A 72089-nucleotide genomic window follows, 5' to 3' on the forward strand; every position below is an offset into this window, starting at 1 on the left:
CAAGTATAGGTAGGTGGATATAAAGATAGACAGTAGATAGAAAGATGATAGAGATGATAGATGATGGATAGACCAGAGGTCCTCAACCTTTTTGACACGAGGAACCAGTTTCACGGAAGACAATTTTTCCATGGACTGGGTGGGAAGGTGGTTTTAGGATGGTTCAAGGGCATGACATGTGTTGTGCACTTTATTTCTGTTATGATTCCATTGTAATATAGAATGCAATAATTCTACAACTCACCATCATGTAGAATCAGTGGAGCCCTAATCTTGTTTTCCTGCAACTAGATGGTCCCATCTGGGGGTGATGGTAGACAGTGACACATCATCAGGCATTAGATTCTCATAAGGAGCACACAATGCAACCTAGATCCCTCTCATGCACAGTTCACAATAGAGTTCTTGCTCCTGTGAGAATCCAATGTGGCCTCTAATCCGACAGGAGGCGGAGCTGAAGCGGTAATGTGAGCGATGGAGAGTGGCTGTCAATACAGATGAAGCTTCGCTCTCACCTGCTGCTCACTTCCTGCTGTGTGTGTCAGTTCCTAACAGGCCACTGACTGGTACCACTCCATGGCCTGGGGGCTGGGGACCCCTGGGATAGAGGATAAACAATCAATAGGTGATGAGTTAGACAACTGATACAGTTAGACACATAGATAGAGATACATAGACAATTTATAGACTGATAGAAATATAGATGGTAGGTGGAGGATGGATAGATAAGTTTACCTACTAAGAAAAACATCGAGTATGCTGAGTGTTAATAAATAAGAAGTGGCTAGATAAGGTTTCTATCATGCGCCCCTGGAGAAACATGTCATATTCACAGCTGGCCATTTCATGATGTGCAGATTCTGTGCTTATTTCACTAGATAGAAAATGGATGCTAACATATTTGGTTCTTCTCTAAAAAGCATTACAGGCTGGGCATGGTGGCTCACGCCTGTAATCCCAGCACTTCGGGAGGCTGAGGCGGGAGGATCACTTGAGGTCATGAGTTCTACACCAGCCTGACCAACATATACTAAAAATACAAAAAATTAACCAGACGTGGTGGCACGTGCCTATAGTCCCAGCTACTAAGGAGGCTGAGGCAGGGAAATCACTTGAGCCTGGGAGGCGGAGGTTGTGGTGACCCGAGATGGGACAAGTGCACTCCAGCCTGGGTGACAGAGTGAGACTCTGTCTCACAAAAAAAGAGTGTTACATATAATTTTATCTATTCACCCAAGGATCAAGGAATAAACAAAATATGTTTGATATTTTCAATTTGTACAGTCAAACATGATTCATTCATGAACCGGAATGAAGCTCTAATACAGGCTACTATATGTGTGAACCTTAAAAACACCATGCCCAGGAAATGAAGCTGGTCACAAAACACCACATACTGCATCATTCCATTTACATTAAATTTCAAGAATAGCTAAATCTATGGACAGAAAACAGAAAAGAAGTGGTTTCCAGGGACTAGGAGAAAAGGAGAATGGAGAGTGACTGCTTATGAACTAGATAGTGATGATAATTGCACAACACTGTGAATGCAGTGTATTGGGCATGTCTAACCCCTAGGCCATGGACTGGCTCCCGTCCGTGGCTTGTTAGGAACCGGGGCACACAGCAGGGAGTGAGCGGCAGGGGAGCGAGCAAAGCTTCATGTGTGTTGACAGCTAATCCCCATGGTTCGCATTGCCACCTGAGCTCCACCTCCTGTCAGATCAGCGGTGGCATTAGATTCTCATAGGAGAGCAAACTCTAATGTGAGCTGCGCATGCGAGGGATCTAGGTTGCATGCTCCTTATGAGAATCTAATGCCTAATGCTATGTCACTGCCTCCCATCCTCCCAGATGGGACTGTCTACTTGCAGGAAAACAAGCTCAGGGCTCCCACCTATTCCACTTTATGGCAGTATAATTATTTCCTTATATATTACGATGGAATAATAATAGAAATAAAGTGCACAATAAATATAATGTACTCAGATCACCCTGAATCCAACCTCACAACCCCGCCACCACCATCCTCAGTGCCTGCCGCCAAAAAGGTTGGGGACCACTGCTCTAAATACCACTGAATCATACATTTCAAAATGGTGAAAATAGTCCATTTCATGTTATATGAGTTTTAACTGAAAATAGAAGGTGAAACTCATGGAATTACTAAACTTCAGACACATTTTATTTAAACGAGTAATATTTCTTTTTGAAAGATGATTTTGGCCGGATGCGGTGTCTCATGCCTATAATCGCAGCACTTTCGGAGGCCGAAGCCGGCAGATCACAAGTTCAGGAGTTTAAGACCAGCCTGACCAATATGATGAAGACCCGTCTCTACTAAAAATACAAAAATACAAAAATTAGCTGGGTGTGGTTGCGCACGCCTGTAGTCCTAGCTACTCGGGAGACTGAGGCAGGAGAATCGCTTGAACCCAGGGCCAGAGGTTGCAGTGAGCCAAGATTGCGCCACTGCACTCCAGCCTGGGCAACAGAGCAAGACTCTGTCTCATAAATAAATAAAAAAAAAAGAAAAAAGAAAAGAAGAGATTATTTCAAAGTAAAAGAAGAAAAAAGAAAAACCAGGAGATGCAAAGTACTAGGTGCCCTGGGTTTTCAGGAGTTTAACTAGGTTATTCTCATATTCCGCAATGGCTTTAAGTTTAAATGTCAAGGCAATAAAACATCCAGTGGTCCTTTTACACATAAAAATCAGAAGACATTCTTTCTAAACCAAACAAATCCCCTTTTGGTATAAAACCAAAAATGCGTAGAGTAAAAAAAAAAAAAGAAAAAAGAATTCAATACTAGACCTCTTTGTGTATCTCCTCTCTTTTCTTCCAGTCTTAAACATGAAGTGGCCTTTAGGAATTTCTTTTAACTTCTCTGAATGTTTATATATAGTGAATCATGTATTAATACATATGGATGTGTGCCATTTAAAATATTTTAAATAATGAATGAATAACACTCATGCCTATCTTTACAATGATTATGCCTGAGAAATAAACAAGGAAAGACTGATCATAAACAATTATCTTTTAATAATTTAATCGTATCTAATATCATTAGATAAAATATTATTAGATAAAATAATATGAATAATTAATTATAATATTATTAGACAAGATAACGTTAATAATTAATCTTATCAAATAATTTTCAAAATAAAAAACTCATGGGTAAAATATTCTGCCTTGTAATAAAAATAGAATACAAACATAATAAAAACAAAACAAAACTTTGCCTTCATGTGTTGGTTCTTCCTTCTTTCCTCTAGCTCCTTACCAGAGGACTAGTGGATTTGGTAATTTAGGAAGTGTCAGTTCTGCCTTTCAGCAAACCACATGCCTATCCAGGGAGTCAGCTCACAAGTCACGCATCAGTTATAAGGACAGATGGTAGACCCACTGCTTTTAGTAAAGAGACAGTCACTGTGATTGAGGAACACAGATTTTTCAAAAAGTGGAGAGAGGCAGTTACAATAGACCATGCAATTTACAACATTTTTGCACAGCTATTGTTTTCTTAAAGTTTCCAATTATTTTTCACCAGTCCGGTATCCATCAGAAAAATACACATCACCATCACTTCATTTCAAACATGAAGATGTTCTGTGCAGAGCCCTGGGTCCTTGCACTATGATCTGGAACTCTCTCTTGCCAGGACTGTTGCCTAGCGGAACATTTCTCAATGCATCCTTGATTATTTTTACTGCTCTTTTTATTCTGTTTTATTCTCCTCAGATTTTCTTTGTTTTTCCAGGAGTGTGTCCTTGGGACTTTATTTTTCTGGAAGCATGGTTGTGATACAAATTTCGGCAAACATGCATGTTTATAATTCTAGGTTGGCTTATTATAATGTTCCTTCAGATGTTTGAAAACTCTGCTTCATTCTTTCTGATATATTGTGTCTTTTTGGTAAGAAGTCTAAAGCTGGTAAAAGTTTTCTTTTTAAATTTGTAGATAAATGTCTTTCTTTATCCTCTGTTTATGGAATGTATTAGTGAGCGTCTGGCTTTTTTACCCCTTGAAATACATGTGGAGTAGACTGAACAGTCATGTTCATAGCAGCATCATTCTCCATAGCCAAAAGGCAGAAGCTACCCAGGTGTCCATCAACAGATGAATTTCAATGTGGTGAAACCCTGTCTCTCCAAAAAAATGGGCAAACAGGAAATGTGTGATATACATAAAAGGAATATTATTCAGCCTTTAAAAGGAAGGAAATTCTAGCAAGTAATACAACATGAATAAACTTGAAAGACGTTATGCTATGTAAAATAGACCAGATGCAAAAAAACAAATAGTGGTTGGGTGCAGTGGCTCATGCCTACAATCCCAGCACATTGGGAGGTCAAGGTGAGAGGATGGCTTGAGACCAGGAGTTCGACACTAGTCTGGGCAACAGAGTGAGACCCCATCTTTACAAAAAACAACAAAATTAGCTGGGTGTGGTAGTCCATGCCTGTGATCCCAGCTACTTGGGAGGCTGAGGCAGGAAGATCGCTTGAGTGCAGGAGGTTGAGGCTGCAGTGAGCTATGATCACATCACTGCATCCCAGCCTGGGCAACAGACTAAGATCTTGTTTCAGAAAACACACACACACACACACACACACACACACACACACAAATAGTGCATGATTCTATTTATATGAAGTAACCAGAATAGTCAAAGTCATAGAGAAAGTAGAATGGGGGTTCCAGGAAGGGGAATGAGGAGGTAGTGTTTAATGCAGACAGAGTTTCAGTGAAGAAGGTGGAAGAATTCTGGGGATGGATGGTGGTGATGCTTACACAATCATGAAAATGTCCTTAAAGCCCCTGAAATGTATACTTAAAATGGTAAGTTTTATAATAGTTAAATTTCAAATTTTATTAATATATAATATTATATTTATGTATACACACATACACAAGAGCGCGCACACACATACACACATATAAAACAACATTAAAAATATAAATCTGTGGTAGGGCGTGGTGACTCACACCTGTAATCCACCTGTAATCCCAGCACTTTGGGAGGCTGAGGTGGGTGGATCTCTCTAGCCCAGGAGTTCAACGCCAGCCTGGGCAACATGGCAAAACATTATCTATACAAAAAAAAACCCAAAAAACAAAAAACAAAAATTAGTCAGGTGTGATGGCTCACACCTGTAGTTCTAGCTACTTAGGAGGCTGAGGCAGGAGGATTGCCTGAGCCTGGGAGGTTGAGGCTACAGTAAGCCATGTTTGTACCATGACATTCCAGCCAGGGCAACAAAATGAGACTGTCTCAGATAGATAGATAGATAGATAGATAGATAGACAGACAGACAACTGGGAAGAACCTTGGCATTGTACTTTGTAATGAGTTTGTCATCACCCAAAACATGTATTAGCAGATCATGGGCACTGTTATAAAGAGCTAGCTCAGCAGTCACATGGCTCGCTGCTCTTTTGCAACCTCGGCTCTGCATATGGTCTTCAGAGTGCCATCAAATCCAAGCACAAATGGTATTTATTCCTTTAAAGCCAACTTTGCACGATGCAGGGGTATTCCCACTAGTTGAACGATGTCAACCACTTTTTACAGAGGTTACTAGAAGCCTAGCTTTGTAATCCAGCAGAAGGCATCAGAAGGTACTGTGTCTAAAGTGAACTTGATCACAAAATATTTCCAAATCTATGCAAAATTAATATTTCCAAAGGCAAAGCAATTTCCTGCCTTCTGCCCCCAAGCTTTGAGATAGAAATGAAAATCATTAAGAAGAGAATACCATGCCACTGTATTTCCATTGAATACTATACCATACCTAAGAGACTAAAAGATAAATAAACAAAATCCCTGAGTTTTCTAAAACAGATTAACATTAATGGAAAAAATAGTTTTGCCTATGTCCAAATGTTGCTCGTAGTTATAAGGTACAGTAGAAGTTATATAGTAACAAAAGCGGTTTTCTTAAATCTTTCCTTTTTAGCTTTCTGGATGTTCTATTGCATTTGACAAAGTCAATTCACTTCTTGAAATTCCTTTACACTTGGCTCCCATGGTGAAATGTGACCTTACTTCTTCCTGCTGACTCCTTAGCTGTCTCAAGTCCCCTTTCATTTGGCCTTGCATGGAAACACCAACAGAAAACCATCATGGACCTTTTTTCTTCTCATTCTCCAGACTTCTTCTGCACAATTTCATTCCTGCCCCAAGATTCAGTCACCATAGGTCCTCCCATAATTATGAAGTCCCACAATCGCCACCAGGTCAATACTGAAAATCCCCTTTTGTTTTAATATTTCTGTTACAAGCAGCTTCATACCCCCTACATCAGAATGTCAATAAGAAATTGCTATTTCTTTTTTTCTTTTTCCTTTTTTTTTTTTTAAACGAGAGTCTTGCTCTGTCACCTAGGCTGGAGTGCAGTGGCACAATCTTGGCTCACAGCAACCTCTGCTTCCCAGGTTCAAGTGACTCTCCTTCCTCAGCCTCCCAAGTAGCTGGGACTACAGGCATGTGCCACCATGCCAGGCTAATTTTTATATTTTTAGTAGAGACAAGGTTTCAACATGTTGGCCAGTCTGGTCTCAAACTCCTGACCTCAAGTGATCTGCCCACCTTGGTCTCCCAAAGTACGGGGATTACAGGCTTGAGCCACCATGCCCAGCCTAGAAATTGCTATTTCTATTTAATAATAATAATAGAGATCACTAGCATGTATTGAGGACTTATACTATGCCAGGGACTGTTAAGCGGTTTAGACAAATTAACTCACTTAATTATCATAATAACTATATTATTATTCTCAGTACATCAAGGAAGAAAATGAGGCACAGTATGATCAATTTACTGGCCTGTGATAATGGCGTAACTGGGAGTCTTACCCCAAAAGTTTGGCTCCAAAACCCATGCTGGGAATCATGACATACCACAAATTCAACACGCATGACATTCACCCCACTCTCCAAATCCCTCCTTCCTCCCTAAAGTCCCTAAATCAATACATTCCAATCTCATCCTATCCTTTCCCTAAACAGGTATTTGAGAACTATCACCTTTAATCTCATATCCAATGTGTCAATGGGTCCTTCCAAGCTGATCGCTTATGTGTGTATTTCCTTTCATTTCTGTAGCCACAGAGATAGTTGAAACAACATAAGTCAAAGTGAGAGCCACAGTGAATGAGCAAGAAGTCAGAACAGAAACTGACAGCAGCCAAGGAGAGACCTTAACACGAAGGAAGGGCATAGAAGGGTTGCCTTGGGGAAGATCAGAGTCCAATCATCTCCTGGACATCAAACATTCTAATTGATGAGTTGAGACTATGCCTTGAGATTTAACGTGATTGTGCCAGAGCTCTGTATGAGGTTCCCGTGGCTGCTGAAACAAATACCAAAAATGCTGGCTGAAAACAACACAAATTTATTCACGTGCAGTATTGGAAATCAGAAGTCCTAAATGAATCTCCTCGGGCTAAATTCACAGTGTCAGCCAGGTTGGCTCCTTCTGGAGGCTGCAGGAAAGAAGCCATTTCCTTGCAGTTTTTACCTCCTAGAGGCTGCCTGCATTCATTGGCATGTGGTTTCTTCCTTTATCTTCAAACCCAGCAACAAGCAGAGACTGTCTCATATCTCATCATTCTAACCTCCATTTCTGCCTCTTAGGAGCCCTTGCAATTACATGGGGTCCACTTGGATAATTCAGAATAATCTCCTTATTTTAGGATCAGCTGATGAGCTTAATTTTCCCTCCAACTTTGATTTCCCTATTGCTATGTAAGGTAACACTTTCACAGGTTCTGGGAAAGAGGATGTAAATATATTTAGTTAAGGATCTTGAGATGAGACCACCCTGGAGTAGAGTCGACCCTAAATGCAGTGACAGGTGTCCTTCCAAGAGACAGAAGAGGAGATGATGCAGACACAGAGGAGAAGGGCATGTGGAGATGGAGGCAGAGAGTGGAGTGAGGGGGCCACAAGCCCAGGGATGCTGGAGCCCCCAGGAGCTGGGAGAGGCAGTAAGCATCCTCCCCTAGAGCCTCCAGAGGGAACGCAGCCCTGCCCACACCTTGATCTCAGACTTCTGGACTCCAGAACTGTGGGAGCATAAATTTCTGTGTTTTAAGACACTCAGTTAGTGGTGGTTTGTGTGGCAGTCCTGGTAAACACATAGAGATTGTGCCCACATTAGAAGGCTAATTAGGAATCATTAACAAACCACACAGTTTCTGTTTAAGCTAAATATTTTCTTTGCCTTTTTCTTTTTTGTAAGGTATTCAGGGCAACATTTAGAAGCTTAATTTTCTCATCCAGGCTCTCTAATAGCTTTGGGCCATTTGTTTCTTTCACTTTCTTCATAAGAGAATTCTATTTATATCTTTAATGACCATGTTCCAAAGTGTTTGGATACTTTTATAAAATACGTTAGTGCTTTTTTGAATTTAGTTTGCTTTTTAGTGTATCTCTAAGCATGCCCACTTAAAAACACACACCTGTATTTATAATCAAGTAAATCTCAGTATATTTCAATCTCATGATTATGCCAGGAATCAAAGGTCACTGTGCACAAGGGCTGATTTCCTCTTCCCTATTTTAAGAACAACTTAAAACTTGCTCCGTGAGTCACGTCTGATCTGTTAACTAAGGTCGCTTCTTCTAATTCATGAAAGAGACATCTTACCACAAAGGAACGCACCTCACGTGGTGTCCTATAGAATTCTGAGTATTCATCATGTATAGGACACCTTTCTGAAATGGATAGTTTCATGCTGAAGGAGAGGTCATTTGCCATTTTTATTCTGAAAAGTGAAATGGGTCTTGGAATCCATCCACATGTAAGAAGAATGTCCTAGAATAGGGGTTTGCAACCCCATGGGTCATGGAGTGCTACCAGCCTGTTAGAAACCAGGTTGCAGAGCGGGAGGTGAGCAGCAGGCCAGTGAGTGAAGCTTCATCGGTTTTCACAGCCGCTCCCCATCACTCACATCACAGCCTGAGCTCCACCTCCTGTCAGCTCAGCAGCAGCATGAGATTCTTATTGGAGCAGAAACCCTATTGTGAACTGCACATATGAGGGATCAAGGTTGGCGGCTTCTTATGAGAATCTAATGCCTGACGATCTGTCACTGTTTCCCATCACCCCCAGATGGGACCAGCTAGCTGCAGCAGAAGCAGCACAGGGCTCCCATGGATTCTACATGATGGTGAGTTGTAGAATTATTTCATTATATATTACAATCGGATAAAAATAGAAATAAAGTCCACAATAAATGTAATGTGCTTGAATCATCCTGAAACCATATGCCCTATCCCCATACTGCTCCATGGAAAAATTGTCTTCCACAAAATCAGTCCCTGGTGCCAAAAAGGTTAGGGACCGCTGCCCCAGGAGATTTCTAGACCATGCCACTGGAGGGCAAGGCCTCCGCCAGCCTTCAGCGCTCAGTACTAGTTTCAGTGACATGCTTTCCTTCTTCCTCACAAGCTCCTAGGAAAGCTTCCATGTGGAATCCCCTAGAAGCCATTTCGTTTTTATTCCAAGAGGCAGCTTGTCTGAAAGAAGACAAGTCAGCAAAAATGTAAGCCAAAACCGATTGGAGGAAAAAGAAGTCTTGACTCTTTAAATATAGATTTTTAAAACTAGACTTTATTTTTAGAGCAGTCTAAGCTGCAAAATTGAGCAGAACCTACAGAAATTTTTATATGTCCCTCCCCCCCCGCACACACACCCTCTTCCATTATCAATATCTCTCAGCAGAGTGAGACATTTGTTACAATGGACGAACCCGCATGGAGACATCATAGTCACCCAAAGTCCGTAGCTTTCATTAGGGCTCCCTCTTGGTGTTAACTCCAGAATTCTGAGTATTCATCATTTGTAGAATATCTTTCTGAAATGAATAGTTTCATGTTGAAGGAGAAACCCTGTGCCTTTTTTATTTGAAAAGTGAGATGGGCCAAGTGTGGTGGCTCACACCTGTAATCCCAGCACTTTGAGAGGGCGAGGCTGATGGTTGACCTGAGGTCAGGAGTTCGAGATCAGCATGGGCAATATGGTGAAACCCCGTCTCCACTAAAAATACAAAAATTAGTTGGGCGTGGTGGTGTGCACCTGCAGTCTTAGCTACTCGGGAGTCTGAGGCAGGAGAATCGCTTGAACCCGGGAGGCAGAGGTTGCAGTGAGCCAAGATTGCATCACTGCACTCCAGCCTGGACAACAGAGTGAGACCCCATCTCAAGAAAAAAAAAAGTGAGATGGGTCTTGGTTTCTGCCGAATTACCCATCCAGGATTGAGGTCTTTGAAGGGATTCATTAATAATTGCTGACATTTCCTTGCCTTTCCCTGTCTGTAATTCACTGGCCTGTGTGGTCTGGGTGGGGGAGGAAAGGGCTAACCTTCCATGATCTCATCTTCTTGTAGTTGGTTTTCTACCAAGTGAAATTTTAGGGACCCAGAGCAGAGAAGCCTGTGTCTGTGAGTTCCATCATTCTGGGTGCTGCTGGGCCCGGTAAGAGACAGTAACAGAAAAGCAGCTTTCATCTTGCCCAGAAATCCCCATCAGCATGTCTGCCCAAGCCGGGTCAGGCTAGTTCACTTCTCCACGATGTATTTTCTCTGTAGGTGGATGTGCACCATGCTAAGCAGAATTTTCTCCAGCCTAATTTGCAGAGAGAACTCAACTGTGCTCAGGAGATCTAGAGGGCTTCTCTGCCATGTTCCTTGTATTTACTTATTTTCCACACTGCTGTTCTATTTTAAAGTATACTGTTGAGAAAATCTGGAAGCATTTTAGTACATGCAACAGAACAGGGGATTCCTACTCACTGTGCTACGAGGACGAGAAGCAAAAATACCCTCTCATTTTCATCGAGGTGGCCAGTAGCCTGTATTGCCATTTAAGGTTTACCCTAGACAGATAAGGGCGAGTTCCCATGGAAAATTCCTAAAAGTCTGTTTCTGCTCAAATAAAGATCCAACCCCACTAGCTATTAGTCTGCCCCCGGGATTTCTGAGCTATGCAAGCCCATGAGTTTGAAGTAGAGATTTCCTGTGTAGACTTTTTTTTCCCTCCAGTCATCCAAGGGTATTCACTAGGTCAGCCCTTCTGATTACAGAGTTTGGGAAGCAGTGGGGTTTGCAGTCATGTGACTCAGAAAGTTACTTTTACAACTCCTGTTAAGAAAATTACATAGTGATCCACAGAGTCCTTTAGAATATTAGATTTTCACATTGAAATCAGAACCTCCAGGAACTGCAGTTCATGCACCTCCAGAGACCCTGCCTTGGGGTAAAAGCTGGACAGAAAGATGAAAGACACAGCAATCAAGCTGAAATAAATGACTGTAGGTTCACTGGATCCTATATATAAATATTAACTACAGATGGGGTGCAGGTAGTATGTTCAGCTCTCTCTATACAGCACTGCAATCTGTCTTTACAACACCTCCAAGAGGTAAAATTACCCTTACTGTACCCTTGAGAAATCTGGTTTTAGGAAGGGAGAATATTGTGTTCTAGGCCTCCTGGCCAAGAAATAGCAAGTAGGAGGAGGTGGTGGTTTGAGCTCTACTGTCTGTCTGACTCAATCACTGATTGCTCTGCTGTTGGTTAAAGGACATCCCACAAGCCTTGCAAGAAAAGTGGATTTTACAGATCTTACAATGGCAACGGAAGGATGATGGCTTCCCCATGGTAAGGGCCTCCTGGGACTCCTGGGCTCCAAGTTTCCTTATCTCCACATTTCTAGAGGAAACGGGGTCTCGATGGAGGGTCAGGGTTGGATGATGGGAAGTGAGCTAGCAAACCTGTTTGGATTTCCCTCCGCATGCATGAGTCTAGGGGACTGAATTTGAAGAGCAGGCACTCCTCAATCATGTCTTTTCCAAGTCTCATTTTTTAAAATTGGCATGCCATCAGCCTGCTCCCGGGGCATCTCAGCAGACAGGACTGGTTGCACAAGGAAATGGTACCATTAGGCTTGTAAAAAAAAAAACAAGCTTTATATATATATATATATATATATATTCACAGATGTCTTTTGTAGATCAAAGACAAAGCAGGCAACGCTGATGATAAGGACATGTCAAAAAGCTGGTTCAGGAAGAGAAATGCTGTTAACCAGAGGAACAGTGAAGAGCAGTGGCTGGTAAAAGTCACTGGCGCACCCAGCAACAAGCTGCAATCTGTCAGGTTCCATGGCATTTGGCTACTAGGAAGGCTCCCACCTTTTTTCAATCACTGAGCTCAGTATTATTCTTTTGCCTGAAGTCCATTCTGTAGCTCCAAGGACTACATTGGAGCTACAGAAGGAAGCTTCTGCCCTTCATCTGATCATTCTCCTCAGCCTCCACACAGATTAGCAAACAGAAGATTTTAACTTAACCGACATGTACTCCAAACCTCCTGTATTTAAGGATCCCTCTTGGTGCTTCAAGGGATTCAACAATTAATAAAACATGGACCCTGCTCTAGGAACACAGCACCAAGCAAGCAGGCAATGTCAGCAGGACAAACGTCAAAACAAACAAAAAAAACATATTTTCTGTTAAATGCAGCAAAATATGCATTTTGTTTTAAAAAGGACTGAATGACGAGATTCCATAGTCCTTTATTTGTGGATTTATTGTACAAATGACATCCTGAGGCTTTTCTAATCTAGGTGTTTCTTTTTATTAGTATGTGTGTAATTAAAAAATAATTGACTGAGGTGAAATTCACACGGTGAAGTAAACCATCTTAAAGTAACAATGGAATGGCACTTCGTACATTCTCCATGTTGTGCAACCATCATCTGCATGTAGTTCCAAAATGTTTCTGTTGCTAAAACCCTGCACCCATTCAGCGGTTTCTTTCCACTGCTCACTCCCCCTCATCCCGTGCGCGAGATTTTCAAAGCAGAATTGAATTAGTTGACTTGACATTTTACTTACTTCACATTTGTAAGGAATTGAAACCATTATGTTTGAGTTACCCATCTAATTTCAGTAAACCTGTGCCTTTAGCCACACTTCGAGAAACCATTTTTTGGGTGCAGATTGTCCAGGTAGCACAAGTATATAGAGGTATTAATAGATATTATCTATTAAGTGTGCCAATAATAATCCCTCTGGATAAACTAGTATAAACTGCAGGGAAATCCAGACTTTTTTGTTTTTTTTTTTTGAGGCAGAGTCTTGCTCTGTCACTCTGGCTGGAGTGCAGTGGTGCGATCTTGGCTCACTGCAAACTCTGCCTCTCAGGCTCAAGTGATTCTCCCATATCAGCCCCCACTAAATAGCTGGAACTACAGGCATATACCACCATGCCTGGCTAATTTTTGTATTTTTTTTTGTAGAGATAGGATTTTGCCATGTTGCGTAGGCTAGTCTCAAACTCCTGGACTCAAGCAATCCTCCTGCCTCGGCCTCCCAAAGTGCTGGGATTATAGGCATGAGCCACTGTGCCTGGGCAAATCTAGACATTTCTTAATAGAAGTCAACCTCAGTCACGTACACGTTCATTCATTCATTCGAACACCTAGCGTATGCCAAGCTCTGTGCTATACTCTAGGTGTCAAGAGGCTATGACGGCATGAAAAGGTGAGTGACTGCCCACAACTCAGGAAAAGCCCACATTAGCAATGGGCACGGAGGTAAGGAAATGCTACACAGTGGAGATTGAGGAGAAGTTTGTCAAAACAGTGACATGAACCACCACTACCAGCAAAAATTAGGGATGTGCTACTTGTTCTTGACAAGCCAGACCTGCTAGCGAAAGGAAGATCCCAGAGACAGGCTGGGAAGCACAGGGCGTGGCACAGGCCACCCATGGAAAACTTCAGCCTTGGCTTTGAAGATGATGGCAGCCCTGTAAGTCTCAGTGACGGGCTGGAAGGGATGAATGAAGACGGAGTTGGTGGAGGAAGAAGTTGTCAAAATCTAAGACATACTCATGCAACTGCAGTGACAGCGCAGAAAGAAGAGCACACTGGGCCCAGAGATTCTTAAGCATCAGTCTCTAAACTCGGCAACCAGTTGCTACAAGGAAGACATGAAGGAGAGACAGAAGGCAAGGACGGCCTGAGTTTCTAGTTTACCAGACAAGGTAAGAGATATTGAGGAGACAGTTGTTTTTTGTTTTGTTTTGTAATTTAATCAATGGCTCTGGGACATGCCCAGAAAGAGGCTACCTAAAGGCATTATTCGACTAATCCCTGGAACTATGTCAACACACACTGAAAACTACAGCTAGAGAAGGAGTGAATTCTTACGTATGAACCCGTGTTTCCTGACTATCAACTCTGTGTAAGCCACCGCAGGTGGTGAGGAATTCCCAGAGGCTGTGTTCCTTACGAGGAACTAAGATGGTCCACGCTTCTGGCAGGGAAAGCATTTTATTTCTTAGGCTTATTCTTTCCTTCCTCCTGACAGCCCCTGACAAAGTCCCGGATGTAGGGCAGGACATCTGAATCTAAAGCACAGGCACTTCTCAATTATACTTTCTCCAGGCATTGCCTTTTAAAAATTGTGTGCCTGCTGGGTGCGGTGGCTCACGCCTGTAATCCCAGCCCTCTGGGAGGCCGAGGTGGGTGGATCACTTACTTGAGGCTAGGAGTTCGAGTCCAGCCTGAGCAATATAGTGAGACCCTGTCTGTACAAAAAAAAAAAAAAAAGTACAAAAACTAGCCGGGCGTGGTGGCGCACTCCTGTAGTCACAGCTACATGGGGGACTGAGGTGGGAGAGTCGCTTGAGCCTCGGAGGCGGAGGTTACAGTGAGCCGAGATTGCACCACTGGCATTCCAGCCTGGGCAACAGAGTGAGACACCATGTCAAATAAATAAATAAAAGCCGCAGGTCATCAGAGGGCTCCCGAGGCATCTCGGCAGACAGGATTGGTTGTACAACGAAGTGGTACCATTGAGTTTGGAAAATAATTGTGTTTATACTCACAGAAGTCTTTTGTAGATCAAAGAACACAACAGGCAAACACTGGCCCTGAGGACGTGAGGTCAAAATGCTGGTTCCGAAAGAGGAATGCGGCTAACCAGAGGAAGGGCGAAAAGCAGTCGTGGGTGCACCCTGCAACAAGCTGGTGCCAAGGTGCCTTTCCAGGCCCTGCACACCCGTCTGAGCTCCATGTTTTTGCCCCACGTGGGCTCTGCTGAGTGAAGATCCTCGCCTGACCTCTCCCCACCATTCCCAGGTCTGACTTCTCCAGGAAGCCATACAGCCTCCTCCTCCTCCTCTGCCTCCTGGAATAGGACCTCCCCTCCGCACTCTCTCCTTTTTGCCTTGTCCCCAGGTCGCTTCCCTACCCCCCACCCCCCACCCCCGCCAATACCATCAGACTCTCCGAACTTCCCAGCCCTCGCCCTGCCCCTCGAAGACTCCCCACGCCGGAGGGGAGCCCGTTCCACCTTTCTGGCAGGAACTCTCTGGCAGCGGGAGGAAGGCGGGCGCCCGGGAGTCCTGGAGTGGCGGGAGGGCGTGGCGGCGGCTCTCACGTTGCAACCAGGCCTGCAGCTCGCTGGATGCCGGCGGGGCCAGCCCGCTCCTGCCTGCACACGGGCTGGGAAGAGCTGCCAGAGAAAACGCCGTCCGGCCCGGAGAAGCGCACACCCTGCCCCTTGTCTCTCCCCTGAAAGGAACGGAAACCTTTGCAGCGCTGCTTAGGCGCTCTCCAAGCCCGGACTCTGTGCTGCGGCTCCCACCGCGCTCCCGGCATCTCGCCCTTCCCTCCTGGGTCCCTGGACTTCTCTCTGACAAAGAGCACTCCTTCCCCGAGCCCTTGCGGTTCTTGCAGCAGGAGTGGGCGAGGCATGCCCACCCGGTCCCGGGCGCGATGAAGACGCGAGAGGAAGGCTGAGCGCAGAGCGGCGAGGCCAGGGTCCCTTGGCTCCGGCCCGCGCCCCGTCTCCCCGGGGTGGGGCAGGGTGGGGGTGTGCCGAGGCGTGGACTTGGGGAAGCCTCGCGGCGCCGGGAATAAAAGGGCGCCCGCTCGCTGTGCCGCTCTGGGAAGCCGAGCTGCCTCGCCCCCGGCCCCGGGAAGGGCATGGTCCCGGCGGACTCCCGGCCGTGACTCGCGCGCCCCGGCTCGGTGGATGATCTGGGCGCACCGATCCCGCGTGCGGCGGCTTCCCAAGGACAGGTGAGGACCGAGGGTGGCCAGGGTGCCCGAGGGCTACTGTGTCTGCCTGCAGGGGGTGAAGGGATTTGAGAGACACCCAAGGGAAAAACTGGGGGTAAAGGGCCTGCAGGCAGATTGCTCTGTTCCCCAGCACTGTTCGAAGTAGTTAAGAAATAGGATACCTGAATTCCTGCGATTTTAAGTAGCTAAGGATCAGTTAGGGAGGAGAGCTGCATCTTGAAGGAGGATGCACTGAATAGGTCTAATTAAGCCCAGACTTCCCACGCCGTCTTGCCTTCCTTTCCCCAACGCGCCCCCCTTCCTTCGCTCTCGCTGGCGACCTTCAACCCCTCCATCCCTCGTGTCTAGAATGCTGCCAACGGAACTCCTAAGCCCACTCTGCTCTTGCAATCGGTGGGGGAAAGGACACTTTGAGGGGCCTCTTTCCAAGTTGCTCAGGCTGTGGTTACTTCAAGTCTCCTCTCCCTCCTCTGTTTCCCCCGCTCCCCTCCTTCCCCACCTCTTTCCTCCTCCTCTTATCCAGGCTTTCCCTGGAAGGGGGACAACCCAACTCCCAGAGTGATCTGAGACGTGAAAAAAAAAAAAAAAAAAAGAAAAAAGAAAAGAAAAAAAGCGGTTAAGTCATCACCGCAGATAGAAGGGGTTTCACATCCCAGTCAAGAGCGGCAGGGACTCATGGGGCCACCCCAGCCGCTTTCCGGGAAAGCGCGTAATTCACCCCGCAGCCAGCTCGACGCGACCCATCGGACTCTGGAAGCCGGCCAGGGCTCAGGGCCGCCGGCCTGGCCACTCCAGGTTGTCCGTCCTGGGCCAAGAAGAAAGCAGACGGCCTCAGGCCCCCACCCGCGCTTCCCGGAGGGGTTCGCAGACCTTCTCCGGCGGCCTAGCTGGCGCTGGGCCGCTTTCTCCACCGCAGAGAGACCTGACCCCGCATCCCCGGGATTAGGGTTGTCTGGGGGCGAGTTTCCTGGGTCTCCTGGGAGGTTGGTGCCTGGGTGGGAGGCCGGACAGGAAGCGGGGACTGAGGACTCCCCTGGAACGCCCGGGCCAGGTCCGCCCGTAGGCACAGGACGCTGGGGACTGGCGCGGCTGCCCTTGGAACCAGCCCAGCGCGGAGGTCGGGCTCTCAGGCAGGGGCGGGGAAAGCCCCGGCTCTGGCGAGAGAGGAAACTCCGAGGACTTTTGCAGAGCTGCAAAAGCCGGTTTGTTCCAGCGCCCAGAGGCAGAGCCCGGACTTGCTTTTTTGCAGAGCTACCTGTGCACCATCAGTTCTTCATGGGCAGCTGCTGGGAGACGCTCCCACGGGCTTAAGAGAATAACCTTTTCTAGGTCACTTAAAGGCAGGGAAAGCTACAGGTTTGGGATGCTCCTTTCTTCCAGGAAGGGTTTTAGAATTTTTAATCAGCAGTTGGCGATCGTTCAGAACCTGGGCGAATGGGCAGGCGCGCGTTTGTTGTGTATCCCTATTAACTTTCCATGTGTGTCACTATTTTTAAGTGAACTCCAAGAGATGACAAAAATGTTAGATGACATAGGCATTTCCAGGGCACTAAGAAAATGATCACCGCCATTCTAAATGAAGTAGCTGATGCAATCTAGCATTTACCCGGGCTTTTCCATTTTTTAAGTGACTTCATTTTTTTTCTGTTTGCCCGAATATATTTCACAAGCAGTCCCGTCCTGTTATTGAATGATCAGAGGTCCACCCAAACTTTCTCCCCGATTAACAGCAACTCTGTATCATCAAAAAAACTCCCTGCCTTTTCCAAGGCAAAAATCATAATAATAATAAGGATAGTAAATAGACCCTGAAATAACAGGATGAATCTCTTTCTAGCAAATACCTCTTTAAGCTCTTCAAGAAGCTAGAATTAAAGGGTTGAGGAATATAATTAAAGGAAAAAATATGAATAAACACTTTTCTTGGAAAGTTTTAAATTCAAACATATACAATATATAATATCTCAGTCTCGTCGTCGGAGGAAGAAACACATTTTATTATTTCTTTTATTGTGGAAACGTAAATGTAAACTTCTCTTTTCTTGTCCCCCCCCTCCCATTTCATACCCACAATTACAGAGTGCAGGACAGACTTCCAAATCATAGTAGCCAAGTCAAGAATCAAGACTATATTCTATAGTCATGATTTAGGTGAATGGTGAAAAGTTTAGAAAAACCCGTAAGTTTCGTCTTTCTCATTTCCCACCGTTTAAGAGTCACTACGACACATCGTGTGAAATCCTGGGAAGCTTGGAACCATGATGCACAATTCAAATTTAAAAATTGCCCACAGTAAGTCGGTGCTACCTGTGAATAAGAGCATCTCGTGTCATTGTTCTACCCCAGGTATCCGAGGATCAGGCACCCCGACAAGATGCCCACGCGGGCGCACTGGGGGGCCCTCTCCGTGGTGCTGATCCTGCTTTGGGGCCATCCGGGAGCGGCGCTGGCCTGCCCGCATCCTTGTGCCTGCTACGTCCCCAGCGAGGTCCACTGCACGTTCCGTTCCCTGGCTTCCGTGCCCGCCGGCATTGCTAAACACGTGGAAAGAATCAATCTGGGGTTTGTACCACCTTCTTCCTGAACCATCTCAATGTCAGTGCGTGCGTCTTGATCTGGTTTTGCATGTGTGTATGTGCATTTACTTAACTTCATATGTGCATTTCCTCTGTGTGGCTCTGTTGAGAATTCTGCAGCTGCAGATGGGCAAAATAGAGAGGAAAAGTTTTAGCTCTGCTAAACGCAGCTTTTTGTATGGTTACCTGAATATATCCATCAGCTGCCACTGCTGTAAGGTCTATTAACAAGCAACATGAACAACTTTAGAGTTTGTTGAGAAATTCCCTTGACAGCATTTATTTAATACATCGTAGAGGTGAATGCATGAGACACACACGCTAACATATGAAGATGATTTACATAGACTTCAGCAACAATTTGAGAATAATAAAAACAATAAGCAGAACATCTGTGCCATTTTATAAGTCATGTAGATGACAGAGTTGTGACTTTGAAGCAATAAAAGAGTTCCTGCAGATTTTGCCTATTAAAAATATCAGCATCTTTTTAAAAACATATTTTGGCATGGTATGCCAGATAGAATTTTAATATATTGGTTTCATTTTATACATACAATGTTTTGGGGACATAAGTGTTAGTTGCTATGAACTACAAGTACTCAACTGCAATTTTAATAGTCAGCAATGATTTGGAGTTCTTCAACAAAATGTATTAGCTACTTTCTAGCATCTACCCACAGAACAACTGATTAAATTAGTGTTTGAGAAGTATCCACCGTGGAGACGTTTTAGTAAAAATAAAATGGCCAGATTTGAGTCAATGAAAAATAAATGTAAATGTACTTGGACATCTTTTAGAACAAAGTTAAAAAACAAATTCTCCTCTATTGACTGTGGTAGAAGAAGAGAATGAAACGTTGAGATCATAAGATGAAAATTTCCCTAACCCATGGCAAAAGTCCATTAAACAGATTTCTCAATGAAATGCTAGTAGACTTTATGAGTTGACCATCTGAACATCCAACCACAACGATGATAGCTCATTGGGGAAAACAGCTTGGCATTGCCAGAGGAGGGAATAGTAACACATAAGCCAGCTTCCCTTTTTACAATCTTGTGTAATGGGCATAAGAAAAAGGAAAGAGGTGCTAAAGCCCATTTGTTTTATTTACTTATTTATTATTTATTTTTTTAAAATTTTACTTTAAGTTCCAAGATACACGTGCGGAACGTGCAGATTTGTTACATAAGTATATGTGTGCCATGTTGGTTTGCTGCACCTGTTGAGCCATCCTCTAAGTTCCCTCTCCTCACCCCTCACCCTGCAACAGGCCCCGGTGTGTGATGCTCCCCTCCCTGGTCCATGTGTTCTCATTGTTCAGCTCCCACTTATGAGTGACAACACGTGGTGTTTGGTTTTCTGTTCTTGCGTTAGTTCACTGAGGATGATAGCTTCCAGCTTCATGCATGCAAAGGACAAGATCTCATTCCTTTTTATGGCTGCATAGTATTCCATGGTGTATATGTACCACATTTTCTTTATCCAGTCTATCACTGATGGGCATTTGGGTTGGTTCTGTATCTGCTGAAGCCCATTTGAATCCTGGGGGATGGCACATGTGATATTGCAGAGCAGAAAGTGGAGCTTTAACTATAACTTCTTTTTCTTCTACCCTTGGTGTACAAAATGGCTCTGTCTAGGAATTGTTTTTTATATGTGAACCATTTTAAGACATGGTCCCACTTGCTGGGATTAGCCACCTCATCTCTCAAACCCAGCACCTTGGCAGGTCCCAAGCTCAGGGTACCATCAGCCAGGCCTTCGTGGAGCCCTCTGAAAAGCATGGGGCTGAGGCAGAATATGTTTTTTTTGAGGTGCTTGGTGCACAGCAGGTTTGTGTGTGTGTGTTGTGTGTTGGGAAGGGGGATGTCAGGCTGGAAATGAGGGTGGTGACAGTCTCTGCATACACCCTCCCCAAAGAGAAGATGACTTGTTTAATGGCTTGAGACTTACAGCACCAATAAGACTATTACTTCTGAAGCTGTTTGCATCTATATACCGTTTCTGGGTGCTTTTCTTTCCATTTATTTTTAAACTGAAGTACTTTGTAAGTGCAAAACATAACTAACCTCTAAATTACAACACCATTTCTGATGATTTCATTTTAAACAACTCACAATAAAGAATGAATTTTAGTGCCCTAAAGGCTTTAACGTGGGAATAAAACAGAGATACTAACATGTTAATGATTCTTTTTCCTATTGATGCCAGTAATCTCTAGAGGTAGTTTTTGGTATTATTAAAAAGAAAAGAAAAATTAAAAAACTCCAGAGAATCACTTCACTGCATCAACATCTATTACTTCCATCTGGTTTAATTTGTAACATGAATTAATATACTACTTGAAAAGTCACTAATAATATCATAGTAACATTGTTTCAGAAAAATCAATCTCAAATTAGGCAATGAGTCTGGCATCTTGCATTTTGTTGGGGAAAAATACTGAAGCAAAGGCAATGTCTAACAGATAAGACTCAGGGATTGATTTGTGTTTTAGCAGTCTGGAGAGAATATAAGACTCTCAATGAATGAGAAATTGTTGGTCAAGTGTTAATGAAACCTTCTATTCCCACACAGCTGTTTTTAGGGTTCTCTGTCAGCACTGCTGTTTCCTGCTTGGACAAACTAAAAGCATTTCTGAAAATTGTTTTCCAAATATTTTTTTTAGGAACCAACAACATAGTATCCACCTAGAGATAGATTTTCAGACTCTTAAATATTTTTTCCCTTGATTAAATGACTGGTTTTGATGATGTCTTTCTGCGACTTCAACAATGCCATACTTGCCTATTTTATTTTAAGTTCTGCCTTGTGATACTAACGGGAACCTATGACATAATTTTTCAAATATTGTCTGCCATAAACATTTCACAGAGTTGGTTATATATTCAGTGATTGCCAATCAATAGGTGATGAAGATAGTCTGGAATATAAACCAAGGGACTAATAAGCCACACGACCACACTTTATGCAGGGTCTTCTCAGTCTCCAGTTAGATTCTGTTTCCTGAGTGTTGTGCTAATTTCCTTGACTCTGCTGATTTTTAGAAGGATGCAAAAATCTTCTGAGAGGGGTTACTCAAGTGATTCCCTGGGCTTCTGTCCTGGAATATCCGCCCCATTCTGACATCTGGCAACCTTGGCACCTGCATCTGCAAGCTGTCTAATGCCCCTTAAAGCAAGCAGGGGAGGATGACAGAGTCAGACAGGTTTCTGAGCTGATGTGGAGCCCATCCCAGACTTTGAGTGCCTTCCCAAACAGGGGGATTTATTGAGATGTGAAGGGAAATCAACCAGTACTGATCCTTTATTCCTGTTTTCCCTTCTTCTCCACCTTGATAGTTGTCACCAAAATTCTCAGGTTAAGTTTGACATTCAGCTAGCCATGGCTTTCGTTTGAGCCACTCTGCTTTTCTCAATATCTATCCATCTATCTGTCTATCTATCTATCCATCTATCTGTCATGTGTCTGCCTATTACCTGTCTATCTACCTATCATCTATCTCTATCATCAATCTATCTCTCTACCTACCTATCATCTATCTATCGATCTATCTATGTGTCGTCTGTCTGCCTATCACCTATCATCTATCTCTATCATCATCTATTGATCTATCATCTATTAATCAATCTACCTATTCTGTCATCTATTTATGAATAATCTATTTACCTACCTATCATCTCTATCAATCAATATCTGTTATCTATCCATTCTGTCATCTATGTACCTATCATCTATCTCTATTATCTATCAATCTATCTACCAATATATTATCTATGTATCCATGCACTATCTATATCTGCCTATCTCATCTAATCTATCTATCTATCTATCTGTCTATGCATCTATCTATCATCTATCTATGACAGTAGTTATCAACAATGGATGAGTTTGCTCCTGGAGAACATTTGGTGACATCTGGAGACCTTTTTGGTGACCACAACTATGGAAGGAGAATATAGCACACCCTTGAAGTAATATGTGCTGAGGAATATCCAGCTGTTTCTCACCCATTTCAGAGACTGACCCTCAGAACCCTATCTCCTCTGACTGAAGATCTGCCTCCTTCTTCTGGGCTCCGTTCAGGTGATATTATTTACTCCCAGGCGTCTATTCCATTGGTCAGTTGGCCAGTCTCCCCTGAATGTGCATGGTGGGTCTCCATCTTGGTCTTGAGCCCTCTTCTCCCCTTAGATTCTCACAAAATTCTCACACATCCCATGGCAAATACAGCTTTGAATTCTTTCCCCAACACGTGTCTCTCCCAGCCTTTGCCATCCAGCAAATGAGGGAATACACCCTCTTGCTCCCCTCTGAGCAGAAGTTCTTTCCCCAAGTTTGTCCTCATTTTCACTCCCACCACTCAGCAATGCCTGCTCTTTCTCTAACTACATTTGGAAATGTTCTGTGATGATACATAAATATTAGATAGATAGATGCCATGGATGAAAAAATAATAGATGATAGATAAATAGATAGATGTGATGGATGAATAGATACATGATGATATATAGATAATGAATAGATGATAGAATTATAGGATGATAGACTGATAGATGATGGAGACAGATGAAAGGTAGGTATGTTGGTAGGTAGATGACAGGATGATAGATAGATGAAGTAGCTATAGATACATACATAGATGATACATAGATATGATGGGTGAATAGATATGTGGTTGATATAGAGATGATAGATAGCAGATAGATGCTTGATAGATGATAGGATTATAGATAGATTGATAGATGATAGGTAGGTAGGTAGGTAGATACAGACAGAGAGAAAGAGAGACAGATAGACAGACAAAGTTGCACATACTAAGGTAAGGTTTCCAAATTTCTGCAATCTTGATGTTTAGGACTGAATCAGTCTGGGTTGCGGGGGCCATCCTGTGCATTACAGGATGTTGAGCAGCATCTCTATAGAGAACAAATCAATGACCGTGCCATAAAGCGTGCAAGCTCGGTGAGTCTAAGGAACAGAAAGATGACCAATAACTCTGAACTTTATGGCAAACAGCGAAATACCAGAGAGCTAACTAATTGTCCGCCATGGAATATTCTTCTAAAATGATGAGGACATGCCCAAGTGGACCAAGAATGAATCTCTGGAAATAAAAGGAGGCATCTTGGAGCAGAGAGTTAAGAAAGTGAATGAACTGTAAGTCAAGCAATAATGGAGTGAAACACTGACATGGCACCCAAACCAAGTGTTCCTAATTAGGGATAACAAACGAAACAATGGGCTTTTGCATAAAACAATGAAAATCTCTGGGTGTCTTCCTACACTGCGAATGCCTTGTCCCAAGACAGGTGTAGGTGTACACGGTCACACCCCTTTGTTGCTTAAGCCCTACTTCAAATCTCAGCTCCCCAGAGAGCCCTGCCCTAGACATTGGTCCATCAAACCCCTTCTACTCTCCTTCCTGTCCTTTAATTATTTCCTTATGAAATTTACAACTGCCTGAAATGATCGTTTTTATTATTTTTACCTTTCTAGTCATCCTTCTTGCTAAGAGAGGTGAGCCCTTGCCTATTTTATTGACCCACCAAGAATAGTAACCTGCAGACACATAAAACTCAAATTATAGCTGCAACTGCATTGCAGAATGAATCCATGCACGTGGAATCTGTAGCAGACATTGCTTTATGTTGAGGGAAGTTCAAACAGAACCTGCCTTATTTTTCCTTTTATGTCTACATCTCTAAAAGAATTAAGCTTGTTTTCAGAGTCAGCTAATCCTGAAGGCACATACAAAGCTGACCTATACAATGTTTATGCAATTTTTTAAAGTAAAATTCAAATGACATGGCATTCACCCTTGTAGGCTCTACAATTCAGTGCCATTTAGTACCTTCATACTACTGTGTATCCATTATCTCTATCTTGTTAGAAACATTTTCACCATCCCAAAAGGAGACCTCATATGGGTTAAGCAGTCATTCTCCACTCCCTCTCCTCCACCAGCCTTTGGGAACCACCGCTTTGTTTTCTGTTTCTACGAATTTGACTATTCTGAACATTTCATATACATGGAATTATACAATAGATTAGTGGCCCTCAACCTTTCTGGCACCAGGATCCAGTTTCATGGAAAATAATTTTTCCACAGACAGGGAGGGGAGTGGTTTGGGGATGATTGAAGCGAATTACGTTTTTGTGCACTTTATTTCTATTATAACTGCACTGTAATATATAATGAAATAATTCTACAACTCATCATAATGCAGAATCAATGGGAGCCCTGAGCTCATTCTCCTGCAACTAGACAGTTCCATGTGGAGGTGAAGGAGACAGTGACAGATCATCAAACACTAAATTCTCAGAAGGAGCGCACAACCTAGATTCCTTGCACTTCACAGTAGGGGTTGTGCTTCTATAAGAATCTAATGCCACCGCTGATCTGACGGGAGGTGGAGCTCAGGCGGTAATGCCAGCGATGGGGAACGGCTGCAGGTACAGATGAAGCTTTGCTGGCTCACCCACCCGCTCACCTCGTGCTGTGCAGCTCGGTTCCTAACCTGTCCAGTACTGGTCTGTGGCCCAGGATTTGGGAACCACTGCAATAGATGACCTGTAGTGGGTTCTTTTAGTGAACCACAGCTTTCAAGGGTCACCACACTGTAGCCTGTGTCAGAGCTTCATTCCTTTTTGTGGTGTGCATCTTGAGCAGTGATTACTGCCACTGCGTAGTGATTTCGCAGAAAGTTGATTTAAAGATTGAGTGAGAAAATGTGTCAGGTAGACTTCTACTCTGTAGTCGGCGTCTCTGAAATGTACGTTTAGACTCTCTTTGATTCTCACTCATGTGCATTGCATTATTCCTCATGGTTGGTAATTCAGTCAAACAGAAACCTGTGACCAATTCTGAGGATGCCGTCAGCAAACCCACCCTGTAAGACTTTCTTGGCCCTCTCTTGGCTGCTAGATCATCTGTCCTTCTGCTTACATAAGAAGAAACAAGGTATTCTCTTAAAAATAAAAATGGTGGCCGGGTGCAGTGGCTCACACCTATAATCCCAGCACTGGGGGAGGCCGAGGCGGGCGGATCATCTGAGGTCGGGAGTTCAAGACCAGCCTCACCAACATGATGAAACCTCATCTCTACTAAAAATACAAAAATTAGCAGGGTGTGGTGGCTGCCCCTGTAGTCCCAGCTACTTAGGAGGCTGAGGCTAGAGAATTGCTTGAACCCTGGAGGCAGAGGTTGCGATGAGCCAAGATTGTGCCACTACACTCCAGTCTGGGTAGCAGAGCAAGACTCCATCTCAAATGAATGAATGAATGAAATAAAAATAAAAATGACAACTTAGGATGCTCATTATCCATGATTGACACTTCATTTACCCCCAAGATAGGAACTTAAAAACCCTGCAAACACAGCAATAACAATAATAATGTCTCCATTATAGACAAGAGGAGACTCATGGAATACTCTGAATACAGCCAAGAATACACAGTGACTATTGTTAAGTACAGGTATCTCGAGACCAAAGCTTCACCTTGTATTCAGAGACCATTAACTGTGGTGGGTGAAGCTATCAATATTTACTTGACACTCTGTTTTATTTAGTAAGTTCAACCATATGGAATTACGGTGCAAAGTTCCTTGAAAGGTAATGTGACAAAGAAGGAATTAGAAATGTATCAGGTAGATTTCTACTCTGGAGTCAGCTGAAATCAGGTCTGAAATTGGTCATTTGAGTGTCTCTGAGAAAAATCACTGAATGGATGTATTTACGAATATTATGATTCTTGTATGATTGTTACATTATTCATAGTATGTATCATTTTATGGAACATCTGAATATTTATGTTTTCACTGAATGTCTTTATTCCTATGGCATATTGCTCATTATTCCCCTGCCTAACTACATTTTAGTTGCTGTTTTTAACGCGCAGATTCTCGTCCTGCCTCTTTTTGTGTCTTGCACGGCTGTGACTTTCCCTTTGATCTCCCCGGTGCCTTGCTGTGCCTATTTCCTCCGTAAACCCTGCAGCAGTCCTTGACACGGGGCAACGTCTGAGTGGCTACAGACGTTACATTCTTTAACCCACACATGGCCCTCTGAAAAAAGAATCCTCATTAGCATTACTAATGAAGAATTTGAGCTTCCCAAAAGTTTGGCACTTCTCTGGGATAGCTAGCAGGTAACGTGAACTGTGTCTGACCTCAAAACACGAGGCCTGGCCGGGTGTGGTGGCTGACACCTGTAATCCCAGCACTTTGGGAGGCCAAAGCAGGTGGATCACTTGAGCTCAGAAGCTTAAGATCAGCTTGGGCAACATAGTGAAACCCTGTCTCTACTAAAAATACAAAAATTAGACAGGTGTGATGGCGGGTGCCTGCGGTTTCAGCTACTAAGAAGGCTGAATTGGGAGGATGGCTTGAGCCCCAGACACAGAGGTTGCAGTGAGTCAAGATTGTGCCATCACACTCTGGCCTGGGCAACAGAGCCACACTCTGTCTTAAACGGTTGTATCTCACCTCTAAGGGTGTCACCTCTACACACTGGGACCTCCATTCACCACCCAGCTTGCAGTAGTCAGCACCTTCCTTCTCCTTTATTATAGTCTGCGGGAAACTGCTAAACTCATAATTGCAAAAAATGCACCTTTCTTCTCTTACTTGGAATTTTGCCCACTGAGGAGGTTCACGGTCCTTAACGTCATGAAATAAAGCTTCATGCCCTTGAATTTCACTTGTCTTTGCAGCACTATCTTCTGGGAAGTTTTGCACCGTGATTATATACATTTGAACTCACTAAATAAAATAGAATGTCAAGTAGATATTGATAGCTTCTCCCACCTCAGTTAACAGCATCTTAGCGCACGTTGAAGCTTTGGTCTCAAGATACCTGGATTTTACTCTCACTGTATTCTTCAATGCATTCAATGCCTTCTGTGAGTCTCCTCTTCTCTGTAAGGGGGACATCACTGCTGTTATTACTGTGTTTGTTTGTGGAATATTTAAGTTCCCATCTTGTTTTAGTAAGACGAACATACCACTAGGTAATAGGAAAAAAACTTTGGAATGGAACATTTCATGGTTTAACCCCCTTTTTCCTTATTACTCAAAAAGGTTGGAAAGTTTCTTTTTTTCTCTTTCTTACTTTTTTTTTTTTGACATGGTTTTGCTCTGTTGCCCAGGCTGGAGTGCAGTGGCACAATTGGCTCTCTGCAGCCTCAACCTCCTGGGTTCAAGTGGTCTTCCTTCCTCAGCCTCCCGAGTAGCTGGGACCGCAGGCATGCACCACCACAGCCAACTAATTTTTGTACTTTTTGTAGAAATGAGGTCTCACTATGTTGCCCAGACTGGTCTTGAATTCCTGGGCTCAAGTGATCCTCTTGCCTCAGCCTCCCAAAGTGCTGGGATACATGCATAAGCCTCCATGCCAGGCTTGGAAACTTTCTTGAATCTCAGTTCCTGCTGTGGGAAATTAGCCTGCTTCGTGGGGTTTAGGTGATAAAGGGCAAAAAGTAATACAAAGAGGACCAGGCTCAATTCCAGCTAGTCTCCCACCTTCTATGGAATCCAAAGCATGTTCATAAGGGGCACAAGTAACTATGAGCCCGATTCTTTAAATATTTTACCTCTCACCAGTGTTAAATAAAGCAGAGATTAGCTGACAGAACACTGGAGTAATGCACTAAAAAGAAGAGTGGAAAATGTCATGTAATCAAGAAGAGAGAAACTGTTTATGGATTGTTCATTAACTGCATGAGTCACAATGATGAATAGGAAATAGGATCAACTTTTACTGTATTTCCCCATACACCGCATTGATCCATACAACACTATTTCAATATGAGGTGGGATGCACTTAATTCCACCTGATGTTTTCTTTGCATAAATTGGTCTTAAAAAGAAGAATGCAGTTATGAAAGGAAGTCTTTGAAGAGTTTGAAGCAATCGAGGTTGGTTTTTGAGGGTAGAGCTTATAAATGTCCTGCTCTGAAAACTTTGTAGCGGAAAGGTGCTTCCTAAGGCGGGTTCTTAGAGCAGTTACACCGAACCCGGTGTTCCTGTCACCTTCGGAATTGTAGTCCAGCTTTGGGCGCAGATGAGTGTGAGAAAACTGGACCATGCTAGCATCTGTTGCATTTAGCCATGAGCTGTTCACCTGTGTTCTCTGCTAGTTGGTTTCCTTTTATTTAGGTGATAAGGAGAAGCCATCAATGATATCAGGCTAGATGTGTTATATCTCAGCAGAAACAGTGATTTATGGTAACAGTGTGCAGGCTTCTCTATTCACTTTTCAAATTGCTTATCCAGGGATCAAGTTTAAGCATTGTTTATGCTATTACCAATATGGCAGAGAGAAATTTCTATATTGGTCAAAAACGCATCTTGACAATTGTATATGCAATACAAAAAACCAAAACTTAAAAACAAAAAAATCTCACCTTGAGGACAGGTTACGGGAAAAAACAAAATAAAGAAACCTAGCATCCTGTCCACGGGAAATAAGAGTGTTGATGTCTGAGGTCAATGTTTCTATTGGCCATTAGCACAGAGCTCTCTCCTTTCTTACCACATGCAAAGCGAATTCCAATGCTGTGGATTTTCCCACCCCTGCTAGTTGTGTGTCCCTCCTTGTTACTGCCACTTCAGCACAGAGTTTCCAAGAAACAGACATGTGGAACAGCCTCACGTTGAATTCTAAATCCTATTGATGGACATCAAATACCCTCCTGACCACATTAGCATATTCCAAGTCAAAGTTCTCCGTGAATGTTCCTTAACAGAAGGAAGACAAATAAATATGTGTCACTTTCTTCTTCACCCCAGAGATAGACAGGGGAAACAAAGGGATAAACGTCTTTGGGAATGGCACCCCTATAACCTCAGAATCAGTTTCATGGCCAGCTGCAGTGGCTCATGCTTGTAATCCCAGCACTTTGGGAGATCCAGGTAGGAGGATCACATGAGGCCAGGAGTTCCAGACCAGCCTGGGCACATAGCAAGGCCCTGTCTCTACAAAAAAAAAAAAAAAAAAAAAAAAAAAAAAAAATTAAAAAATCAGCCTGGGGATGGTGGCCTGTGCCTATAGTTCCAGCTATTAGGGCGGCTGAGGTAGGAGGATTGCTGGAGCCTGGGAGGTGGAGGCTGCAGTGAGCTACGATTGCACCACTGCACTCCAGCCTGGATGACAGAGTAAGATTGTCTCTAAGAAATAAATAAAAAGACTCACCATTTTACTACTTTGCTCTTGGGCAGGCTAGGGAATGTTTCCCATATGGGACTTAAATATTTACTATTTATTTTCTTAATTATTATTGTTACTATTCTTTAGGTTTAATAGCATACAGGCCCTGTCAGAAACCTCATTTGCAGGACTGACCAAGTTGGAGCTACTTATGATTCACGGCAATGAGATCCCAAGCATCCCCGACGGAGCTTTAAGAGACCTCAGCTCTCTCCAGGTAAAGCCACAGCTTTTATAAGCATCACTAATTGCATCCTGTAGGACCAGTAATAAAGAATGGAAACTATGCCATTCTCCTTAACGATCAATACAATGGCTACTTTTTACTTAAAAGGCCAGCTTCATGACATTGCTCTCAGCCCCTTGTACTGGTTTGTTTGGGGTGTGGCTCTTTAAACTATAAACAGGATACTTTTGTTTCGTTTTGTTTTCCCCTGTCCTTGTAGGTTTTCAAGTTCAGCTACAACAAGCTGAGAGCGATCACAGGACAGGCCCTCCAGGGTCTCTCTAACTTAATGAGGCTGCACATTGACCACAACCAGATCGAGTTTATCCACCCGCAAGCTTTCAATGGCTTAATGTCCCTGAGGCTGCTCCATTTGGAAGGAAATCTGCTCCACCAGCTGCACCCCAGCACTTTCTCCACATTCACGTTTCTGGATTATTTCAGAATCTCCACCATAAGACACCTCTATCTAGCGGAGAACATGATTAGAACCCTTCCCGCCAGCATGCTTCAGAACATGCCGCTTCTGGAGAATCTTTACTTGCAGGGAAATCCATGGACCTGCGATTGTGAGATGAGATGGTTTTTGGAATGGGATGCAAAATCCAGAGGTAAGAAGAGAGGAGAGCAGACCACTCCTAGCTGCACACTCTTTTATCTTTTTGGAGACGGTCCATTCTCCATGGTTCTTGTGTTGACTTATTCATCTTGCCTTGGGTGAAATCTGAGCATCTAATCAGTAAGACAGGAACTCACACCTTAAATGTTACCACTTAAATGTTGAGACACCTTTATTCCCCAATGCAAATGCAGTTATCCCGTAGTGAAAGGTAGTACTCACGTAATCAGTTACATATGGTTCACGTGGGTTGCCATGGAATGGATATCTGGAGGATCATGCCAGCCTTGGACTGCAGCTTAATGTGGGAAACTGGGACTGGGAAAGGGCTGTGAATGCATGTTTCATAAGGAAGTCACAAAGGATGCTTGGAAAAGAGCAGGCTGGTGGGAGGAGTGGCTATGAGGTCATTGTTTTATAGACGGGGAAGCAATGCTGAGTATTGATCCAGAGAGCTATGACAACAACCAGGACTTATGTGTAGGAGTTGCAGCAAAGTAGATTGTGGTGCCTTCCCTCCTTCTCTCCTTCCTTCCTTTATTCCTTTTCTCCTTCCTTCCTTTGTTCCTTTGTTCCTTCCTTCCTACCTTCCTTCCCTCCCTCCTTCCTTCCTTCCTTCCCTCCCTTCTTCCTTCCTTCTTTCCTTCCTTCCTTCCTTCCCTCCCTCCTTCCTTCCTTCCCTCCCTCCTTCCTTCCCTCCCTCCTTCCTTCCTTCTCTCCCTCCTTCCTTCCTTCTTTCCTTCCTTCCTTCATCCTTCCTTCTCTCCCTCCCTCCCTGCTTCCCATCTTCCTTTCTTTCCTCCTTCCCACCCTCCCTCCTTTCTCCTCTCTCTGCTTCCTTACTTTTCTCCTTTCTTTCTTTCTTCCTTCCTTTATTCCTTTTCTCCTTCCTTCCTTTGTTCCTTCCTTCCTTCCCTCCCTCCTTCCTTCCCTCCCTCCTTCCTTCCTTCCCTCCCTCCTTCCTTCCTTCCCTCCCTCCTTCCTTCCTACCCTCCCTTCTTCCTTCCCTCCCTCCTTCCTTCCTTCCTTCCATCCCTCCTTCCTTCCTTCTTTCCTTCCTTCCTTCGTCCTTCTCTCCTTCCCTCCCTGCTTCCCACCTTCCTTTCTTTCCTCCTTCCCTCCCTCCCTCCTTTCTCCCCTCCCTGCTTCCTTACTTTTCTCCTTTCTTTCTTTCTTCCTTCCTTTCTTCCGTCTTTTCCTTCCTCCATTCCTCCCCCCTCCCTCCCTTCCCCCTTTCCTTCCTTCCTTCCTTCCTCCAGCTTCTCTAAGCCGTTCCTTGCAGCCTATCCCCATCCTCAGATTGCATTGTGTTTACCATATCCTGGATCTATTTTCTTACTCCATTCTCACAGCCACTAGCCTGGATCAAACTCCTTTTCTTCTCTCTCTGGTGGGAAGGGGGAGCATTCTAAGCAAGCTTCCCGTAGCCTTGCCAGCCTGTTTCCCATCCACTCTCTACAAAGCAGTGAGAACATTTTTGCAGAATGTGCATCCAGCCAGGCCACACCTCTGCATAACTGATTTCCATTGCTTTTAGGATAAGACGCACATCTGCACATTGGCTCCAAGAAGTCTCCACACAATGGTCACTCTACCTGTCCCCACCATCCTCTAGCATGGTGCCCCCATTGTTCTTCTTATTCGTGCATTTCTAGCCACACAGTCTTCCCTTCTGTTCCTTGCAGCTTCTAAACTTATTTCCAACTCAACATTATTAGATTTGCTCAGTTGCTTGCTTGGGAGTCTTTACTGCTAGATGTTCAAGGGGCTTGCCTCTTTCCAGCTTTTAGAGGTTCATTCCAAGAGACCATCAAGCAATGGATGGGGGAAAGACAGAGGTACACCCATTTGTGAATGGTCTTAACCAGAGAAGATATATGCCTCCTCCACTCATATTCCACTGGTGGGAAACAGTCCCCACACCCCAATGGATGCAAGAGGGCCTGAAAATGCACTCGGATGGCTATTTTATAGCAGCAACACGACATTATGGATGTGGACCCATAAAGCTTTGCAGGGCAAAGACCATCTCTGCTACTGTCTGGAGATTACACATGCATGTCTTCGTGTGTGCATGCCTATGCATGTATGTGTTTGTGCGCATGTGTGTACATCTGCCTATGTGTAGATTTGCATGTATGTGAAAGAAAAGCCAAGCTTTTAAAGTATTAAAGTTAGTTTTATGTAGTGAGCCTTTCTGAAGATTGCAATCCCAGAATCTTTCGGAGAGTTGCTGTTAGACTGCTCCAAAGCAATATTTCAGCCCACAGCTTATACACCGGTGCTGGAGCTTCTGCAGGTGCTCAGAAGTCACATCAAATGTGGTCAGAATTCACAACAGATGTGTTCAGAATTGACATTAGAGCTGATTCTCATCAAAGTTTGGATGCCAGGGGACATCTGGTTATAGATTACAGAGGCAGAGTCATTATCTTACGTGCGGAAAGAGGCAAGGCCTACGAGCATTGAACTCCTCTCTTCTAGAAGTACAGTGATTTAGGCAAGAGACATGTGGACCTGTGCTCCATCCTGCTCATCACCTTCAGGGCATTCTTCTAGAGACTGCGCTCGTTCGCTGAGCCATGAAATTCATCTGGCCAAGGGATTTTGTGAAATGCTGCTTATGTTTGCTGCTTTGTCTCACAGCATGTATGTGTGTGTGCATGAGTGTGAGTGTGAGTATGCATGTTGCGGGAGATGTGCAAAACAACGCTATTTGCATTTGAGGTGTTTACTTGGAAAGTCACATAGAAAACTGTGGTCAGGAGGGCAAAAGGAAAGACGGCAAAGCCAGTTAGGAGCTTTATAATTCTTCAAGTCATAGATGAAGTATGACTGGCTTATTCCCAATGGGAAAGGGCAGAAGTGGGCAGAGGACTGTCAAGAAAAACTCCTAGGCTTCCAGTTTCCCCAAGCAGAGACAGAATGGCATCACTTACTGAGCTAGAATAGGCATAAGATTCTACATTTAGGGCAGGGAGAGAATATAAGTTTGTTTCATAGATGTCAGTTCAAGGAGCCTTCCTGCTATCTAAATAGACATGTCAAAGAGGCCACGTGGTGTGGAACTCAGGGAATGTGTTTGGACTGGAGAAGCACATATGGCAGTCATCACTGGCGGGTGATGGTAATTGGAACCACACATGTGGGAGACGCCATTAATGCTGAAGCAGACCAGGAAGGAAGGGGGCTTAGGACCAAGTCAAGGAGGACCCAGTCAGCAAAGACACAGGCAGAGGAGGAGGAGGAAGCAGTGGCTGAGACCGACTTGTGGCCAGAAGGAACGGAGAAAATTCCAGAGGATTTGATGGAGACCAAGAGTGCAATGTGAACTCAAAAGCAAACACTCTGTGAAGTCTTTGTTATAAATATATAGAGAGTTATAAATATAGATATAGTTACCTAGATATATATCAATTATGTATATTTATATATAAATATATAAAATATATATTATAAATTTATAGATTATTTATTTATAATATAAATATACTTACATACTTTTACATAAATAAATTTATAAATATTGATTTTTTTATAAATCTATTGATTATATATTTATTTATAAATATATGTACATCTATATATTTATATATTGTTATATCAAGATGAAAAAAGGTAAATATGATATAATACATGGCAAAGATTCTTCCTTTTACCTGAAAATGCTTTCACAGATTTATATATTTATATCCATATATGTATTTATATATTATTTAGATATAAATATGCATTGATTATATGTCAATATATAGCTACATATTAATATATATTATTGATATATCAATATATGTTTATATATTGTGATAGATATATATCTGTATATTATATAAATACCTAATAGGTATAAATATATCTACTAAGATAGATACATATTTGTATATATATAGATATATGTAGAGATATTTTTGTATATATATTGATATATATATATCAAGATGAACAAACAACAAAAAGTAGATATGATGTGATACATGCAAAGATTCATCCTTTTACCTAGAAATGTTTCCTCAGTTTGCAGTTATTTATATAGATTCTCCTGAACTTCCACAGAAGGCACATTGCATAATGTATGCAAATGAAGTTGTTTTCTTTAACTTAGAAATATTTTTAAATACCCATTAGTAAGTATTTTAAGATATTTTTAATTAAATATTATTATTCATGGTTAAGCAGTTATAAAGCACCTGTTAGTTACCACACAGTGTGCTAAAACTGTGGTTTAACATGAAGCCTCAAAGTCAACTTATGTATGGGATTCATCATTTATGGAGTTGCAGCTGGGTGATAAAGACGCAAACATAGGCCGTATCCTCTGGCCGTGTGCAAGGCATGCCATTCTTTGGCTCCTTAACTTATTGAGTGTCTATATGTTTATTTGTTTTAGGAATTCTGAAGTGTAAAAAGGACAAAGCTTATGAAGGTGGTCAGTTGTGTGCAATGTGCTCCAGTCCAAGGAAGTTGTACAAACATGAGATTCATAAGCTGAAGGACATGACTTGTGTGAAGCCTTCCATAGAGTCTCCTCTGAGACAGAACAGGAGCATGAGTATTGAGGAGGAGCAAGAACAAGAAGAGGATGGTGACACCCAGCTCACCCTGGAGAAATTCCAGCTCCCCCAGTGGAGCATCTCTTTGAATATGACCGACGAGCATGGGAACATGGTGAACTTGGTCTGTGACATCAAGAAACCAATGAATGTGTACAAAATTCACTTGAACCAAACGGATCCTCCAGATATTGACATAAATGCAACAGTTGCCTTGGACTTTGAGTGTCCGATGACTCGGGAAAACTATGAAAAGCTATGGAAATTGATAGCATACTACAGCGAAGTTCCCGTGAAGCTACACAGAGAGCTCATGCTCAGCAAAGACCCCAGAGTCAGCTACCAGTACAGGCAGGATGCTGATGAGGAAGCTCTTTACTACACAGGCGTGAGAGCCCAGGTTATTGCAGAACCGGAATGGGTCATGCAACCGTCTATAGATATCCAGCTGAATCGACGTCAGAGTACGGCCAAGAAGGTGCTACTTTCCTACTACACCCAGTATTCTCAAACAATATCCACCAAAGATACAAGGCAGGCTCGAGGCAGAAGCTGGGTAATGATTGAGCCTAGTGGAGCTGTGCAAAGAGCTCAGATTGTCCTGGAAGGGGGTCCATGCCAGCTGAGCTGCAATGTGAAAGCTTCTGAGAGTCCGTCTATCTTCTGGGTGCTTCCAGATGGTTCCATCCTGAAAGCGCCCATGGATGACTCAGACAGCAAGTTCTCCATTCTCAGCAGTGGCTGGCTGAGGATAAAGTCCATGGAGCCATCCGACTCGGGCATGTACCAGTGCATTGCTCAAGTGAGGGATGAAATGGACCGCATGGTATATAGGGTATTTGTGCAGTCTCCCTCCACTCAGCCAGCCGACGGAGACACAGTGACAATTGGCAAGAACCCAGGGGAGACAGTGATGTTGCCTTGCAATGCTTTAGCAATACCTGAAGCCCACTTTAGCTGGATTCTTCCAAACAGAAAGATAATTAATGATTTGGCTAACACATCACACTTATACATGCTGCCAAATGGAACTCTTTCGATCCCAAAGGTCCAAGTCAGTGATAGTGGTTACTACAGATGTGTGGCTGTTAATCAGCAAGGGGCAGACCATTTTACGGTGGGAATCACGGTGACCAAGAAAGAGTCTGGCTTGTCATCCAAAAAAGGCAGACGCCCCGGTGCAAAGGCTCTTTCCAGAGTGAGAGAAGACATCGTGGAGGATGAAGGAGGCTCAGGCACAGGAGATGAAGAGAATACTTCAAGAAAACTTCTACATCCAAAGGACCAAGAAGTGTTCCTGAAAACAAAGGATGATGCTATCAATGGAGATAAGAAAGCCAAGAAAGGGAGAAGAAAGCTGAAACTCTGGAAACATTCGGAAAAAGAACCAGAGACCAATATTGCAGAAGGTCGCAGAGGGTTTGAATCTAGACGAAGGATAAACATGGCAAACAAACAGATTAATCCGGAGCGCTGGGCTGATATTTTAGCCAAAGTCCGTGGGAAAAAGCTCCCTAAGGGCACAGAAGTACCCCAGGTCATTAAAATCACAACTCCTCCATCCTTAAATCTAGAAGTCACACCACCTTTGGCTGCTATTTCTCCCCCCTCAACATCTCCTGTGCAGATGGCAACCAGGGCTGAAGAATCCTCGGCAGATGTACCTCTACTTGGTGAAGAAGAACACATTTTGAGTACCATTTCCTCAGCCAGTATGGGGCTAGAACACAACCACAATGGAGTTATTCTTGTTGAACACAAAGTAACAAGCACACCTCTGGAAGAGGTTTTTGATGAGTTTTCCGAGAAGACTGAGGAGATAACTTCCACCAAAGGTGACCTGAAGTGGATTGCAGCCCCTACACTTATATCTGAGTCTTATGAACCATCTCCTACTCTGTACACTTTAGACACAGTCTATGAGGAGACCACCCATGAAGAGACGGCAACAGAGGTTTGGTCTACAGCAGATGTTGGATCCGTGCCAGAGCCCACATCCATTGAGTATGAGCCTCCACTGGATACTGTCTCCTTGGCTGAGTCTGAGCCCGTGCAATACTTTGACCCAGATTTGGAGACTAATTCACAACCGTATGAGGATAAGATGAAAGAAGACACCTTTGCATACCTTATTCCAACCCCCACCGTGTGGGTGGCTGACTCCAGTACATTACAGTCATTTGAGGATTCTACTGTAGGGGAACCAGATGTCCCAGGCCAATTACATCTACAAGGACCGACAGACAACATCCAGCTTGTGAAAAGTAGTTTAAGCACTCAAGACATCTTATTGGTTAAAAAGGGTATGAAAGAGAAGTCTCAGACACTACAGAGAGGAGATATGCTAGAGGGAGACCCCACACACTCCAGAAGTTCTGAGAGTGAGGGGAAAGAGAGCAAATCCAACACTTTGCCTAACTCCACACTGGGTATAACGAGCAGTATGTCTCCAGTTAAGAAGCCTGCGGAAGCCACAGTTGGCACCCTGCTAGACAGAGACACCACAACAGCCACAACACCAAGGCAAAAAGTTGCTTCATCATCCACCATGACCACTCACCCTTCTCGGAGGAGACCCAATGGGAGAAGAAGATTACGCCCCCACAAACTCCGCCACCGGCACAAGCAAACCCCACCCACAACTTTTGCCCCATCAGAGACTTTTTCTACTCAACCAACTCAAGCACCTGAAATTAAGAGTTCAAATCAAGTGGAGAGTTCTCTGGTTCCTACATCTTGGGTGGATAACACAGTTAATACTCCCAAACAGTTAGAAATGGAGAAGAATGCGGAACCCATATCCAAGGGAACCTCACGGAGAAAACACGGGAAGAGGCCAAATAGACATCAACATACCCCTTCTACAGTGAGCTCAAGAGCATCTGCATCCAAGCCCAGCTCTTCTCCTCCAGAAAATAAACATAGAAACATTGTTACTCCCAGTTCAGAAACTATGCTTTTGCCTGGAACTGTTTCTCTGAAAGCTGAGGACCCTTATGGTTCCTTAGATTACATGACAACCACCACAAAAATATATTCATCTTACCATAAATTCCAAGAGACACTTACAAGGACATATAAACCCACATCAGATGGAAAAGAAATTAAGGACGATGTTTCCACAGATGTCAACAAATATAAAAGTGACACTTTAGTCCCTGGTGGATCAATCACTAATGTCCTACCAACTTCTCGCTCCTTGGTCTCCACTGTGGGAGAATTTAAGGAAGAATCCTCTTCTGTAGGCTTTCCAGGAACCCCAACAAGGACAACCCAGCCTGGGAGGCTGCAGACAGACATACCCGTTACCACATCTGGGGAAAACCTAACAGACCATCCCCTTCTTAAAGAGCTGGAGGAGGTGGATTTTACTTCTGAGTTTTCGTCCTCTCTGACACTCTCCACACCATTTCAACAGGAAGAAGCTGGTTCCTCCACAACTCTCTCAAGCATAAAAGTGGAGGTGTCTTCAAGTCAGGCAGAAAGCACCACCCGTGGTCCAGATCATCATGAAATCACGGTGGCTGTTCTCCGTTCTGAAACTAGACCACAGAACCACATCCCTATTCCTGCCCAGACGAAGGAGCCAGCATCCCCATCCCCATCCACGATTTTCGTGTCTTTGGAACAAACCACCACCACAAAGTCAGCACTTCTCAGTCCAAGAACATCTGAAACATCTAGAGATTCCAAGGAAAATGTTTTCTTGAATTATGGGGGGAATCCAGAAACCAAAGTCGCCCCAGTGAACAATGAAGGAACACAGCATATGTCAGGGCCAAATGAATTATCAACTCCCTCTTCCAACCAGGATGCATTTAACTTGCCTACAAAGCAGGAGCTGGAAAAGCAAGAATTTGATAGTAAGATTCTACCACCTAGCCCAGATAGCCACCACCAGGATGGAAGAGTTCATACTTCTCATCAACCAGCCAGAGTCCCTGCCAAACCCATCCTACCAAGGGGAACAGCGAGGCCTGAAACTTCCACAGAAAGCGCCTTCAGATACTTTGTAACTTTCCAGCCACCTCGTCACTGGACCAACAAACCAGAAATAGCTACATATCCTTCTAGGGCTTTGCCAGAGAGCAAACAGTTTACCACTCCAAGATTATCAAATATAACAACTCCTCTCCCATCACGCATGTCCAAACCCAGCATTTCTAGTAAGTTTGCTGACCAAAGAACTGAGCAACTCAATGGCTACTCCAAAGTCTTTGGAAATAACATCCCTGAGGCCAGAAACCCAGTTGGAAAGCCTCCAAGTCCAAGAATTCCTCATTATCCCAATGGAAGATCTCCTTTCTTTACTAACAGGACTCTTTCTTTTCCACAGTTGGGAGTCACCCTGAAACCCCAGTTACCCACCTCTCCTGCCCCAGTAACGAGAGAGAGAAAAGTTAATCCAGGTTTCTACAACAGGATACATTCCCATAGCACCTTCCATCTAGACTTCGGCCCTCCGGCACCTCCACTGTTGCACGCTCCGCGGACCACAGCGTCACCCTCAACTAACTTCCAGAATATCCCCCTGGCCTCGTCCACCCAGAGTTCTGTCTCCTTCATAACATCTTCTGTCCAGTCCTCAGGAAGCTTCCACCAGAGCGGCTCAAAGTTCTTTGCGGGAGGACCGCCTGCCTCCAAATTCTGGTCGCTTGGGGAAAAGCCCCAAATCCTCACCAATTCCCCACAGACTGTGTCCGCCACTGCAGAGACAGACGCCGTGTTCCCCTGTGAGGCAACAGGGAAACCCAAGCCTTTCATTACTTGGACAAAGGTTTCCACAGGTAACGTGTTTAAGCATCTACTTTTTTTGGTCAATTTTTATTTTACTGGCTAGCAATATAATACATTAAAAAAGAATGTGGTAAACACCATAAACGCATTAGCAGAATTTTTATGACACCTTTGAGGATTTTTTTTTACTTGAATAAGTGTTTATTTTTATAATTTCAACCTTCATTTTAGATGCCAAAACACGTGCAGATTTGTCCCACGGATATGTTGTGTGATGCTGAGGTTTCAGGTACAAATGATCCCATTACCTAGATAGCGAGCATAGCACCCAAAAGGTGGTTTTCTCAGCACTTGCCACCCCTCCCTCTCTCCTCTGGTAGTCCCAAGTGTCTATTTTTCTATCTTTATGTCCATGTGTACCCAATCTACACCTGAACCAGAGGTTGTTTAGGAGAAAGGTAGTGGAGTCTTACTTTAGGCACAATCAGAAACTCAGAAAAGAATGAATGGGTAGGATGAGAGGGGTCATCTGAAAACTTAGATCTAAGCCTGTTTCTTTGCAGGGACAGGAAGCTAGGAACTAGAACGAATGTGAGATTTAAATTGAGTCATGTAAACATCTAATAGGTAGTTAGAGAATAACCCATGTCTGAAATGTTCCATAAGAGAGCCTCTCATTGTTTTCAGTTGGCTCCAGTACAAAAGCCTTCAACCACCCATGTGAGGGCTAAGTGGATGTGAGAGATGGTCTGTAAATCCCCCGTTCCCCTCTACCAGCTTGCAAAGGTAAACCCAGCTTGGTCAGAGATCAGCTTCTAGTCTTCCAAGTGCTAATCAGATGCTTCTTAGATTTGAACCTAGACGTATGATTGTGTTAGCCTGCTTGGGCTGCCATGACAAAGTACCACAAACTGGACAGCTTAAGTAACAGTTAGTTATTTTCTCATAATTGTGATGTTGGAAGTCCAAGATCAAGGTGTTGGTAAGATTTGTTCCTTCTGAGGCCTCTCTCCTTGGTGTGTAGATGCTATCTTCTTCCTACATCCTTGCATGGTCAAACTTCTGTTTGTCTAGGTCCTAATCTCTTCTTATAAAGACACCAGTCCTATGGGATTAGAGCCCACTCTACTTACCTCATTTAACCTTAATCACCTTGTTAAAGACCCTATCTCTAAATGGAGTCATACTCTGAGTTCCTTGGGGTTAGGACTTCAATGTATAAATTTGGGAGGGACACATTTCAGCCCATAAAAATGGTCTATACCTGGAATCCTGAGACAGACATTCGAAGAGCAGCCAGCTTCCTAAATTGACCATCTGCTTTCTCTGAATGGCAGAACAATTTCTAGGTTACAGAAGAAAATGAAAACGGAGAATCACAACCTGCACAAAAAACCATACCTTTTCTCCTTTCTCTTTCCTTCTCTCTCAACACAAATGTATCTTCAGCCCTGGATTCTGATCAGAGGTGTGTGTGTGTGTGTGTGTGTGTGTGTGTGTGTGTGTGTTTTGCCTTCATTTGGATACTACAGAAATGATTTATGCTACTAGCACTTAGCTGTACTTTCTTTGTACTGCTTTATCTCCCAAATGTTGGAAGTATTTCAGAGGTTCACAGAGACTGAGCCTAGGGCAATTGTTTACTTCTTTGATAAGCTCAGCACTTGAAGTCATAGGTTTTCATAATAATTTCGTAATGAACTTTACTGGAAGTGGGAAATGGGGGACACCATAGGATTTTTATTCCAAAAAGGTATGTCCTTGAAGGAACCCATTCTCCTCCCATTTGTATAAATCGTTAGGGTCCTTCACACCCTGGGCCATTTCAGAGCATCTTTGGATTATGCCCCCTCACCAGACATTCATGCACATTTTTCTTCTACATTTCCCATAATCAATTCTCAATGCTGGCTGCTCATTTGTTAGCTAGCTCTTGTTTTTGGACAAGAGCTATTTCTCTCAATGCATGGCCAAATGAGATTTGCTCACATCCAAAAGTGTTGAAGTTGAATGTTGTGGATGGCTTTGTTTTCAGATAAACTAAGCTCTCTTATTGAGGCATCAGAGAGAAATAGAAGGCCACCCTATAACTGCCCCAGGAGTTATAAGGATGATTGGCAGGAGGTTTCAGTGGTCCTTCTCTTTCATCCCAAGCCAAATGAAAGACAGGCACTCTTGTACCTCTGCATCATAAAATGCCTCAGTGGGGAGGTGGGACTCCATGAGTGAGGGTCAGCAGGTGGGTGCCCATGCCAATGTCCCTGGTCACCTGTCATTTGGGAGGGCTCAGCCACCAAGCTAGGTGGCATCTTAGCTGCATTGCCTGAAAAGTAGGGAGACTGTATCAGCACCAAACAATACCTGCTCTCTAAGACCCGGTGGGCTGGGCAGACTCACCTGGTTGCTAATCCTGGCTTTGGAGGAGACAGCTGTGGTCTTGGTTGCTTCTGTAAACACACCAGAGTAGTGGCCTTCTTGCATCGTCTGTTCCGTGCTGGAATAATCCATCCACTATGAAATTATTTTCATAGCGAAAGCACGTAATTTTGTAGGTGGGTGAACACTAGATACCTTCTCAAAGAGTGTGAGTTCCTCTTGAGGATGGAAATGATGGCAAGCTTGCAGGATTTGAAAACTTCATTCAGAGGGTGAACTCCCATCTTAGAGAAAGTCATTAGCAAAAGAGTCTGAGGCACTGATCAGAATGCAATGAATAGTGCACAGGAGAAGTCCAGACCCAGGAAGATTCAGTAACATGGGAGAAGAAAGGAGGGAGTCCTAAAATTCAGGGCTCTCTTGGGCTCCCCTGTTTAAACATGTGGGTTTTATTATTATATTTCATTGTTAACAAAAGTCCATGAGATCTGTGGAAGATACAGGAGGAGTTTTATTTTCAATTAAAAAGATACAATCTGCAGATTGAGTAGATATAGCCTTCAGTGCAAGTGAAAAGTGCGCTCTCTGAAGAACAAAGAAAATAGAGACACCTCCTGCACTGGTTCCCAATCAGGTCCATTTACACAAATTAAGAATTCAAACTTGTTTAGTTCTGACTGGTCCAAATAGATGAGCCCTGATTGGGTGGTTTCCAAATCCCAGACTGGAAGTCTCTGGCAAGCTGCTTGTCAAGAGATACTGCTCCAAGAACAAACAGTGTTGGATCGCTGTTCTCTCACTCTGCCATGGTTGCTTTGTTCTGTTTTATAAATTTGGGCATCTCTATGAGTCACAGGGTGTCCATGTTATGAGAGCTTGAGGTCTCATTTACAGTTTCATTGCATGCCTGTATGGTTAGGCCAACAGATCAGTTTGTTACTCACAGTTCATCATGCAGGGCCACAGAGGGAAGCAGAGAGATGGGGGAAAGGGTGGGCAAGCACCTTTTTTGTGTGTGCGGTTTCTATGGGAAGAAGAAGGCGAGGCTTAGAATTGAATAGTTTGAAAGATGTCAGCAGGCTCTGGAGCACATGGGGCTGTCTCTAGTTGTGCGGTACTGGTACCTGACCCTGGGCTAGTTAAGGCTAGAGGATAGTCACCTGGAATCAGACAGCCCAATAAAGGGGGTGGTAGGGTGTGGTCTCCGGATTGATTGGTTTACATATGCCAGGTGCGCTCACAACTGACTGGTTTGCTGTCTCTAGCAATTATCTAGCTTTGGGATGAGCAGTTTCCCCAGGGTCAGCAAAATCCTGGATGCCAGAGCATCAGAAACACACAATTAATACAGACTTGGATGATGGCAGAGTCCCAGGAGGTCGCAGAGTGTGAAATATGGAGAGATAGAGAGTGGAGAGAAATAAGGACCTCTGTCCCCTAACTCCACCCACTGGCTAGAGTGGTGAGAGGTCAGATGTCACTGAGAAGCGTGAGTTCATGCTCAACTCAAGCAGGGAATGACCCCGTCAATCTACTCCATCTACCTTTCTTTCTTTCTTTCTCTCTTTCTTCCCTCCTTTCTTTCTTTCCCTTCCTTCCATCTTTCTTTCTTTTCTTTTCTTTCTTTCCCTTCCTCCCTTCCTCCCTCCCTTCCTTCCTTCTTTCCTTTCTTTCTTTCTTCTTTCTTTCCTCCCTCCCTCCCTCCCTTTCTCCTTCCCTTTCTCCCTCCCTTCCTTCCTTCCTCCCTCCCTCCCTTTCTTTCTTTCCTCCCTCCCCCCTCTCTCTCTTTCCTTCCTCCCTCCCTCCCTCTCTCTTTCTTTCTTTCTTTCCTCTTGCTTTTTTTGAAATAGAGTCTTACTCTGTTGCCCAAGCAGGAGTGCAGTGGGATGATCATGGCTCACTGCAGCCTCTGTTGTATCCCAGGCTCAAGTGATCCTCCCACCTCAGCCTCCCAACTAACTGGGATCAAAGGCACATGCCACCATGCCCAGTTTTTTTTTTTTTTTGTGGAAACAAAGTTTAGCCATGTTGCCTAGGCTGGTCTGGAACTCCTGGGCTCAAGTAATCCCCCTGCCTTGGCCTCCCAAGGTTCTGGGATTAATTTACCTTTCTCATGGACTCAAGGACCTCTCTGGACAGGGGTAGCTGGCCACTGCAACCCTGGGATGTCAATGCAGCCAGCTAGCCCAAGGAATTCAGGAGAACAGCATAAGCATAAATAAATAAGGGAGAGGCTGTGTCTCTAGTAATTGAGCTTGTGGCATCTTAGCTCACCTTGGAAGTGACTGGGACTCATGCCTGCTCCCAGAATTCTGTATAAAACGCACGAGGATTTTATATGTATTTTATATTATATACGTTTGCCATCCTTTGCCTGAAGATGGCCCTGCTTCTGGGACTATTATAAAAATGAAAAAGAGAAACAAAACATTATTTTTCTCTATCATTTTTTTATAGCATACTTACTTCGTGTGTGTGTGATGACAACACAAAATCTACTCTCAACAATTTTCCAGTATAAGCTAAATTGTTATTAACTATAGCTGCCATGAGTATAATATCACCTGAGCATATTTCTCCTAACTGAACTTTATACTCCTTAATTAATATCTTCCCTTTTCTACCACCTCCAGCCCTTGGTAACCACCATTCCACTATCTGCTTCTGCTTCTATGAATCCAACTTTCTTGCATTGCACATATAAGTGAGATCATACGGTATTTGTCTTTCTGTGACTGGTTTATTTCACGTAAGCTAATGTCCTCCAGGTTCATTTGTGTTGTGGCAAATGACAGAATTTCCTTTCTTTTGGTTAAAAAAAAAGACAGAATGGTATTTCATTGTGCATATGTATGTACCACATTTTCTTTATCCATTCATTCACTCATGGACACTTAGGTTAATTCCATATTTTGGCTGTTGTGATAAACATGGGAGTGCAGATGTCTTGTCAACATACTGACGTCATTTCCTTTGGATACATAACCAGTAGTGGGATTGCTAGACCACAGGGCAGCTCTATTTTTAGTTTTATGAGGAACCTACATACTGTTTTCCATAGTGGTTGTACCAATTTATGTTCCCACCAACAGTGTACAAGGGATCCCTTTTTTCCACATGTTCACCAGTGTGTTGCTTTTCGTCTTTTTGATAATAGCCATTCCAGTAGGCATGAGGTGGTATCTCAGTTTCACATTTCTTTAATGGTTAGGACCAAAACAGGCTGGGTGTGGTGGCTCACACCTGTAATCCCAGCATGCTGGGTAGCCAAGACAAGAGAATCACTTGAGGCCAGGAGTTCAAGACCAGCCTGGGCAACACAGCAAGGCCTTATCTCTACACACACCCACAGCCACACCCACCCACACACACACACACACACACACACACACACACAGAGAGAGAGAGAGAGAGAGAGAGAGAGAGCGAATTTAAATGATCCATGAGTGGTGGCCTGCACCTGTAGTCCCAGCTACTTAGAGGGCTGAGTCTAAGAGGTTGAGACTGCAGTGAGTTATGATTGCACCACTGCACCCCTGCCTGGGAGACAGAGCAAGACCCTGTCTCTAACGAAGAAAATAAACATAAAAAAATACTTTTAAAAACACGAAAACATTCTACCTTCTGCATTTGCTTTTGCTACTTGGGTGATAAGGTGGAGAATTAGCTTAATTAACTAATAGTGCTTGTTTGGGCATTATCAAAAGGGCACAGTTTATGCCAAAGGTGACTGTGTTCATTTTTTCCAGGAGCTCTTATGACTCCCAATACCAGGACACAACGCTTTGAGGTTCTCAAGAACGGTACCTTAGTGATACGGAAGGTTCAAGTGCAAGATCGAGGCCAGTATATGTGCACGGCCAGCAACCTGCACGGCCTGGACAGGATGATGGTCCTGCTCTCTGTCACCGTGCAGCAGCCGCAAATCCTAGCCTCTCACTACCAGGACGTCACGGTCTACCTGGGAGACACCATTGCAATGGAGTGTCTGGCCAAAGGGACCCCAGCTCCCCAAATTTCCTGGATCTTCCCCGACAGGAGGGTGTGGCAAACTGTTTCCCCCGTGGAGGGCCGCATCACCCTGCACGAAAACCGGACCCTTTCCATCAAGGAGGCGTCCTTCTCAGACAGAGGCGTCTATAAGTGCGTGGCCAGCAACGCAGCCGGGGCGGACAGCCTGGCCATCCGCCTGCACGTGGCGGCACTGCCTCCCGTTATCCACCAGGAGAAGCTAGAGAACATCTCGCTGCCCCCGGGGCTCAGCATTCACATTCATTGCACTGCCAAGGCTGCGCCCCTGCCCAGCGTGCGCTGGGTGCTCGGGGACGGTACCCAGATCCGCCCCTCGCAGTTCCTCCACGGGAACCTGTTCGTTTTCCCCAACGGGACGCTCTACATCCGCAACCTAGCGCCCAAGGACAGCGGGCGCTATGAGTGCGTGGCCGCCAACATGGTAGGCTCCGCGCGCAGGACGGTGCAGCTGAACGTGCAGCGCGCAGCAGCCAACGCGCGCATCACGGGCACCTCCCCGCGGAGGACGGACGTCAGGTACGGAGGGACCCTGAAGCTGGACTGCAGCGCCTCGGGGGACCCATGGCCGCGCATCCTCTGGAGGCTGCCGTCCAAGAGGATGATCGACGCGCTCTTCAGGTAGGCGGCTCTGCGTGGCTTGTAAATCACCGGGCGGGTGGCCCCAACGAATATGAGTCCTTGTTCTGGATGAGTATGCACACGCATTGCTCCCTGAGGGAGGTAAAATTAAATGACATTAAATAACAGGGCGCGGTGGCTCACGCCTGTAATCCCGGCACTTTGGGAGACCGAGACCGGCAGATCACTTGAGGCCAGGAGTTCGCCAGCCTGGCCAGCATGGTCAAACCCTGTGTCTAATAAAAATACAAAAATTTGCGGGGCATGGCGGTGGGCGTCTATAGTCTCAGTTACTCGGGAGGCTGAGGCAGGAGAATTGATTGAACCCGCGAGGTGGAGGTTGCAGTGAGCCAAGATCCTGCCGCTGCACTCCAGCTTGGACGATAGAGAGACACTCCACCTCAAATAATAATAATTAATTAATTAATTTAAGACAGGGTGTCACTCTGTCACCCTGCCTGGAGTGCAGTGGTGTGATCATAGCTCACTGCGGTCTCAAACTCCTGGACTCAAGCGATCCTCCAGCATCAGCCTCCTGAGTAGCTGGGACTACAGGTGTGCACCATGAGTCACAGCTTGTTGTTATTATTATTATTATTTACTTTTTGTAGAGATGGGATCTGCTGTGTTGCCACGGATGATCTCAAACACTTAACCTCAAGCAAGCCTTCTGCTCTGACCTTCCAAAGTGCTGTGATGACAGGCTGGAGCCACCATGCCTGGCCCCGTGTGTGACTTTTATGCAATGAAATTTTGTCTCTCTAAACTGGATCCAGAACAAATACTTAACTTCTTAACAAATACTTAACTTTCTCCTCTCTTGCCCCATTCAAAAAAAAAAAAGGAAAAAGCAATAAATCAACCAATTTATTTAATGATTTATGTTTATATGTTTTTAATGATTATATGTTTAATGATTTATGATTATATGTTTAATGATTTATTTAATGATTATATGTTTAATTTAATGATTATATGTTTACCTATAATTTAACGATTATATGTTTAACTATAATGTTAGGACAAACATTTAATGATTTAATGATTTATATGTTTATATTTAATGATTTATATGTTTATTTAATGATTATATGTTTATAATGATTATATGCTTAACTATAATGTTAGGACAAACAATTGGGCTTGCTTCTATTTCCATTATTGATTTCAACAAAATACATAGACATGTTAGGCTTTATTTTAATATGGCATTATTGATACAGTCGAAGGAATACATTGCTTTAAAAGCATCATTGCCACACCAATATAGTGCACTTGAGAATCATCCATCTTACCTTAAATGTCAATAGTGCTGAGGTCAAGTAACCATGTGTTAGCATGAAAGATTCTATCTGTCTATCTATCTACCTATCTATCTATCTATCTATCATCTAGCCATCCATCTACCCATTTCATCTATCTATCTATCTATCTATCTATCTATTATCTAGAGCATTTGGGAAACTGACGTCTTACTCCTTTTTCTTTTTTTCTGTAGTTTTGATAGCAGAATCAAGGCGTTTGCCAACGGGACCCTGGTGGTGAAATCAGTGACGGACAAAGATGCCGGAGATTACCTGTGCGTAGCTCGGAACAAGGTTGGTGACGACTATGTGGTGCTCAAGGTGAATGTGGTAATGAAAGCGGCCAAGATTGAGCACAAGGAGGAGAACGACCACAGAGTCTTCTACGGGGGTGACCTGAAAGTGGACTGTGTGGCCACCGGGCTTCCCAATCCCGAGATCTCCTGGAGCCTCCCAGATGGGAGTCTGGTGAACTCCTTAATGCAGTCAGATGACAGCGGCGGGCGCACCAAGCGCTATGTCGTCTTCAACAATGGGACACTCTACTTCAACGAAGTGGGGATGAGGGAGGAAGGAGACTACACCTGCTTTGCCGAAAATCAGGTCGGGAAGGACGAGATGAGAGTCAGAGTCAAGGTGGTGACAGCGCCCGCCGCCATCCGGAACAAGACTTACTTGGTGGTCCAGGTGCCCTATGGAGACGTGGTCACTGTAGCCTGTGAGGCCAAAGGAGAACCCATGCCCAAGGTGACTTGGTTGTCCCCCACGAACAGGGTGATCCCCACTTCCTCTGAGAAGTATCAGATATACCAAGACGGCACTCTCCTTATTCAGAAAGCGCAGCGCTCCGACAGCGGCAACTACACCTGCCTGGTCAGGAACGGTGCTGGAGAGGACAGGAAGACGGTATGGATTCATGTCAACGTCCAGCCACCCAAGATCAACGGTTACCCCAATCCCATCACCACCGTGCGGGAGATAGCAGCCGGGGGCAGTCGGAAACTGATTGACTGCAGAGCTGAAGGCATCCCCACCCCCAGGGTGTTCTGGGCTTTTCCTGAGGGCGTGGTTCTGCCAGCCCCATACTATGGAAACCGGGTCACTGTCCATGGCAACGGCTCCCTGGACATCAGGAGTCTGAGGAAGAGCGACTCCGTCCAGGTGGTATGCATGGCCCGCAACGAGGGAGGGGAGGCCAAGTTGATTGTGCAGCTCACCGTCCTGGAGCCCATGGAGAAACCCATCTTCCACGACCCGATCAGCGAGAAGATCACGGCCATGGCGGGCCACACCATCAGCCTCAACTGCTCGGCCGCGGGGACCCCGACACCCAGCCTGGTGTGGGTGCTTCCCAATGGCACCGATCTGCAGAGTGGACAGCAGCTGCAGCGCTTCTACCACAAGGCTGACGGCATGCTACACATTAGCGGTCTCTCCCCGGTGGACGCTGGGGCTTACCGCTGCGTGGCCCGCAATGCTGCTGGCCACACGGAGAGGCTGGTGTCCCTGAAGGTGGGGCTGAAGCCAGAAGCAAACAAGCAGTATCATAACCTGGTCAGCATCATCAACGGTGAGACGCTGAAGCTCCACTGCACCCCTCCCGGGGCTCTACAGGGACGTTTCTCCTGGACGCTCCCCAGTGGCCTGCATCTGGAGAGCCCCCAAGCCCTGGGACGCTTTTCTCTTCTGGACAACGGCACCCTCACAGTCCGTGAGGCCTCGGTGTTTGACAGGGGTACCTATGTATGCAGGATGGAGACAGAGTATGGCCCTTCGGTCACCAGCATCCCGGTGATCGTGATCGCCTATCCTCCCCGGATCACCAGTGAGCCCACCCCGGTCATCTACACCCGGCCTGGGAGCACTGTGAAACTGAACTGCATGGCTATGGGGATTCCCAAAGCTGACATCATGTGGGAGTTGCCGGATAAGTCGCATCTGAAGGCAGGTGTACAGGCTCGTCTGTATGGAAACAGATTTCTTCACCCCCAGGGATCACTGACCATCCAGCATGCCACACCGAGAGATGCTGGCTTCTATAAGTGCACGGCAAAAAACATTCTTGGCAGTGACTCAAAAACAACTTACATCCACGTCTTCTGAAATGTGGATTCCAGAAAAATTGCTTAGGAACTGACAACAAAGCAGGGTTGGTAAGGGAAGCCAGGCTGGGGAATTGGAGCTCTTAAATATTGTGTCACAGTGCATGGTGGCCCCTGGGGGGTTTCGACTTGAGACTGACCTTGATCTAAGATTGTTGGGAAAAGGAAGCAATACAGACACGAGAAGGAGGACTCAACCTTGCTGGGAACTTTCTTTTGTGTTTACATCATGCCAGAAGCTTCATTCAGGGTATCTGTGCTCTGACTGCAATTTTTCTTTTTCTGCAAATGCCACTCAACTGCCTTCATAAGCATCCACAGGATAGCTAAGGAATGGTTGCCAAAAATAAACCATAGACGTGAACAATGCCTCACTGACCCGTTGAAGATGCGTCACCTAGTTAACCTGCTGCAGTTTTTACCCGATAGACTTTGTTCCAGATTGACAAGTCATCTTTCAGTTATTTCCTGAATATCCAGCTTGCCCGATAAGGGTTTAGAACCAGAGTGATTGATATATGTATTTTTAAATTCAGAGTTACATACATACAGCTACCATTTTATATAAAAAAACCTTATTTCTTCCTGGAACTCACTTTTTATATAGTGTTTTATATATAGATTTGTTTTTCTTTCAAATCAGACGATGAGACTAGAAGGAGAAATACTTTCTGTCTCATTAAAATTAATAAATTATTGGTCTTTACAAGACTTGGATACATTATAGCAGGTATGGAAATCTAATTTTACAAAATTCCTCTTCAACCTCCTTCAATTCAGTAACCACTGTTATATTAACTTCTCCAGGAACTCTGCAGCGGGGAAGACTGCCGTATTAGATTTCCTTGTATGCAAAGTTTTTGTTGAAAGCTGCGCTCAGAGGAGGTTGGAGGAGGGGAAGGAGAAAACTGCATCATAACTTTACAGAATTGAATCTAGAGTCTTCCCCAAAAAGCCCAGAAACTTCTCTGCAGTATCTGAACTGACCATCTGGTCTAGGGTGGCTGCTGCTTCTCCGGCCATGGGTCAGTCTGTGCCTATGAATAATACAAGACCTGTTATTTCCATGACTGCTTTACTGTATTTTTAAGGTCAATATACTGTACATTTGATAATAAAATAATACTCTCCCCAAAACTGTGCAGTGATGACAGTGCTATTTTCAAGGACAAAAGAGAGTCACATGAATTTGGGTTTCCATCAGAGCGGTTGAAAAAACTGCATTCATTCACCTTCTCTCAATGGTTCTCTTCTCTACACTTTTTTAACAGGCAAGGAAACTGAGTCAAAGGCGATGCTTCTGATGACAGACCTGGCAGGCAGGAAGGCAGGGTTCGAGTGTCACCTGCATGTAGTGACAATTTCAGTATGCAGCAAGACAGTCCGGGGACTGAGAAGTGGTGCTCTAGGAAATCCTTCAGGACTTTTCTTTGATTTTTGTCTAAGAGACTTCTGGAAATACATGTACTGGTGTTCCACAAACATGCAACACTGTCCTTCTTTTGCTTCCCCTGAGAGGAAGGAAAAAGGCAAACAAGATAAATATTTGGGAAAAATATGACTGTCAGCATTTCAAGAAATGCAGTGTGGCCAGTTGTTAAAGAATGTTGGTCATGGAAACTAAAGAATTCTGTTTTTTTTTTTTTTTTTAAACTCTGTGGGAGGCATAGAGCCTGTCTCTCATTCATGAATCCACTTATTTGCTTAAATATATCTGCACAGCCCTTACTGTGTGCTGGATATCAGGAGATGCCTGAGGAGGCAGAGAGGTGAAGGAGGTGGTGGCGCTTGGAGTGTTTATGCTCAATAGACAGGCTCTTCAGACGCTGCAGGGTCTCTCAAAATGGACATGAATGACATTTGGGGCTGGATTATTCTCTCGGATGGGGTGTCCTGTGTAGGGTGTTGAGCAGTGTATCTGGGCTCTGCCTACCAGATGCTAGTACCCCGCCGGCCCCCCAAAATTGTGATGACCAAAAATGTCTCTGGACATTGCCAAATGCCCCTTTAGGGGGTGCAAACTTGCTCCTAGCTGAGAGCCACTGACATAGAGGATAGATTAGATTGGTAGATCGATAACTGACAGATGATTGCTATAGATAGATGATAGATAGATGGTAGATAGATGACAGATAGATAAATGATGGACAGATATAAAGAGATAGATGATAGGTTAATAATAGATATACATAGGAGAGATAAATAGAGAATGATTGATACAGATAGATGATTGATAGATATAAATAGATAATAGATATAGATAGGAGTAAGATAGGTAGATAGATAATAGATGGCTGGATGAATGATAGATAGATAAATGATGGATGGTTGGGTGGACAACAGATAGGTATATGGATAAATAGATAATGGATATTTAGATGAATTGTAGATACATGATAGGTAAATACATAAATAATGGATGGTTGAATAGATGATCAATAAATGGATAGATACATACATTGATTGATAATGGTTGGGTGGATTAGATAGGTAGTTGGGTAGATGATAGACAGATGGGTAGATAGATAAATAGATGATGGATGGTTGGTGATGGATGGATAGAAGGATGATAGACAGACAGACAGATAGATAGATAATGAATGACTGACTGGATGGATAATAAAGTTTCTCACTGAGGATTTCCTGCCTCAGCACTATGGACATTTGGGGCTGGAGATCCTCTGTGGTGGGACGGTCCTGAGCACTGTAGGGTGCTGAGCAGCATCTCTGGGCTCGACTGACCAGATGCCATGAGCACCCACCACCCCAGTGTGACAACCAAAAATGTCTCTAGACATAGCCACATGACCGCCATGAGGCTGCCCCATCCCTGGTTGGAAAACACTGTGCTAGATTAACACATGCAGCAGGGTGTTTTAGAAACACATTCATTCGGACTGCCTGCTTCAGTGCATGATGCAGAAAATGAGATCCAGGGAGGTAAATTCATCTAGGTGTAGAGAATGTTTCTGCAGGACATACCTTGATACAATTTTACCTGGAAAAAAAAAATGGTAAATGCATCCTATCAACCCCAATTTTTGCATTCACATGAGGTGATGGTCTGAAGAGGCGTTTGGGAACATTAAAAGTAGTTCAGAGATCATTCGGATTCTAGAGGATTAAAAAAAAACAGAGCAGACTGTAGCCCATTAAAAAATAGCTATATTTTTATTACTGAGCTAACATGTTAACAGTCAAGAATAGAAGAATGGCTGGGCAGAATGATATGGACAAATGGGAGGACATGTTTTCCTGGCAGCAAAAGCATCATGAAGAAAGTTTGACCCTCAAGCAAGGAGACCTGGGGTCTAGTGACACATAAAAAGTAATAGTGATGCAGGCTCATAGTCACAGCTACTCAGAAGGCTGACGTAGGAGGACCACCTGAGCCCAGGAGTTTGAGGCTGCAGTGAGCTGTGATTACACCACTGCAGGACAGCCTGGGTGATAAAGTGAGACCCTCTCTCAGAATATCACAAAGTAATAACTAACTTTTAAAATAATAGACATATTTGTCTAAAATGTGTTTCATTTGGGGTTGAACGTGGTAGGATATTGTAGTTGGTTCAATAATGTTCTGCAAAAAAGTCATCTCTACTTGGAACCTGTCAGTGCGACCTCGTTTGGAAAAAGCCTTTGCAGATGTGATCATGTGAAGGATCTGGAAGTGAGATTATTGTGGATAGGGATGGGTCCTAAATGCAATAAGCTTTCCTATAAGAGACAGATGAGGGGACACAGACACAGAGGAGGAGACCACGTGGAGGTGGAGTTGGAGACTGGAGTGACATGGCCACAAGCCCAGGGATGCTGGAGCCCCCAGGAGCTGGGAGAAGCAGGAAGGATCCTCCCCTAGAACACCCAGAAGGAACTGCCTACAACTGTAGTACATTGAACAGTGGCCCCCAAAATAGATGCCATATTCTGACTCCCAGAACCTGGGAATGGGATTTGGAAACAGGATCTTTGCACGTGTAATTAAGGTAAAGATCTTGAGATGAGATCATCCTGGACTAGATGGGCCCTAAATCCAATGACAGCTGTCAGTCTAAGAGACAAAAGAGGGGCACAGACACAGGAGGAGGCCATGTGGAGACGGAGGCAGAGGCTGGAGTGATGTGGCCACAAGCCCAGGGATGCTGGAGCCCTCACGAGCTGGGAGAGGCAGGAAGCATCCTCCCCTACAGCCTCCGGAGGGAGCGTGGGCCTGAGACACCTTCATCTCAGACTTCTGGTCTCCAGAGCTGTGAGAGAGTTCATTTCTGTTGTTTTAACCCCCTATTTTGAGGTGATTGGTTAGAGAAGCCCTGAGAAATAAATGCAAATATTAAAAATTTTCTTGTCGAGATGGTCATGAGAGGTACTTAGCACCTCATGACTTAAGTAAAATGAGAGCCATTTAAACCAGTTTGTCCAGAACACAAAGGGGAGTGATTTGAGCAGATCATTAATCAGAATCACATATGGCTGTATCATTATTTGTAATTAATATAGTAACTAAAAAATAGTTGTTTTTTCTCCCTAACTGGCTAAGTTTGAACATCTGGCATATGTGCTTGTAAATCTGTGGACACAAGCAAAATCCCCAGCTAACAGTTCATTGTCACCATTTTACTATCCTCAGGCCCTCACTGAAAAAAAACCAACTTTAACCAGGCTGTAGTCCTTGAAGTCTGGTTTGTAATTGCAAAGGTAGCTCTTGTTTCAGTGAAGGTAGGCAAATGTGGGACAGGATGAGGAAGACCCCAGCCCTGCTGCTGAATTCCATCTGAGAGACATTGAACCCCACAAGATCCTTTGCTGTACTTTGTAATTTAAGACCCAGGTCTCACCTGTAATCCCAGAACTTTGGGAGACCGAGGCCTGCAGATCACTTGAGCCCAGGAGTTCAAGACCAGCCTGGGCAACATAGCAAGACCGTATCTCTACAGAAAATATAAAAGTTATCTGTTTGTGGTGGTGCATGCCTGTAGTCCCAGCTACTCTGGAGGCTGAGGTAGGAGGATCACTTGAGCCCGAGATGTCGAGACTAAAGTGAGCCGAGCTTGCACCACTGCAGTCCAGCCTGGGTGACAAAGCAAGAGTGTTTCCAAAAATTAAAAAAAGGACCCAAGTATTTTGGAGGTGGAAGTTCAGTAACAGATTAAGGATGGAACTAAGAAGGGTAGTGTTAGTGAGTTCCTGGATGGCCAGCACGAACTGACTGTTCTGAAAAAAAACCCAAACGTTGGTTTACCTTTATCCTGAGAAGCTGTCCACCTTCCTTCTTAGCAGTCTTACTTCAACCTTGGAACATAAGAAACCTGTGGTTCTTGTTGGCTTTATGTTATCATCTCCTAGATTGATTTAAACATCCCCATGTCCAAGTGTCTTCATTTCCTGGGGCTGCCATTGCAAATGACCACAGAACGGGTAGCTTAAAACAACAGGAATTGATTCTCTCACAGTTCTGGAGACCAGCAGTCTGAGGTGAAAGTGTGGGCAGAGCTGTGCCCCCTCTGGAGGTTCTAGGGGAGGATCCTTCCTGCCTCTCCGAGCTCCTTGGGGCTCCAGGCATACCTGGGCTTGCGGCCATATCACTGCAGTGTCTCCCTTCGTGTCCGTGTGGCCTACTCCTCTCCATCTGTGTCTTCTCTTTTGTCTCTTAGAAGGACATGTGTCGTTGCATCTAGGGCCACACTAATCCAGGACGATCTTTTCTTGAGATCCTTGATTTAGGTATATCTGTAAAGCCTTTATTTCCAAATTAGGCTCCATTCACAGGTTCTGAGATTAGGATGTGGGCATATCTTTTTAGAAGACTATGGTTCAATTCATTACAGTTGTATCCAGTTCCTTCTGGAGGCTCTAGGGGAGGGTCCTTCCTACCTCTTTCAGCTCCTGGGGGCTCCAGCATCCCGGGGCTTGTGGCCGCATCACTGCAGTCTCTGCCTCCATCTCCACGTGGCCTTCTCCTCTGTGTCTGTGTCTCCTCTTCTGTCTCTCTCTCTCTCTCGAGACGGAGTTTCACTGTTGTTGCCCAGGCTGGAGTGCAATGGTGCGATTTTGGCTCATTGCAACCTCTGCCTCCTGGGTTCGGGCAATTCTCCTCCTCAGCCTACCAGTCTTCTGTCTCTTTTAAGGATATTTGTCCATAGATTTAGGGATCATCTAATCCAGGATGATCTCATTTTGAGATACTTAAGTCAATTATATCTTGTCTAAATAAGTTCACTTGTATAGGTTCCAGAGGTTATGACATAGACACATCTTTGGGGGTCACCATTCCACCTGCTACACCAGACTCTATTAATATCTCTGATCTACAAATCAGAATCTCTGGGAGAGAAGCCTGGGTGAGTACAAAGTGCAGCAAGAATGTGATGAGGAAGTGGTATGTTTAGCGCTGGAACTCATTTGTTCCTGAAGTGGTTTGGCAAAACTATACTGTGACTCATCACATATTTCTTATCATTTAACCCTCTGTGGGGCAACCTATTGTGCTAATTTGTACCATATTGTGTGGTACCTCCCCACATGAAGACACTAGAACCTTGGTGTGTTGTTGGAATTCTGCATGCTTCTGTTTTCAGATTTGTGGGAAAGAGGAAACTTACAGGATACTCACCTCATAAGGCCATTGTAAAAGTAGAAGATGAGATTCTTAAAACAAAGCCTGTCCCATCACAAGTACTCAGTACATGTTGGTTATTTCCATACTTATTTCTGTCATTTCTCCACTAGTTTGAAAAGCGATGGTTTTCCAAACTGCATTCAAGTTAAGCATCACAGCCACTCTCAGGAGAGTGGAATTCTGAGAAAGGGTGCTTAGCTATGACCACTACAATGGTGTAGAATTGGAGCATTGGTGTAGGTCCAGTCCTGCACCATCCAATTTCAGCTGCAGCTTATGCATCCCAAGCCACGTAGCAGAACCAGAACTAGAAACCAAAATTAGAACCACTGTGTGTGTGGTGCTGTGTTGTGCCTAACCATGGAGCTTTGGGAAAACATGGCTGATCAAACAAGGCTCTGAGTGGATGAGGATACTTGGGAAAACATGGCCAAGCAGGCAAGTTTGAGTGAATGAGGAGCCTTGGAAAAGCATGGCCGATCAACCAGGTTTTCGGTGGATGGAAAGCCTTGTGAAAACATGGCCTATCAAACAAGGCTTTGGGTAGATGGGAGACTTGGGAAAACATGGTTAATCAAACAAGGCTTAAAGAGGATGAAAAACCTTGGGATAACATGGCTGATCAAACAAGGCTTCGAGTGGATTAGGAGTCTTGGAAAAACATTGTCCATGAAACACAGCTTTGAGTGGATGAAAAGCCTTGGGAAAACATAGCCAATCAAACAAGGTTTTGGGTGGATGGGGAGCCTTGGTAAAACATGGCCAATCACACAAGGCTTCGAGTGGATGAGACACAGGCTTGAATTTAGGTCCTGTTCTTTAATAGCTGTGGGAACGTAGATGTCATCTACTTAAGCTTCTGTTTCTTTGTGTGTGTCAAATGGGGATGACACCACTCACTTTACCAGATCACTGAGAAAAACCACTGAGATAGTATATAGATGGTGAGACAGAACTCGAAAATTCCATTAAAAAAAGAAGAAAAACACGGAAGTTATGTCCACTCCCTCGTAGGGTAGCATACATTATCTGAAAGAAAAATGTATCTTTTTTGTTTTAGAAAACACTCTATGGTGCTTTCTAATTATGTAAACAGAAAAAGCTTCAGGGGCTAAATAGTTGGAATGTTTTTAGTCAAGGGGAATTACTAAATAGTGTTTTCTACAGAGAGAAAGGAAGGGCTGAGGAGCCTAACTAGAGCAGTAGGCACCCCAGAGAGTGAGTTGCAGAGTGATGATGTATCAGTTGTGGCTGCAGTGTTGCTGCCCAAAGCTGAAACAGAGGAAATGCACCCACCCTCCATTCCTCCCACTTTTCCTCCAAACTCCTGCTACCCTGACCCATGGCTGACTTCAGCAGCAAGCCAGCTGATAGGACCTCTGTTGGGGACATCCTCCTTGCCATGCAGAGCTGAGGATATACAGTAAATAGACCAGTAAAAGGGTGACAGAAAAGCTGGTATAGAAGAGAACCATTACTTACAATGCCTGGTTGAAGTCATTTGTCTAGTTTCTTCAGTGCTATGTGCACATTGACTTGGCCAGTTCCTGGAACGTGGTGGATACTAAAAAATGTCTTGAGTGGCTTATAATAAAGGTATTTGCATTTTCTCTTGGGCTGGGAGATGATTCTGAAGTTGACTTTGTCTTCTTCTGGGAAAGGGCTTGAGTTCCGAGCTTTATGGGAGTAATGAGGATCACATGGACTGTTATATTTATAATTCCTTCTAACTTTGTTCCCACTTATGCACAATTTTCACTCTCCAATATTTGCAAAACTTTGCCACAGTTCCACGACACTAAGCAACCTTGGGTTGGTGGTGTATTGGGGCATGAGGAAAGATGGCGGCTTTCTCTTCTGTTGATGAAGACTTTGAGAGGGAAGAGCAACAACCTGAATAAACATGATATAAAGACCTGAGAGATTACCAAGATCCAGATGAAGAAGGTAAAAAGTGCCTGTGCATTATTGGAAGTACTGGGAAAGACCGCAAATCTGCTTGACATTCAACTTGACTCAATGTATGCAGTCATTTAATTAAGGGTAGTCCCTGGAAAGCTGGAAAAACTGGAAATCCTTAGATTGGGGTATAAAACCCTTATCTCATGTCTGCCACATAATGAGTTCTTATATAATAAGGATGTTCCTTTCCCACTATCATCTTTTCTTTGATTCCGTAAAAGCATCCCCTGCCATTTAACCCAATGTTATACTTATCTGCTGGGTATCTTCAGGGATACATTTTTTTTAGGTTTTTGTGATACTTGTAGAATGGCATAAGGATAGGAAATGATTCCTGCCCTTATTCTCTCTCCCTTCCCACCTGAAACCCACTCAAATGAACTACAGTATGTAAAAAAACAAGGGTGATTTTCATATGAGCTTTTCACAGTAGTTCAATTCTGTGCACATGTGGGCAAGTGAGTAGAACCGTGATGCAAACATCCATAGTACTGTCTAATCTTTTTAGGACCAAGGGACCTTTGAGAACAATGTGGAAATTCTACAAATTCCTTTACTCTTTATATCTGTTCTGTGGTAGGGTCCCACCATAACTGTCACTGTTGATTTATGTATACTCCAATGTCTTTTGTCTTCTTCTTTTTTTATTTACCTAATATTCTTCTTTTTCTATCTCTAGTCCATTCTTTTCTCTTTTCACTCATGAATCCCACTAGCTTCAACCATAACTTTTATAAATTAAGGGATTTTAATTATGTTTCTAACTTTTTCCTGAGTTCTGTTTCTCCTTGTTTTTCTGCAACTTGCTGCCTCTCTCTCTTCCTCTCTGAATTCACTAGAATCTTCCACTGTGTTCCAAACTGTATTCACCGTCTGAGACAAATTATATCATGTTCCCAATGAGTTGCTTCCTCAGATAAGAAGGAAATTACACAGATTCGCTCATGACCATATGACATGTTTAGACCAGTGAAATGTAAGTGGACATGATGTAAATTTTATCCAAGCAGAGGACTCAAGACATTCCTTAGCCCTGTACCTCCTGCCCTCCACCATGAGGGCAGCATGACATGCTTCTTTAGGTTCCAAAATAGGAATCAGCCTGGCTGAACCCAGCAGAGCCCAACTGAGCTGTACCTAACCTGCAGCCTTCCTGTCACACAAACACATTTATTTTTGATTTGGAGCTATTTGTTACTGCATCAGAAGCTGACATATACACCATCTTTCTTCCAAATTTAGCTTTTCCTCCTTCACTATTTCTGTTAATGCCACCACCTCTTTCAGTTCATAAACCTAGAATGTTTTGATGATACTTACTCTCTCTTGCTTTCCTGTCAGTCACTCTCCAAGCTATGTTGAGATACCTTTGTAACACTGATTTTTATCCTTCTATTTCTCCCTGTTCCTGGCCTATCACTGCTCTGGTGCTGATACCAAATTTGAGATCTCAGTTGGATTATTGCTGATCTTCACCTTAATGCATTCAACACACAATACCGCTAAGCTAGTCTTCTGCTGTAGAGTTCCAGTCATGCTACTTCAGTCAAAAATCCTCAGATTGGATCTTCAAATTTACATAATAAACACCACCACTTTGGATTAGTAAACAAGGCCTTCGACTAACTTTTAAGTCTTCCATTTCATTTTCCTCCATGTTTTAACACAAGAAGGATTCTTATTGTCACCCAGATATTTGTGACCCTCTATCAAAGAACTTTCTCGCCATCACTATTATCATCATCATCATCACAACCATCACCATCATCACCATCATCATTGATATCATCATTATTATCCTATTTATCAACTGCGAGGTCACTTCTCTTACTCCTCTCTCCCTTTGGCCATCACACTTTAAGACCATGCAGACACCAGCAGAGGTAAAATTTTGCAAAGGCTTCCCTTTGGAAGTAAAGCGTTGCCTCTTTCAGACATACTTGGTAACTTAGAAATGAAAATCACAGACTTTATAAAAGATTGTTTTGTCTTTCTTCTTTCTTTCTTTCTTTCTTTCTTTCCTTCTTTCTTTCTTTTTTTTCTTTCTTTCTTTCTTTTCTTTCTTTTTTGAGATGGAATCTTGCTCTGTTGTAAGGCTACAGTGCAGTGGCATGCTCTCAGCTCACTGCAATCTCTGCCTCCTGGTTGAAGTGACTCTCCTGCCTCAGCCTCCTGAGCAGCTGGGGCTACAGGTACACACCACCAGGCCCAGCTAATCTTTGTATTTTTAGTAGAGATGGGATTTCACCATGATGGCCAGGATGCTCTTGATCTCCTGACCTCATGATCCACCCACTTTGGCCTCCCAGAGTGCTGGGATTACAGGTGTGAGCCACCACACCCGGCCTTCTTTGTCTTTCTTACTCTCACCGTGCTCTCAGAATTTGGTAAGCATTTACTGAGATATAGCATGGGACAAGCACTGAGTCGGACAGTGAAATGAAAGATGAATTTCATGACATTCCTGTATCCCAATGAACTGTATCCCAAGTTGTAGATTCAGACATTAATTGCAACATGGTAAAATAAGCATCAAAGGATGTATGTACAAGGGACAAATATTATGAAAACAATTAGATGAGAATTATCAGTTGTTGACAAATGTGGAAAAAACGGTACTGGTTTGTTTATTTTCTTTTTTTGAAAGTTTATTTCATTAATATAAGGATCTTCCAGGCTCAGTGAGCAGCTACTTGTAACTCTCAGGTGCATCATCTTCTATGTCATGTCTTTATCCCTTCACATATTTATGGCCTTTGACTTTTCTATGATGGTGATTTAAAAATAATATTCTGTTGTACCACTTTCTTCTACATGCCTGACTTTTACTGCCTCTAGAATTCTCAAAAAATGCTTTTGCTCATTATATATGTCATCCAAATGACTCAGGTCCTTCCCCTGGTAGGTTGCCCTTCACTTAAACATCCCAGTAGAATGATTTAGGTACTCTCCCACAGACTACGGAAAGCCCTTAGCTACTTCCTATTCTGAGGTGCTTCGGTGGGAGAAAGGTGAATAATTGTTCTCATAGCTACTGGGTTACAATGTGCTTCCTCTTCCTTCAATCTCCAGCTTCCAGCAAAATTCTCCATCAACTCTACCTGCCAACTTATGACCTTGGAAGGCTTCTGTCTCAATGACTGGGTGAATTTGTCCCAATCTCAAATTCAACTTCTCTCTTTCATCTCCCAAATTCAATAGTGATGATAATAATTGGTGTCTCTGTAGAGCCTTGACAGTCTTGGCCAGTTTCCGTATATTACACATTTGATTATCAAAACCACCCTGCAAAGTTGGTGCCAATACCACTGCTCCCATTTTACATGGTAGGAAATTGAGGCACAGTGAGTTTGAACAGCTTGCCTTTGGTCATTCAGTTCTAAAAATTTTAGAATTACCACTCTATCTCCCTAGCTTCTTCATGAGAACTTTAAATATAGAAAGTCTGTGCTTTTTATTCATGTTCCTCTTCAGTTCTATGAGAACTTCAGAACCTAGGAAGTTTCTACTCTACATTCCATTATCTCAACCTCTGTACAACCTTGTCACATGAACATGGAATACGAGATAATGAAAGGCAATATCATACAGGATGGGGCATACGGGAACAATAAAACTTCAAATATCACCACTCCTTAAGGCAATGGAAATGTCAAACCCTGATAAATCTCCTCATCAGTGGTTCTTAATTTGGGATGCACTTTGAAAGCATCGTAAGAGTTTAAGAAATCTGATGTCTGCTAACATCTCACTCGTCCCCTTACCCTACTGTTAGCAATTCAGATTTAATTAGTTTAGGGACTGTTTTGGGTGTTGGTATTTGTGCAAGCTCCCTGGTGATTCTAACAATCAGCCAAGATTGAGAGCTTCTGTCATAGCTTGCGTCTCTGTAAACCTCACTCTACCTCCTTACTTTCATTCTAAGAACTTTAGATCCAATCTCGCTTGAAGCTCCAACCTTTTCTTCCCCCAACTGGTAGCAGTAAACCTCCGAATTGCAATCACTATGCTGACTTGAGCCATCAACATCTTTACTTTGCCTGAATCTCTTCTATGCACACCAGCACTGGGACACACCCCACCCTTTGCAAAGTCAAAAAGGCTCCTTGACATTTTAGCTTACTCCCCCAAAGGAAAAATTTTCTTTCTAAATGGAATTATTTGGCACCTTAGTGCACTGGTTTAAATAGTGTTTTTTTCCTTCTAAAGAGATACTAGCCTCAGAATATATGTTATTTGAGCCATTTAAAAATAATTGTTAGTCTAGGATAAGTAGTTAGATAGATAGAATATATGGTATATAATACAAAACATATGTAAATGTAAAATATAAGTATAAAATCATATATATGTGTATGAGTATGTATGCGTGTATATGAATAGATTCAAGACTGAGGGATTCATTTTTGAGACTACTATCAAATCAATTTTAAAATATCCTGCTAAATCCTTTATTACACAAAACACTTACCCAGATCTCACACTGTACTCACTGCTGCCTGTTTTAGTCCACACCATGAAAATAGCCTACCTTGCACCTTTAGGATTCATTAAACCCAGTGAAAGAATTTCATCTGAGTATGGCTGTCATCTGTTTATAAAAAGCTTCCTATGCATAAAAGAGAATATCACACTCATGAATATTATCCAACTTCTCGAATGCATCTTAATGTAGCCTGAATTGTTCATTCTTATTTTAAAAGTCTTTTTCTATTTATTTTTGCAAGTTATGGAATGACAGATGGAGAAATGAAGAGATGGGATTCCAAGTGGAGAGATGGATAACCCAACAGTCACATGTAGGAGGGAAAACATAATATGGAGGACATTTTCAAGCACAAATGATAAATTAAGAAGAAATATTGGTTATTTTTGTCTGACACATTCCTCCCTTTTGAGTGCACAAGAAAACATGTGTTAAAGAAGCAGTTCTGCCATAATGCAGCCTGGACCTACGTCTGACTCCCAGTTATTGAATTGCCTAGTTTCTTGACCTGCAACATTGATGGCGATGCAACCGCCCTGAGGCAGAGGTGGCTTACACCAAGCTCCATGTACTGCCTGCCATATTGAATATAGATCCTGAAGCAAAGACTACATTTCCCATGCTCCCTTGTTCTGAGGTGGAGTCATGTGGTGAATTCCCGTCAATGGAGTGATGTGATGAATTACCACCAATGGTGTGTGTCCTTTCCAGGCTCAGGAGTAAAGAAGCAAGGATGGTTTTCTACCTCTCTGTTTTCATTCACTGCTCAATAAAGGGATTACAAGGCATGAGGGGATGGGGAAAGACAAAGTGGGAAGAACTTGAGTTCTTGAATGAATTCAGAGCACCTTCAATGGGTGTCCACCGAGGATCTCTATTATCCTACTATATCTTATCTTCTTATCCTCACTGCTGCCATAACTCTTGAGAAACACTCTTGCTGTCAACCACAGAAAGCAATAATTATCAAGGTATACCTCTGCTAGACTGAGGTTTATTTTAATCATAGTATCTTTCCACAAAGCCACAAAATGTTGTCATGTTTAAATGAAATATTCGTGAAAGGCTCCCCTAGAAATGATACATAAATACCATCTATTATTGTTATTATTATTTCTTTGATGCAATGGTATTAATAGCATAACTCCAACTTACACGATGAATTGTAATTTGTAAAAGCATTCCCTTACTGCCATTTAAAGTGTATAACAATACTGTAGGCTGAACTTTATTTATTCCAGATCAAAGGACTAGGGTTCATGGGATTATGTACCAACTTAAGTTCTCCCCACAAGGAAGTGATAGAGAAATGGGGTCTGCAACCCAGGCAAGTGTCCCTGATACAATTTAATTGGATTATTAATCACAGCATAATTGCAATTTTCTACAAGTCCTCATTCACAGTCTTAAGACTCTTACCCCTCTTTATCATTTAAGAGATTTCTAAATAAGTATATTTTATGTTTTCAAAAAACCATAAAGAGGTTGAAGAATAGTGAAGCATAGTGGAATCTAGCTTCAACTTTCTGTTATGAAAAAGAAATATGGACATGTGGTTTTTGGAAGAAGAAACGCAAAGCTATTTTTCATTAATGTCCAGCAACGTGAATTTTAAGACAATACAAAAAAACAAGCAAAAAAAAAAAAAATCCGAGTTTCCATGTATAACAGAAGGCTCACACAGTCTTTTTTTCATTATTTAATGCTACATAAGCTTTTGCAAAATATGTCAACGTAATGCAATCATACATTTTCTGGCCCTGGCCGAGGGATTGAAGTGTACAGTTTTTCCTCAAGATTTGCCTTTGAATCATTATAAAAATAGTTTATGGGCCAGGCGCAGTGGCTCACACTTGTAATCCCAGCACTTTGGTAGGCTGAGGCGGCCAGATCATGAGGTTAGGAGTTCGAGACCCGTCTGACCAACATGATGAAACCCTGTCTCTACAAAAAATACAAAAATTAGATGATATGGTGGCGAGCACCTGTAATCCCAGCTACTCAGGAGGCTGAGGCAGGAGAATCTCTTGAACCTGGGAGGCAGAGGTTGCAGTAAGCCAAGATCACGCCACTGCAATCTAGCCTGGGTGACTGACAGAGCGAGACTCTAACTTAAAAAAAAAAAAAAAAGCTTACGTGTATAAACACTTTCTATTTCACTTTCTGGATGATGGTAGGAGATTGAGGTTCATTTTAAGTAGTAAGTACTGAAAGGAAGGGATAAAAAATGATTTTCAGATGACTGGATTGAAACCCACTGCAGTTTTATTTTTTTTATTGTTGATTCTGGAAAAGTGAGACTTTTATTAGGCCAGGATTTAAACTAACAGGAAAAAAAATAACCACTGATATTTTTCAACAGAAAATACTGCATTTAATACATTCTCAAACAAAGAAAAATAATGTCTTGACATCCTCCTTGCTGAAACAAGAGCAGGCACAAAAACCCACCCACCCTGGTGCTTTTCCTCTCTGCTTGGAGAGGAAAAACAAGTTTCCAGCATTTTCATATGCATAGCCAGAAGTAGCCTCTGTCTTTGTGAAAAGCCTTTATTTCATAGTGTAACTGTTATAAATAACAGGACAGAGAAATATATTAGAATATAACATTCCATATAATGTAATATATATTAGAATAGAATGAATAAATAAAAATCATTTGCATCTTCAAAGATAAATATTCTGAACATGCCCAGATTTTGGTTAGTTTGTATGCACACTATGTAATTGCAGTTTGGATTATAAATCAGATCATGTGGTTTAAATTTCACCCTCGACCCCAAAACCCCAATATGTGATTTGCATAGTTCAACATTAGTCAGCCCCTTCCTAAGGATGTATAGATGTGTCATTAAGTATTTAACCCCATCCTGGGGGACATCTAGACTGTTTCACAACTTTGCCCACCTCTGCAAAGAATCCCCTGAAATTCTGAGATATGGAATTCTGAAATTCTGAGATATGGAATGGCCACAGTGACGTCTGTGAAAATATTTCAAGGCTCTTGCAAAACATTTCCAAAATGACCTTCAAAGAGATTTTTCCAGTTTATATTGTCACAATGCTATCCTATGGGAGTGAACATTTTACTTCCATACTTCCCAAGAATTACGATCATTTTAACAACTCATGATTTGATAGCTACAAAGCGGAATGCTCTTCCGGTCTCTTCCCTCTCCTCTTCCCTTTCCTCTTCACTCTCCTTCTCCTCCTCCTCCTCCTCCTCCTCCTCCTCCTCGTCTTCTTGCAGGAGCAAAAATAATAAATTAAAAAGAAATCTTGGTTATTTTTTGTTTGGGTGTTGGTATTTGTGCAAACTCCCTGGTGATTCTAATGTTCAGCCAAGATTGAAAACTGCTGTTCTAGCTTGTGTCTCTGCAGACTCCACTCTACCTCCTTACTTTCATTATAAGATGAAATCTTAGATTGAATTTTTAGATTCAGTCTTACTCCAATCTCTCATTCCCTCAAATGGTAGCAGTAAAACTCCAAATTCCAATCACTATACTGAGTTGAACCATCAACACTCCTACTTTGCCTCAACTTCTTTTATGCACACCAACACTGAGACACACCCCACCCTTTACAAAGTCACCTGTCTCAATGACCTCCTTCTCCTCTTTCTCCCCCTTCTTTCTTCTTGTTCCTTTCTTCTTCTCCTTTCCTTCTCCTCCTCCTCTTTTTCCTCCTTCTCCTCCCAGACCCCCTTCTTTGCCAAACAACCTAATTTGGCCATCTCTTGGAAGAGTTTCATTTCTTGGTTTGTCCTTACATTTCTTTTAAAAAAATTTTAACTGACATAGGATAATTTATGAGGTTCCTAGTGATGTTTTGATATACATGATGTATACTGATCAGATTAGGGTAATTAGCACATTCACCATCTCAAACAATCTCATTTCCATGTGTGGGGAAAATTCAGTTCCCTCTTTCTAGCTATTGGAAACTATATAATATATTTTTAATACTACAGCCATCCTACAGGGATATAGAACACTAGAACTTTTTCTGTCTAGCTGTAATTTTGTATCCTTTATCTACTGAGCTGTTCAGCCTTTGTTTGCTGAGTAGTAAGAATTAATCTACATAACAAGCCTTAAATATAGCAAATACATAAAAAGACATTAATATTGTTCTAAATGTAACAAATACTTTGTTCACAGTTATTCTTCTTTTTAGTTTGTTTATGGAACTGCATTTTTGGAGGTACAGTAGTGTTAAATTGCTTGTAGCTGTATCTTTCATTTTTTCCTTTGTTATTCACTCTTCTTTGTGTTTAGAAAGTCACTCTTCTTTCCGACATGAGATATTGCCCACATAATTTTGTAATATTTTTCATCTTTAAATATTAGAATTTGGCCAGATGGAGTGGCTCACACCTGTAATCCTAGCAGTTTGGGAGGCTAAGGTGGGAGGATTGCTTGAGGCCAGGAGTTCAGGACCAGCTTCGGCAATACAGTGTAACTGTCTCTACAAAAAATTTTTTAAAAATTACGTGGGTGTGATGGCACGTGCCTGTAGACCCTGCTACTTGGGAAACAGAGGCAGGAGGATTGCTTGAGCCCAGAAGTTGGAGGCTGTATTGAGTTATGATTGTGCCACTACACTCCAGCATGGGTGATAGAACAAGACCTTGTCTCTAAAAATGTAAATATATATTCATATACATACATATTACATATATATACATATAATATATATTATAATGTGTATATGTGTATGTAATATATGTATGTGAACATATGTACAATATATAGGTATATGATATATACATATCATAAATGATACATATGATATATACATACATATGATACATACATACAATATATATATTGTATATATGTATATAAACTGAAAGCATTTGGAACTCACTTGAGTATATGGTGTGAAACCAAGATCTAACTTTGTTTTATTTGAATATTAAACCAGTTATTCTAACATCACGTATTAGCCTGTCCTCATGCTGCTACGAAGAAATACGTGAGACTGGATAATTAATAAAGAAGAGAGGTTTAATTGACTCACAGTACCATATGGCTGGGGAGGCCTCAGGAAACTTACAATCATGGTGGAAGGCACCTCTTCAAAGGGAGGGAGGAGAGAGAATGAGAGCCAAGCAAAGGGAGAAAAACTCCTTATAAAACCATCCCTCCACTGATTCAATTACATCCCACCGTGTCCCTCCCATGACATGTGGGGATTATGGGAACTGCGATTCAAGATGAGATTTGGGTGGGGACACAGCCAAACCATATTGCACCATGTATTAAATATTTTATTATTTCCTCAGTGACCACAAACGTTACTCACATTAAATATCCATGTGAGTTTCTGTTCTCTGTTTTATTGTAGGGTGTCTTACAACATATTTTAACATAACAACTCATGCTTTTTTATATTTTCCATATTATTATATGTATTAGTACTAATTTTTGTCTTTAGACAAATTTCATTTACTAAATGTTTATCACCAAAAGTCATTGAGATTTTAATTGGATTTTTTTAAAAGATGAATCAAATTTTTAGTATACATTCTTTATAACATTGTGTTTTCCCATGCAAAGACATATATATTTCCAGGTTTTTAGCATCTCTGTAGAAGCCTTGAACACTTTTGCTAAACTTTCTCAGGAAGGTCCTGTTTATTTGCATCATTTTTAGCTGAGCTACTTAATTGATCATATTGCCTGTGAAAAAGTGTAGCTTTCCCTCTCTTCCCATAGTTATGTCTTTGGCTCCTTTTTCTTGTTTTATTCTACTGGCCACTTTCCAAACCGTGGTTGGCAATGTTTCTGATTCTTAGAGAAGAAAAATATCCCTAGAACAGCCTTTTGTAGGTAACGCTCAGAACTCTGGATCTGATTTTAGCAGATGTCTAAAACATAAAACAACAGGGACTTCTCTGTTCAAGAAAATGTGCACCCTGCAGCCAAAAGAAAATGTTCATCACATTTAAGAAGAATCTTCCCAAGTCTAGATTACTAAGTGTGCTCTGTTTTTGAGAAGGGTTGTTGAAATTGAGCAAGGGCGTCCTCACACCTTTATGCATGAGTGGTGCTGTGGAATGGGCTCATTCTGACTTTTAGGAGCTAACCATTAAAAGTGCAGGAATTGCATGAACAATCTGTCCAGCCGTTTGTAGCTTGAAATGAACCAGAGGGGGAGAATTTATACCATGTAAATTGGCAAACACCACTAATCAATGTGAGTGTGTATTTTGAGAGCTGGTTTGCTTAGCGCACCACCTATTGGATAATCTCATCCATACCTTCATTTAATAAGGAGCATATTCTATATGCCAAACAAGGTAAAAAGAGTTTAACAAAAATTTCAGTAATGAATGCAAAGTTCCAATGAATAATTACACCAATAACCAATTGATAATACAGTTATGATGAGTACTATAAATATCAGATGCCGTCAGAGTTTATAAAACAGATGTGTGGTGAAATCTGATGCAAGATTTCCCCAAGGAAATGACATGTCAACTTTGACCTTGCCACTTTGAAGGACTCTTGGTCCATCCCATAAATACATAAACAGTTGTTTCCTAACTGGATTTAGCTACATCACATTCAGGGAAAGCATATGTTATTTTAACAGCTTACTGCAATCCATAGAACTCACTTCTGTGGGTACGTCCAAGCCTCAGGATTGAATAGTAAAATATTGACAGGCGGGAGGGAGATCTGAGATGGAAATAACAATACAGAGCATTGAGAGTAGAACACCTAGGAGAGTCTCTGCCATCTCTTCTGAAAGGTTTGCCATTTCAAGACTTCCCAGGTTTGCTTTCTCACAAATAAAGTGACCACCAAGTCTGGTCGTTTGGTGCTCAAATACATAATTCTCTCTGTGTGGCAGACTGCTCCCCAGAAAATAAAACGAATGAATTCCATTGTGTATATGGACCACATTTTCTTTATCCAATCTGTCATTGATGGGCATTTAGATTGATTCCATGCCTTTGCTATTGTAAATAGTGCTGCAATGAACATTCACGTGCATGTGTCTTTATGGGAGAATGATTTATATTCCTCTGGGTATATCCCCAGTAATGGGATTGCTGGGTTGAAGGGTATTTCTGCTTACTATGCAACCATAGGAAGAATGAGATCATGTCTTTTGCAGGAACATGGATGGAGCTGGACGGTATTATCCTTAGCAAACTAACATGGGAACAGAAAACCAAATACTACATGTTCACTTATAACTGGAAGCTAAATGATAAGAAATTATGAACACAAAGAAGAAAACAACAGACACTGAGTCTACTTGCTGGGGGAGTGTGGGAGGAAGGAGATAAGAGAGGGAAGAATGGAGAGGAGCAGAAAAGAGAGCTATTGGGTACTGGGTTTAATATGTGGGTAGTGAAATAATCTGTACAACATGCCCTCTGACACAAGTTTACCACTGCAACAAACCTTCACGTATACCCTCAAATCTAAAATAAAAGTTTTAAAAAACTAATGAATTTCACATGGTTTGCAAGGAAATGAAATAAAAGTATAAGTTGGAGTAGTTCATATTTTCTATCTTCCCACCCAAATTCTACATACATATTTAAGTAGGTTCTTGGAATTTCCCCCCTCCACGACTGCCTTTTTGCTTTGAGTTTGTCAATAACCCAAGGTGCCAACAGGGTTTACTTTACCAAGCATTGTTTATGTTACCTTTATGCAATAGAACCACCATTTTTCTATTGTATTTGCTGTTAAGATACCTGATGAAATATCAGGACAACATGTTTATGAAGGAGTTGTTTTTTAATTGAACTCAAACTTTAATTCTTAGTGACAGAATTCCAACTATAATTGACCTCGCATGACGTTTTGAACAAAGAGGGATGGGATGCAATAATTCAATGTTGTTCCATATGTTTTTATTTCATTCATTTATACTTTCCCATATTTAGTGAATACCTACCATTGAAAATGATTCACCATTTGGTGGAAGAAATGAGACAGATGCCCCAGTGAGTGTTGACAGGCTAAATGACCTGTTCACTAGCAGAGGTAGATGAGGGAACTGCAAAGGGAATACATTTAGGTTAAAAACGGGGTCTTAGAAGGAAAGTTACTCAAGGTTGGCTATGATTCGTACAAGCCTCGTTAGCAGAAAATTGTCAGGTGGAGCCAGACTGAGGGATGTGGTTCTCTAGGGTGCTTTTGGGAAAAAAATGAGTGGCTCAGATTGGCTTAAAGATGGGTTGTATGGGGTTTGGGGTGGAAGAAGATGCTGGAAGTGTTGTGCTGCATTTTATTTTATTTTATTTATTTATTTTTAGAGACAGGCTCTCACTCTCACTCCAGCTGGAGTTCAGTGGTGTGATCATAGCTCACTGCAGCCTTGACCTCCTTGGCTCTAGTGATCCTCCAATTTTAGCCTCCCAAGTAGTTGGGACTACAGGTGCACACCATCATGCTTGACTAACTTTTTACATTTTTTGTAGACAGGGTTTTTTTTTGCTATGTTGCTCAGGCTGGTCTCAAACTCCTGGCCTCAAGTGATTCTCCCACCTTGGCTTCTCAAAGTACTGGGATTATAGCTGTCAGCCACTATTCC

At 43.0% G+C, this 72089-nt stretch overlaps 1 protein-coding gene across 1 annotated transcript; it reads left to right on the top strand.

Annotated features, from left to right (window-relative positions):
- Window positions 1-18452: 18452 nt before the first annotated feature.
- MXRA5 (matrix remodeling associated 5) lies at window positions 18453-51996 on the top strand. Its single transcript, XM_012458799.2, has 6 exons — window positions 18453-18668; window positions 29984-30113; window positions 30343-30733; window positions 35129-40078; window positions 46154-47054; window positions 48553-51996. The coding sequence occupies exons 1-6, from the start codon at window positions 18481-18483 to the stop codon at window positions 50459-50461; spliced, it is 8469 nt and encodes a 2822-aa protein (XP_012314222.2). The 5' UTR covers window positions 18453-18480; the 3' UTR covers window positions 50462-51996.
- The last annotated feature ends 20093 nt before the right edge of the window (window positions 51997-72089 follow it).

This window comes from Aotus nancymaae, unplaced genomic scaffold (genome assembly GCF_030222135.1).
Source record: "Aotus nancymaae isolate 86718 unplaced genomic scaffold, 86718_ANA_hifiasm-v0.15.2.pri h1tg000058l, whole genome shotgun sequence".
NCBI classification, from domain to species: Eukaryota; Metazoa; Chordata; class Mammalia; order Primates; family Aotidae; genus Aotus; species Aotus nancymaae.

Bases quoted from the DNA above. Each gene is read 5' to 3' on its own strand.
- MXRA5 (XM_012458799.2), top strand. From the start codon at position 18,481: ATGCCCACGCGGGCGCACTGGGGGGCCCTCTCCGTGGTGCTGATCCTG. The intron at 18,669-29,983 runs GTTTGTACCACC...ACTATTCTTTAG, and splicing joins GTGGAAAGAATCAATCTGGG to GTTTAATAGCATACAGGCCC. The intron at 40,079-46,153 runs GTAACGTGTTTA...CATTTTTTCCAG, and splicing joins TTGGACAAAGGTTTCCACAG to GAGCTCTTATGACTCCCAAT.